We start from the raw sequence: 61,551 nt of genomic DNA, 5'->3' as shown, positions 1-61,551 counted from the left end.
CTTGATATTTTGTTTAATAATTTCATAGTAATTAATGATAAAATTATAAGAGCTGGTTCAGCATATGTCTTTTCCTTAAATTCCTTCTATAACTTTAGTTATATTTAGTAAAAGTAAGTTTTATCTATAAATTAGTACAATAATACAATTTTCTACCAATTGCACCATTTACAACAATGGATGTATACAATTTTCGACCAATGGCTCCATTTACAACAATGGATGTATACAATCTTCGACCAATGACTCCATTTACAACAATGGATGTATACTACTACTAATTGCACCACATCTATAAGATTGGTTGTTGACAGTTCCACTCGATTAAACCACCTTACACACCTGCGTGTGTGTAAAGGTTAAAAGTTTTTTCTACTATTACGAAATAATGCTTTCCAAGGATGATTATTTTGTCTTATTGTATAAATTCTCTTCGAAAGACTTACCCAATAACCAGGTCAGGTAGAGTAGATAGAATTTCTTCGAAGTGTGTTTTATCTCCAACGGAGAAGTAGACTCAGTGAAAAGTGAGGGTTGGTTTACCTCCCTAAAAAAAAAAGTGTTGCCTGAGTGGCTTATCGCCCTATTAAAGGGCCAGTGAAGCTTTAACGCTTAAGTTGTTTAGATGTGTTGAGAAGAACAATAATATTTTTTTATATACCTACAGGTTTACCTACAATTTTGTTTAAGAATATTTTCCGTCACAGATGTAACGCTAACGGCAGTCTTCGACAATCGTCAATTTATCATCACCCGGTATTCCGATACTGTGGGTGCTTGCAGACTCCGTTCACGTAATATCTTCTAAAATTTGTAATTAAGTTACATTAATCTTAAGTTATCTTTAAGTTCTAGAATGGATGAATCGCAGGCTCAACCATCCGGCTGCACGCTCGATGGGTGCGATTGAAGCTGCGGCACACCCATTCATCATAAGTTTTGCTATCCAAATCGTAGATTTTGTCTTATTCCTTACTTATCTTACAAATTATGATGCTCATGTATAATTGTTGATTGTTTTTTTTAGAAACCCAGAGGATCTTTTCAAGCTTAGTTATTGCAGTTGTAGTTTTTTTTAGAGTTGTATTAATGTTTGGGGACAAACATTTGTGTGGCGCGGGGGGTAATGTTATGAAGCGGTGTTAAGTCTTATTTAAAAGTAATTATTTAAAACACCTCTTCAGAACAAGTACCATTCATAGCATTAATTTTGATTAAAATTATAGAGAGCACGGTCTGGCAACAAATAGACCGCCGGGCAGTCTATTGTTTGTTTCCGTTTTCCTTTCGCTGGGTACTCTGGAATTGTTACACGAGCGGGACGGCCGTGTAATGATCGCACAGTCAATGAGATTATAATTCATTTTTACCCTGGATGGGCGATCGTATTAAAAAGTGTACATCAGTATTCCTGATGCGGGTTATTCGGTTCTTTTTTTACAAAAACCAAGTCGGTGCAGGCTCTATTAAATAAACGTCCGTATAATGGATGACCGTGTGTGTGTTCGTGAAGATCACAAATAATGTTCTACTGAAGTTTATATACGCGATCCCTTGCAAATCGTTATTCCGCGGACTCCGGGAAATGAAGCATTCACCTCAAGTGGCGCGATACAAGCCGTATTTTTCTTAATAAGATACGGATAATAAAATCACAAGCCCGGACGGCACCCGCTCAAGTAATCTGCCGATCAGCTCAATGGATGGATTCGCTCCATTAATGTTACATAAACGATAGACCCGATACGCTCCAGAACCGCTTATCAGCCACCTTGTCGGAGACGCTGGACCCGTCTCCTGGACCAAAGCCCTGATGGTGCCAGCTCGATCTGTCTGGGACAGACCACCGCCGGCCGTATGGAAGCTCCCCGCTCACTTTCCGTAATTAAGTGGTTAATCAGTTTTAGATAGAATTAAGAACCAATTTTTGATCCCTGGGGGTAAGTGCCGAGTCATAATATGTAACATGTTTACTTAAATATATTCTCCATGTTTTATAATGTGCAAAAACAAAACTACTGCTTTCATTTCACTACAATCAGTAGAACCTGTAATCCTTTGTGTGCCCATGCCTTGGCGACAGTTTCATGCTCTGCCCATCCCGAACATTACTCGAGGACCGAGTATTGGCGCGCAGAAAATCTGCAAAGTTCGGGATGGCATTTAATATAAAATATGGCCGGTAACATGTCTCTCGGTGGGATCCTGTATGAGATGGGCATTTCCCACGTTGGCCATTTGGACTTACTCCGAGGTTCTTGAATTCAATTACTGTTGAAGTTCAGAAATATCATGTCAGTATATGAAATGAGATTCTATTCAGTGAATAACAAACGTAATACGTTTATTTATGTAAAGTTGCAACGTGTGACTGTTGCAGGTACATATATTTTGGTCATCGTTATCGGCATTACATTAAAATTTTGTGGGAACCTTACATTATGATCAAGCAAATATTTCTTTTATTTATTTCATTCTTGCTTTCTTCTTTCTCGTAAGGTACCTGAACACTAATCAGGAAACGATTACAATACTTACTTGTTAATATAGTGACAAAATGTAATCATTCGTCGAACTTGGCTTTTCTACACTAATGGAACAGCTTTTTCTCCTCTGCTTCATTTCGGCTCACCTTTAGAAATAAAAATCTTCTCGATATTCGAATAAAATGAGTTTTCTTTTCTGGTAGACTGTTGAATTTAGATGAAAATAATGGCATGTCACTTTAAAGAATTTTATTGCATAAAATGAAAAACGAAAAATTACTCATCTGTCTTTATTTTACAAAATCAACTTCCATTTTGACATATATTTTATAATATCACCCTTTCAATTTAGCGTATAATTTATTTTTTTAAGAAAAAAAATGTAAATTAAAATGTTGTTTTAGATTATCTAATCAGTCGGTCTCTTTAGTAAATTATTATAAACAATGATCGTCTGTCTATGTTTGTACCGCGAAGAACACGAGGGTGACCATTTACAGAAAAAGATAAAATGTAATAAAAACTTATCATATGTTTTTAGTAATTTTAAAAGTACCACAATAAATCTTAAATTGTAGTAAATAAAGCGGCTTTTCATGGGCCGGTAAGGAATTGTCATAAACCAAAATATTTACTTAACAAAAATCCACTCTCTGTCATTTATCTAGTCAAATTATATAATTTAATTTTAATTATATTCTTTTATTAATTGATGTGATTCTTTTTGACAAACACAAGCCTAAAAGGAAAACAATTATTTTTTTACTTTAATATTTTACATGTCAATCAGTTCCACATCAAATAAATAATTAATTAATTTCCTGTAAAATCCTTTTGTTATTAGTATAGCCATTCCGATCATTATGGTTTTATTTCTTAATTCAGTTGAACCATTCATGAAAATTACATTTTTGACCAAATACATAGCTTTCCATCAAATCAATTATGTAATTGTGTTACTATTATGTATTTTGTAATGTTACTATTATGTATTTTGTAATGTTACTGTTATGTAATTGTAATTGTGTAAATGTAGGATAATTTGAAACCTGTTAATTTGACTGTCCTAAAACGGGATATTGCCATACGAATGCCATATAATGTAATATATCTTTTAAACATAAATAAATTAAAACCATTAAATCCATTAGTGCTTTAAATAATTACACGTAATGGAAATAAAAACTAAAATAAAAATTACCTTTGCCATGGGTCATACCCACTTTTGTAATTTTCAAGTTGTCAATCAGTTATACGCCGTCTAGTTATGGTACAGGGCAATAAAAGTCGAAGGTACTTGACTTAAATGAATCATTGATACTTGATATTATTTGGACTAAAAAATTAAGTAATAGTAAATGAAATTTTGGTCTCCAGTGACTTTTTTTTCAAATTTTTTTTTTTCAACAACTTTTTCATGAATATCTTCTTGATGCCGTCTCTGTCACTCAAATAAGTAACCCCCCAATCCATAATACCAACCCTAGATGTTTTCTACTGACTTTATATGTTTTATGTTAAAAATAAACATCAAATATGTCACCGGAGACCAAAATTTTGTCCAAATAATCGATGGTCAATTTAAGTCAAGTACATTCCTTAACACATGTGTAATATATTTCAACGAATACGTTTAATGCAGTCAAAATATCGTTTATGTTATCAGTTATGATTTAAGATTTTCACTGCCAAAAGTATTATTTGATTTATGTTTGGGGTATTATGCCGATTTGCACTACCTCCTAGATTACTCAACATTTCGGATAGCATTACAGTCATTTCTTTGTTGAAAATCGTATTATGGTTTGCATAAAAGTTTTTTACGTGATTTTCAACTATCAAACTAGGCACATACCTATAATATGGTAGCCATAACATATTGTAATATTGCTGTAGATAATTTATTCCAAAATTTAACACGAGCTGAAACTTATATTTGGTAGGTACAATAGACATATGAAACTAATAGACCTTCCCATCAATGAAAGCGAAACGTACCATGTGTGCGGAGGGGGGAGGCGGCGCGACATTTTCTCGCAATAAAAGTGAAACGAAGAAAAAAAATCAAAAATAGTAAAATATTTATACGCGCTTTCTATACATATTTATATGGGGCTAATTAGGTTCATGCTTTGTGGTGATATTTTCGCAAGCACGAATAATATTATTTGATATTGTAATGCTGTTCGAAATGTTGCCTAAAGAAGGAGGTAGTGGAACACGGCATAATAACCCTAAAAATAAACAATATCGTGATAATATCGTTTACACAGTGAAGATAGGTTTTCGTAGATTGAAGTATTGATTATAGAAATAAAAAAAGAAAAGGATGAAACATGAATACATCTTTATTCAATTTTCACTAGAATACGATTACAACAATTATTTAGTACAACATAATAAATATCATAATATATTTCAATATTTTAAAAATAAAGTCGCCATTACATAACTTTATGCAACTGATCCCATGAGCACAATATCGGTTCGTCAAAAAAAGATTCAACATATATAAGTGTGGTTTCTAAATAAATTTCAAAATGTCAAGTAAAATTGGTTTGTTCTCTTTAAATTAAATTAAAAAATTTATAATGCGGAGGGTATTTTGTGCTGTCTTAAAAAAAACGAATGTTGAACACAATTGTGCGTAAAAGCTATGTGAAAATTGAACTAAAACCGATAATGTGCTTATAGTTTCTCTCATAACAAAATATTATAAGCTTTGTAATTTTTTTAAAATGTCTTACTATCCAACATTCTAAAAAGCTGTTAATCGCCAAAATGAAACCTTCACAACAAATTGTTATGCAGGTTTCGTAACAGTAATTGAGAAATCTTCTTAAAATACAAATTTGTAATGCATTATTTTATTCAATATGAAATGTTTAGTACATTCGCCATATGTGTGATTATGAAAGTATACGATATGATTATGTACAAAATGAATACAGAAATACATATTCGAGTGCATAGACATATAACGTGCTGTTTTGGGTTCCTTGATAACTCAACACAGTGACAATTCAACACACCTTTAAAAAATGATATAAAGTCATTAGAAACGATGAAAAAAAATTAATTTAAACCTAACCTAACCTACTTAACCCAGTTAATAAAGTTTTTGTTAATCACTTTCCATGACTTTGTATAGCTTTTTAAAGACGTGATGCATTATCATTGTGATGATTTATCCGGTCACCGTTGTTTTTTACTCGATGCTAAGAAGTTTAATTATTATTTTAGTCAGTATTATCAGTAACGTTGGGTAAGGTAAAAATCAACGATTTGTTTGGTTCTTCTATTATCTAATGATGCTTAATAACTTGCATTAATTACACGAATTGTGAAGGAGTCGCATTCATATATAAACCGTTTAAAAAGATTAGAAGAAAACTGACATAAAATATAACAATGACAACGAATTGACGTGTTGGATAAAATTGATTGGATGAAGATCAATACTTCTAAACAATAATATACAGTCAGCTGCATATTTGAATATTTCCGCCACCCTCTTCTATTCTGATCTCTGTCGGCAAGGAAGGGAGCGAATTTTTCGACCTCGGGCTGGCAATCCTAACGGCCGGATTGGAACCGGGGGACAAACATAACCTAAGTGATGTTGGTTATAACAAGCTGACTGAATACATTTGTTGTTAACATTCGGCGTTTTATTTATCGCTAAGATTTTGTAAATACCTAAGATCTCTTTGATTCATATAATTAGAACACATCTACTATTATAGAATAAAAAAGAAAACTAGAAGTGCCTTCTTAAATTTGAATCGAAACAAATTTCGTTAATGAATAAGTCACTTTTGGTTCTAGACTAGACTATTTAACACTCGCTCTTTCTCTCCTACACTTACCTGCCATTGTGTATATCCATGTCATTCGAATTTCGTAATCATGGTGTAACACAGTTTTGTGTTGGAATGGATCACGAAACACGTCCACATGGCATTTCTTGTTTTCTTGTTCATTCTACGTCTACTATCTTCAAACACGTGATAGATACCATTACTACACCGAGATTTAATATTGTAAAATTTAAGTGAAACAAACATGAAACGTAGAAAAGCACGCGTGGAAATTTAAGGTGAGCGAGAGAGTGCACGCGATGTACAAGTAAAGTCAGGGCCGGCTCTGTGCATGTGCAGTTGGAGCAGTCCGCTACGGGCGCCGACTGGAAAGGCGCGAATATTACCTAACACCTTACGTAGCTTTTCGAGCTATTGTTGAGGTTTTAGCGCCAGGCGCGGTGCCTTTGGACTCAGGGCCGGCCCTGGGTAAAAAAGGATTTGAGGACATGAGAAGATTTGAAAGTGAAGTTGAGAGGAAAGAAAGGCGATGCGCCATCGCAATTTGCTATAATAATTCATGAATGAGCAATGAGCCGGCGAGTAGCGCGGGAATAGTAGAGGAAAACATTATTTTACATCAAAGGGATTCTGCCAGGGGGGGTGGAGTGGGCGAAGTTGAACTGACCTGTACTGTGTACTAAACACTGCACTGTACTATGTGCAGTCACAATGTGCAGCGCCACTCGGCATATTAAGCGGGGAATATAAGTAGGACGAATTTCATAATAAACATTCGAGGGAGCGGCAATTTTAATTATAATTGAAAAGGTTTTGTGTTTAACTTCTAAATATTATGCACTTTATTACTGAAGTAATCATTTGTAAGGCCAATGAACAATGAACCATCGAGTTTATACAGTTTTTTTTTCTAGCGCGTTTAGAAAATTCTCGTTTTTCTAAAAATGCGAAAATATGGTTTTCCGACATTAATATTTTATATTAATTTATGAAATTCGCTATGATGTGGTTTATTTACTATAAAGACTTGAAGTATGAATTGACAGCCACATCTGTACCAACCCAAAACACCAAACCAAGAAACAGAGTATTGTAAATATATATTTCTATTTATTTGAGTAATCTTTAGTATTTAGTATAACAGTTTAACATTCTCGACTTTGTACTGTGACTAAAAAGATTTATTCGTGAAACTTTATTTATTGCCATCAATTCACCGTTATTAATTTGTATCGGTCTATTCATATATGTTAATAAAAAAATATATATATATATTTCTCGTAAAAAATAATAGACTTCATCTATTATTTTATTCACAACTATTTAATTAGTCTGCGGTATCTCAACAAAAAAATCATTCAGCACACATAACGCAATGTACTCACTACTTGCTAAAACGTGGTGAAACGTTAACAAATATCTGACTGCAAAACATTAACAGAGGTAAAATATATTCTGACTCAATTTACTGAGAATTGTAATAACTATTTCAATAAAAATAAAGAACTCGTATCGGCTAGATTCAGTTTTAAAAGTTTTAAAGTATTCAATAAAATCGCGTAGTGTTTTAAAAATAAAAATTATATCGACAGTAAAGGAACTAGGTATTTAGTTTTCAAAGAGGTTAGACGAAGTTTGATGAAAGTTTTTTTTTTCTTACAAAATTTGTCATAATAATATTTTATGAAAATAAAAATTTTACAATAAAAAACACAAATTTGTTTTTGACCACTTTAATTTTATTTAAACTCTACCGGTTTTGGAAGAAACCTTCTTATTTAAAAGGGTTCTTCCAATATTAAAGTGGTCAAAAACCAGGTAAGTTTTTAGATTTTCACGGCCAAAAGCATTTTTTTTGTTTTTTTTTGGGGTGTTATGCCGTGTTGCGCTAACTCCTTCTTTAGCCGACGTTTCGGACAGCGTTGCAGTGTCCATCATCAGGGCAGATCTAGTAGATCCGAAGATGTGTTCAAAAACCATTTTATGTGTTTTTTATTGTAAATTATGACGAGCCACAAAGCTAATGCTTTTTACAAATACGTAAAAAATTACTATTATGTGGATTTGAAAGTGATCAAGACTATTCAAATGTATAATTAGATTATAGAATTTGAATGATTTTGAGTAACCGTAGGGAAAACTTCCAAGAGGGAAGATGATTAATTAATTAAAGTTACTCATTTAAGCGTTGCTTTGTGACATTTATAAGCCCGTCATGTTGTAAAAGCGAACTGTCACATGAGTTCTAAGATGTAGGTAAGGTACATAATTTTAAGGTGATTTTAAAAATGTGTTATACGTAATTTCCGACATAATTTTTACGTTGTTAAAACAAGTAATGGATCTTAATCGCTTAGTAATTTGTGGACTGGATTTTTTGCATTATTTGCAAATTTGTTATGTCAAGAAACATGCACACTAATTCACCACTAAGTCAGTCACACATTAGACATATACCTTAAAATATATGTGTGATTGCCCGTTAGAATATCGCTCGCCGTGCATTCCAATAGGAAATGGTTAGTATGTGAGTTCCCAACATAGACCAAGCTCAGATATATTACGAGTTAGGTTATTATCTCTCTGTGTGACTAGATTTAATGTGTAAGGAATGTTAGAAATAAAATTAAGAATACCTATAAGTTTTTTCTTTTTAAATTGGGCGGTGTACCCGTGGTGATGGCTTGAGGGTGACTATGAAGTTTTTAATTGTAATGTTTTTTCTCGTTTCACTCTACATTAATACACTTTACATACATAACAAATTAATTAGTGCTTTTTTTTTAACTTCTAGCATTGTATTACTTATTTATTATCTTGCAAACCCTTATCATAGGATCTTCCCTCCATACTAACACTACACTACCACTACAACCTAACCTAACCTAACTAAGGAAGCATTATTACCCATGGTTAATTTAATTCAATTTTATTCAGAAAAAAATATGAATTACATAATTATATCTGCTGATCTACCAATATTCTGAAAACGATTTTTTATATACGCGGTGTTAAACTAATTTATTTAAAAAAAATTGCAGTTGATAAAGAAATTGTTTTGTAATTACAGAGCTTTATCGAGAATAAAACAAATTACAGAAGTTATGACAAGATTACCATAGTTTATCTGTATTAAAATTTCCTCTTTATTATGATAATTTTCTCAATCATGAAGAATTCACCAAAGATGTAAATTTAAAATATTACTCAAAAGACATATTATTTATAGCGAACTTTTGGAGTTCTTTGCAAGCTTTGTTGAACTTGGTTTCGATTTACCAATTTGAATCTTTTAAATTGATGAATAATTGTGTACAGATTGCTTTAAAGTTTATTTTTCTAAATCAGACATAAACAGTGATGTTCCTCTTGTTTTGAAGGGTAAGTGTGCAAAATTTCATCCTCCTTGGAATAAAACTATAGAATTATATAAAACTCAAATCTATGCAAAAATCCGACTGGTGTCCGCCACGCAGCCGCAGACATTATTCTTTAACTTAATAGGTAAGGTGATTGGAAAAGTGAATTTAACTTTTCACCACTTTAATAACTGACTATTTCATCTGAATGAAAGTAGAATAAAAATCGGGTCTTGAAACATCAATCACAAACCCTTTGTTGAATAACATTCAGTATAAAAATAATGCTGGCTCAATTTGCTCACCCAACATTATTAGTTTATTTCCAATTTATTTGGAATTAGTTTTTATGCATTATATAAATTGAGGGAATATTGATAGTATATTATGTAATTTCAAAATAAAAACATGTATTTTTATCATATTCTATCGTTCAATTATATAAACAAGTTGTTCTTTAAATGCTTAGAATATAAAATCTATTTTTTATACTCAAATAAATGTGACATGAGATCTTAAATAAAAGTACTATAAGTTTGTCAAAAATTATTTCTGTTAAGGTTATTTGTAAATAATTTATCTGTTAACACCAAAACTGAGCACAAGTGAAAATAAAGTATTTTGCACTCGAAACTGAACTGGTTTATACTACTCCAGAACAAATAACCAGATCATATTTAGTTAGTTGTATCATATTTAATTATAAAAACATCAGTTATACATTAAAATGCTATTTTGTTACTTAACATTTTGTAATCGGTAGGTACTTCTCGTCTTTATTTATTGTTATTAAGTTTAATTTGTAGAACTCCATTTTATTTTTTTATTTTTTATATATTTAATAATATTGTTATTGGGTTTATAAAAACAGTTTATTTTTAAACAAGTTCTGCTGTGTAATTATTATTACGCGTGACAGTAACTTACACGTAACTTCTCGTCTTAATTCGCACAGTAATAGTATTTGTTAACAATAAATATGTATTACAATAACAACATACATTATGAAGTCTCACTCACTAATTAAGCAGAAGTGCACTATGACTTGACATGACACAATTATCCAGATTTTTTTTTGGTATAACTACTACCGACAGCCAGAGCACGGTGGCGCTGTTGATAGCCAGACCTATATCGATAATGCAATAAATTATAAATCGACATATTCTGGCAATACTAGAGGTATTTTACATGAATTGACATTCCTCAACGTCAGACAACTACGTAAAAGTTAAAAAAAATGAATAAATTGACAAGTTCAAATTGAAATAAAATTTTTAATAAAAATTGGCAGTCCGCATGTATTTTTTTACACTAAAAAGGGAGTTGATGGGTTGATGAGGTTTTTAATAAAAACTAACAACTTTTATTACTCAAACGATCAGAATCAATTGATCACGTCTTAGATGAGTTATTTAAGTGTATAGATCGTGTATACGATTTATTTTAACAAGAAGAGCTACATAAGTTCACCTCTATTTGTTAATAAGCCAGTTATTTTGCGTAAAGGACAACATTATCCAAAAAGTTGTGCATATTAACAGCTTATCCGAGACGTTGGAGGCTGCGCTAAAATCAGCTGTTTTTGTCTACCGACTGACGGAATCATATTCTGATCGTGCTCGCAAATATCGCTAACTGACAGTAGACGGCTTATTATTTGGCTTTATCAATGGTCCGTGCTAGACCTCCACGTAGATTTAATAAATTTATGTTTTCCATTTAAAAAAAATCTGTATAATGTGTCCTGCCATTATTATTATTATAATTATCCGCGCCCTAAATTATTTGCAAATCTAGACAATTAACAGAGGTACATTTTAAGGCATACGATGCATATTGTTTGACTACTTGTTGATGCATGACACAGAACAAAGCAAATCCGAAGCAGAAGGAGCAAATCGAGATCGCTAAATCGCCAACACATAAAGTATGAATATATTTTTACGTAAATACAATATTATTTTAGGTGCAGTTCAGCTGGCAGGTTGCTTTGATAAATAAACTGAGCATTTAACAAGTTTTCTAAAAGCGCACTATTTCGGAAAAGAAATTGATAAATATTATGAGGCAAAACATATTTACATAACGCATATAATTGAAAGAATGTGATGAAAACTTTCTTTCGACCGTCAGGAGAAGAGTTCAGATTCAATTTAAAGAAGCGTCCTATCCCAATATTAACAGTTTCTGTCGCTCTTGTGTTGCACTGAAAAAAATTAAAAGCACTAAAACTATTCCATGTTTTATTCTTTAACATTCTTCAAACATTTATCGCGTATACAGTGTGTCCGGGGTAAAGTGCACTCACTTCGGGATGTGATTCCACATAAATGGTGGAGGTAAAAAAAGTTAATATCTTTTTTGAGAAATTGAGAGAAGAATATTTGGTTCTATAAAGACAATTTAAACATTTGAACCTGAAAGTTATCTTAAAATCTTGGAATTTAGAAAAAAGTTATATTTCGCTTTACTTGTATCACCTACCGAAGTCAGAGCATTTTAAACCATGGAAACCTTGTATACAGAGTGTTCCAATGCATACTTGGCTTACTTTAACTAGTGATTCCTGACAATATTTGGAGTGAAAAATGTAAACGAAATTTTGGTCTCCTGTGACTTGCTTGATATTTTTTTTTCTACCAAAACCCAGACTATCAGTAGGAATTTAACAGCTTGGTCTGTTAAGCGACCGATATACAGAAGTGCCAGTGTCGATATACAGAATATATGTTTTGAATTGTTTTTGAAATATATTTTTATGAATAATTAAAAAAAAATCACCGGAGACCAATTTTGGTTGCATTTTTTACTCCAAATAATGTCAGGAATCACTTGTTAAAGTAAGTCAAGTACGTCCCTTAACACCATGTATAGTATTCATACAGAGAGGTCGCACTTATATCATCGATGATCGTCATCTTCTTTCCCACACGTCTCATATGAAAACGATAAGTACAGAACCTAATAGAATGATGATGTTACGTACGACTTTTCTCGGGGACAACTATATGTAATATATACGTACATATTTTGATAATCATTACTGTTTTAGTAATACTAAATACTATGATCATTTCAAAACACATAAATGAATGACGCTCACATACACAAAAAAAACAAGAACTAAAGTATATTTGAACATATTTATATTCAAGACAAAAATCGCATATTATTGCTGAACCCAAATTAATAAATTATTTGCCACGATGAGTAGGTAATTATTTTTTTCATTATTTTTTATAAGACGGTTTAGTCGTTAGCTCTGTGTTTGATTACTGCACAGCGAAAGAAAATTTTCAACACTTTGCAAATCAATTTTGAATAACATTTTAAGGGGTAAACAGGGTTCGAAAATAATATGATGTTTTTATAATTCATTATATAGCCGTTATATTAGGATAAAAGGCGATATTTATTTACAATTTAAAAATGATGAAAATCATCTCTTTAGAGTTGCTATCACTGCGTGAGCAGTTAACAATTGCTTACAAAGTGAAACGATTTTTTTCCCTTATGACCAATAGTGGTTGTCACAAATGGTCACTATGGCAAGGTCAGTGACCGGATAAATCATCACAATGATAATTCATCACATCTTTGAAAAGTTATATAAAGTCATGGAAAGTGATGAAACAAAAACTTTATTAACTGGGTTAAATAGGTTGGGTTAGGTTAGGTTAGGTAAGGTTTAATTTTTTTTATCGTTTCTAATGACTTTACATTAGTTTTTAAAAGTATGCTGAATTGTCACTGTGTTGAGTTTTCATGGACCCGGTAAGGTCAACCCACCAAATGGAGGTCAATTTATATTTAAAATGAGTTTCAAACATGTAGAAACGCGACTAGACGATGCCCAATGAAACATAGTAAACTTAAACATGGAAAAACGTGAGAATGCACCGAAAAATAAAGAAACATTCAAAATAATAAATATCGTTAGTATATTATATCGGTAATAAATATCACCGTATATACCATGCTATACATCAGAGGAACAACGTATTTCCTTCGAACCCGGCAAATAAGGATTTTGTTATTTTGGAGTGTTCTATTCGAATGTTTTTTTTTCTTCTAAGAAACCATGAAAGTTGTAATAATAATATGAATACAGTAAAGATAAACATTTAGAACCGCGGGAACATCCCAGAAAAATAAATAAACATACTAAATTATAAACATCATCGGCAATAAATATCACCATGTAGATCTTGATTTATATACAAATAAGCAGTGTTCGAAAATAACATGCTATTTTTATATTTCAAAAATATATATATCCGCTGTATAATATATATATTTATCCTTCGAACCCTGCAAATAAGGCTTTTGTTATATTGGAGTGTTCGAATCAAGTCGTAATAATACTATATCATTGCGAAAATGGCGGAAAAGTTGACAAGATATTAATACATTTGATAAGATAGACACATAAAATCGTATTAAATTTTTTTTTATGTATTGAGTTTAGATTGGATCATAGTTGAATATTGATTTTGTAAATAAATAAAGTGCGATATATGTAAATAAATAGAGTATGTTTGTAGAAATGGAAATTGAGGTTAAGTTGTGAAATTAATTGTCTCTAATAATGTTGTGAAATGTATATAATGTAAAGTATATTTTGAATAATAAGCAGTCATTCAGAGTTCAGGGTACACGAGCGTTGCATTCCCGATCTTGCTGAAAATTCAAAATATTTATCTCAGGACAGAAATAGATGATTTATAATCAAAATGCTGTTTACTATTAATGTTATGTCTTGCACGTGTAGATAACTGTGGATAAATAATTTCTGGATGTTCTCTGTGTAAGGATGAATTAGACTATGATTAAACATCTAATAATAAACAACTAAAATAAATATTATCTATATTTTTAGTGTCAATGTTTTCTGTATCTGTTTGTACATTATCAGACAATGTCTAGGAGGTCATATTTGTACTGCGGTGTTGTACAAATTTATCGATTATAATTATTAGTGGAATTAATGCGAAAGAGCTACGTAGAAAATAAATTTGATGGGAGAAATTCTCATGTTGTTGACATATACATACATATATAATATGTACTGTATTTCAAGAATCAACATACAAGAAAATTTTTATCTTTGCATTACATATTAAATAAATTATGTCTTCCAACATTGTTAGATTTCTAGTATGTACAAACATCAGCTTTCAATAAAATCACTACTCTTAATCTTAATTTTTTTCACTGTCCAAAGGCCATTAATTAATTCAAAGTAATACATTGTATTGCTTTGATCAAAGATCACTCCAATATACCATTTATTTAAATGTGACGTTATTTGATGTTATATAACGTTACTTGCTACACGAATATACTTCGATTTGAGCTATTGTGCATTGTGTGTTCTCTGTGAAATGTACGCATAGCCAGCGCCATTCAAGTTCTGTCAGTCAGGAGTAGGGCGATCACTTAGTCGTCGTTGTCCAGGCCAGCCAGCTCCGCCTGCAGGCGCGCCTTGTTGCGGCAGCACGCCGTCAGGCACAGCAGACGTAGCGCCAAGCGGAACTGCGGGCTGAGCGCGATCAGGATGAACAGCTTCCACAGCGAGTTGAGCACGCCTATCCACACGACGGCAAAGTGCAGCAGGGGAAGCTGCAGCTCGGCGCCGATCATGTACTCGTAGAAGCGCACTCCAGCGTAGGGCGCCCAGCTGAGCCAGAACACGGCCACCAGCGCGAATGACGTCATGTGGCTCGGGTTGGCCAGGTTGCCGGCCAGCGCCGTTGCGTACTCCTTGTCGTGGATCGGCACCCCGCTGCGGATGCGACGCATCATACTGAAGATGTACAGGTAGTTGTACACGATGGAGATGACGCTGGGCCCCAGCACCAGGATGGCCAGCGTGATAGTGTAGGCCGCCATGTTGCCCCAGTCCAGCATGCAGATGAACGAGTCGCGGTCGAACAGCGGCTCAGTGAAGCCCAGCAGCGGCGGGCAGCACAGCATGGCGGCGGACACCCACGTGAACACCATCCAGCACTGGCAGCGTGTGCGCGTTTGCACCTGCAAGAGGACATCTTTTTTACTGCGCGATCCAAATTATTTAAGCCATGAGACTCGAGCAAACAAAGGTCTCAGGCTCGATTCGTGAGAGACGATGCACGTTCATTACAAAAAACTACGACATCATTCACTTAAGTTATTGCGCTGAGAAATAATATCAAGTCATTCTCATAATGCTGTCAATTTTTGGTGTCGAACAAACAATTGCCGATGATTACTATTAGTGAAGCACATTCAGCGTATTATATATTTATTCTAACACATATAGATTAAATACGACATTGTTAACATTAACATCGATAACACTTACTAATAAGCTGGCACAATCGTTCCGCTCGTCACTGCCACTCCATCATTATCACTCATTCCACATTAGCATCTTCCAAACACGGATGCATTAAATAATAATAATTAGAACTTGAATAATGTTTCGGTTACTTACATTTAAAACGTGCTGTCGGTGTCCAAAGAAGGAAAGAAAGAAAGACATAAATAAATAAAATACCTGATTAGGGGGTATCAGAGAATATCATTAGAAGGAAGACGCTACTCACGGTCTCATATCGGAGGGGTTTCCTGACAGCGAGGTATCTGTCCACAGAGATCCACATGAAGGTATACACGGACACGGCCCAGAGGGTGACCTCGAGGTAGCCAATGAGGCGACAAAGCACGTCCCCGTAGGGCCAGCGCCCCGTGAGCGCCGGGTAGGCCGACAGCGGCACCACGAGCGCTCCGCACAGTAGGTCGGCCGCCGCCAGTGACAGGAGGTAGTAATTGATTACCTCGCTGCCGAGACCTGCAATGGGGTAGACAGACAAGACATACAAAGCAGCCCTTATCTTGCCAGCCGGCGATCTAGGGCGATCGTTGCGCGCTGGCTATTGCGGCGTGCACAGGTGAAGCTAGGAATGCGTCGGTGATGGTTTGCAGTGCTCTTGATGCCTTGCCTTATATATGCCAAAATATATAGTGCGTAACCTGCGCTAATTGCAAGCAAGCAAGTCACAATGAGCTCAACTCGAACAAGCAACAACTTCAAGAGATCATTTATAAATATCCCCAAGTAATTTTTATACGTGAATGTACCAGGAGGTCTAGCACGGACGATCGATAAAGCCCTGTTTCAATTGTCTCAATGCGATACTGACGAAATTCGTAATATATTGTCAATTAGCATATTTGCGAGCACAGTCAGAATATAATTCCGACAATCGGTAGATAAAAGCCACTGCGTTTAGCGCGACATAATGTCGTCCGTTACGCAAAATAACTAGCTTATTAATCAGTGAAGGTGAACAACTGACTATGATTTTAGAATAGAAAGAAATCGTATATACAATACATAGACGTAATTAACTCATCTAAGACGCGATAATTTGAATCCATTCCAGCCTAGAGAAATAACAGTTGTTAGTTATTTATGACTAAAGACTTAATGAACTAATTAAATCCATTTAGTGTCAAAAAATACATGCGGACGGCCAATGTATATTAAAGTCTTTTTTTATTTCTATTCGACATTGTCAACCTATTAATATTTTTAATTTTTACATAGCCGTCTGACGTTTAGGAATGTTAATTCATAGAAAATAACTCCAGTGTTGCCAGAATATGTCGATTAACAATTTACTATACTACCAATATCGGTCTGGCAATCAACAGCGCTACCGTGCTCGGAATATAGGTAGTTACGTCTATCGATCGGATATATTAAAGTTGTCGATATAACAGTGCTAGACCCCCTGCACTGAACTTTGACCCATATGGGCTCCATCTGACTAATTGACTTTGAATAGGAAATTAATGTTTTCTTTAATAACGACCGCTCCAACTTTTAGCGGAGATAATTTGATTAATGAAAGACTTTTCAATAAATTTTTCCGTAAATATTTTACAGTTTTCAAAATGAATGTTAAAATGTACCAATTTCTAAACAAAAATACATGGTTAACCAGTCTAATACTAGCATGGGTGAATGATATCAAACCAGCTTCAACTAAGTAAATATGCCATACAATGTAAAAACTTACTAACCATCGTTTCAATATTTGGTACTGTAATTTTACTGTATTATCTAAACTAAATAGTAACAAATACATGGAATATATATTAGCATATTCTGGCCGATGTTATTTCCGACTATAAAAGCTTTTCTCCAATTGCTTAAGAAAAAAAGCTTTGTTATATATTTCACCTCTTATATAGTACACAGTGACACTTCTCTTTTTTAAAGTTACATCAAATTTTCGACAGGGGAATGAACAATTTAAAATTCTCTGTGCGATCGAAGATATTTTTACAAAATACAAAAAAGCGTTTTAAAAATAATGTCTACGCCTTTCCACAATTTTGACTAATAATCTTAGTGTGCAACTCGGTGTCATAGTAATTTTGATTGACCTACAGAAGTCTTTAAATTTGAAGAATGAAAAATCAATATACTTACAATTTTTAAATCTAACTAACGTTTGATTTAAGTACGGCTATACATTTTATCACACGAACTTTAATTAATGTTTACCCTGTGTTGTAACTTTGATAATTAAGTTAACACATTTATATGTGTAACAGACACGATTATATATAGGGTAAGAATATTTATAATTCCTCGTTAGTAACAATTAATACTTTTGGGTGGCATGGGAACACCAAAAGTTCAAAAGAAATTCTAACCGATTTTTTTCTGGAATTCTAATGGATTTTGAATGGTTCAAATGGCTCCAAAATCCAATCCAACTCCGTTTGGATTTTCCTACAAATGGAAGATTCTAGTTAAGTACTTATTTGTACTTATACGTGACCGTAATGGATTGTTTTGTGTGTTTTATCCCCAGTGATAAATTGTTAATAAATTATTTAATAAACTTAAAAGAGATCACGCAGAATATTCTGCATTTTGATATATGTAGCGGCATTCCATAATACTTTTTATCTGCGTATTTTAAAAATTTTTCAGTGTTTAAAATAAAATATCATTAACATCGTGTAATGCCGCCATGCTTGTATATTTATAACACCCGACACAGTCAGTTATGCGTCTGTGAGTAATAAATTCAATGCGTGATAATTGCGATTAAGTACCACTTATAACTTTAACACAATGCAAGAAAATGTGCATGTCGACAGTGAGCTTTTTTAAACGGAACAGATTGTTTTATGTTATAACGTGTTAAATTATGCACCAAAACAAAAGGTTAAATGTTGGAGGTTATGGCTTTGAAAAAAGGCTCACTGGCCACCATAGAGTAAAAACTGCCTTGAAACTATGTAGATAATGATACATTTGTACATTGTCACGAAAGCATTAATATTTACATTACACATAAACAAAATAGAACCAATACACAAATTTTAATTATTGTACACATATAAATCTATGCATCGTACCTAAAATTAATCACATTATGGTTCATTTCCAACCATCTATAATAATATTAGTTTAACACAAGCTACAACAGATGGCGCTAGGCAATGTAAAACAAAGTTGATAGAAATTATAAGACAACATTTTATGAAAAAGCAAGCATAAAACACAATATTATTTTATTAAGTAAATACATATTAATCAAGGTGTAAATACTTCACATTTAACAATAAAAATTTAGGCTGGGTTGTTTCAATCTCTCGTTAGATTTTTGGCGATTTAACGAACATCAAATCAACCATCAGCAATACGTTTCAATATTATCGTCATTACACTTAGGTGCGTTTTTATGCTTGTCAACTGATGACGATTCGTTAAAAAAACTAGAACGGATGTAAAATCGGCTTTTAACGGGGACCGTTCATATGTCAAAATAAAAATGGCGCTTTTATCTAAAAATCGTCAATTTTATAGCCGTAAAATGTGACGAGAGTTTGAAACACCCTATCCTTATTCAAGAAAAATTTATTCAATTTCGTTGGGTTAGAAAATCACTTGGAAAATTTGCATGGAGAGAGCAAAAAGAGTAGTTAAAGTTGCAGTTAAGATTATTAACCATCACGCCGTTTATCCGTAGGGGTAGGCAGAAATAATAGACCGTCACACAACTTTGTCTCAGCACCCACTCCTTGCTTCATTCAAAATTTATACATTGTCTAATAATATTCACACAATTCACACGATCACGACATATCTGGGCCCTCTGATTGGTCGAATTCAAATAGTATGTTTCGGATAAATTCCACTAACTTGAAAATTAAGACTCTTAAGATTTCATACTAAAATAGGATCGCCTCATAATAATACGAGATTTCTTCAAAAGCATCGTTTCTGCTCATATATTTTTTGGATAATATCGAAGAAAATATGTTTTAGAAAGTTCATAATCCATTGGATTAATTACATTACAATGAAAATTATCCACAGTTACGTGATTATGTTTGACGTTTATAAAAAATCACGCGTTTCTTCAATATGGCAGATACGCACGGCTATAGATGGCTGACAGAGCGCACCTATGGCGGTGTAAGAATGAACCAAATGACTGGCGCGAATATTTAAATATGCAAAATTACTTGACCATCAAGCGTTTAATAAGAAGATTTCTTCTGGAAGTTTATTTAAACTTTGCAATGGCATTTTTCATTATTATTTTTTTTTTGCTTATTAATTATATCTGATTTTATATTGACATGTTTTCTAATATTCTAAAATTTCAAAATTATTTATTTGCGATGCTTTATATCCTGAGTGAAGTATTTTAAGACCTGAATTTTTATCGAAAGTGTGATCATTATTAAAAAGATGATTTGCAAACTCAGATTCACTATTTCCATTTAGAGCCCTGAGATATTCTTTAGTTCTGATTTCAAAGTTTCTATTGGTTCTACCTTTGTAAAAGAAATTACAATCATCCCAATTGAGTTTTTAAAATCCTCATTTTTTTGTTTGATTTTTGCTTTTAATATTATAATTATGCTTTATTATTAAGAATATATTTCTTCATTGTTATTAGTGTAAAACGCCAGTTGAATAGTACCAGGAATGTTTTTATATATAATTTTAGAAGTATCGTTATCCACAAACCGAATTCTACGCCATTATTTATTTCTATCTTTAGAAATACCGTTTGAAGAGAACATGTTTAATTTTTTTATTTAGTATTTCAACTATAAATTTATTAGAATAACCGTTATTAAATGCTATTTGTCTTATGAATATATTGTTTTATGGTTATATGCTATTTGTTTTTTTCAGAACATAAAATACTTCACACACGATATAAAGCATCGCAAATAAATAATTTTGAAATTTTAGAAATTGGGAAACATGTTAATGTAAGAGCATATATAATTAACAAGATTTTTTTTCTAAACTCTCTTTTAAATATTTACCCACTTAACTGGTCTTTCCCATCTAACGATATTGTAATTCCTAATTCCTATAAACCCAGCCTACTCTTACCCCCCCCCCCTTCCTTCCACTTCTTCTTTCCAATTGCAATCTATATTTAATTTTTGATTCGGTGTATACTTACTCCTGATGAGGTGAACTTCGCTCATGAAACATGTATTGGTTGGTTATAAAAATTGATGTTAACAAAGTTATTTGTTTTTTAATAAAATAAAGTTTAATCGGAAAACATTCTTTATATATAGATTTTTACTCTCCTGATGAAGGTGTATATATAATCTAATTTTAAACTTTATTAGATACAGTAACAGTTGTAGGTAAAGAATTACTACCAGTTGGAGTAAAATTAACACCTTTTAATTAAATTGACTGCTAATCTCATCACACAATTACCCTCCTTTTATTCATAAACACGGGTACAATTAATCAATATGTAATAATCTATTATTTCAGTCAACTTTGTTATAACTATCTTTAATTGTGACAAACTATACGATATTGATTCAACTTATAGACATTGACGGTTGTAACACGTATTTAAGCACTGCAAGTCTGCTATGAGCTAATTATATTAGGTACGATAACAGTTAATATCAGTTGTAGACATGTAGTCATTTAGTGTTTCATTTGAAATAATCCATCGCAAATACGTAAAATTTCATTTATTCAAACAACTGTCATTCTTATTATGCGTGAATTGAGCATGTTATTATTCAGAAATTCCTTCCTGTTCCGTGTTTTAACAATATATACTCACCCTCTCTCTAACCCTCAATTAATATCTATCTATTAAATTTAACTGTTGTTAAAATTAAAATTAAATGGGCGAAGCCGAAATAAGTGCCACCCGCAGGGCCTAGCAGTTAAAAACCCGCTCCGCGGGTTTTTAACTTCTAGTCATTTATTAGTTCCTTATTTTCGGAAATATTATTTAGTTCAATAACCAAGCTGAATCGTGTGAGAATGGCTTGCTTCGGAGCTTCTAGTAATTCCCCATCAGTGGAAGGCCGCTCTAAGCGGTTACCGGTGAAGGTAATGCACTGCGACCCTGACCCCTATGGGTCTGTGGGAGGAAAAAACCTTTATACAAGGATATTAAATTTTTTTTTCTAATGTGGTTTTTGATTCTCAGTTTTGCTATGAGCTGCATCAACATTTAAGGTAATGGGTTTGATGGTAGATAAACAAATATCTGACTATCCACTTAAGATGATTGCAGTATATATTTTTTTGACAATACCAGAACAAACGTCAAATGTTTCTGTTTTTTTTATAGAAAACTTTTTAGTGCCACTCGGCTTTATCCCAATTCAACAACAGAACGGAGTTCTGCAGATATTTTTAACCACCGTAGCTCATGATTTTTGATGACGTAACGACCTGAAAGTAGTCGAACTGACATAAAAATTCCAGGCAGAAAATAGGCAAATTTCATGACACTAGATCTCCCAGTGCAAAAATTAAATTAAAATTTCTGCTTTATATATTTTATAATCTTTACAACCACATTTAATAAGTGCACTGTCTTACTCGCCGTACGGCAAATAATACGGCCAATCTACAAATATCTAATCATTACTAACCTACCTTCTATACAACATACAGTATTATATTAATGGACATATCATTGTACTAGGATACTGGTTATTTCATTAGGTAGAATAGGAAATTATTAATAGATACTAAAAAAACTATTTTTCATTGATAGTAATAAATTATTTATTCAGGTTAGACTGAGGATTGAATCTTCCTCCCCAGGGACTTGCTTTTAACAGATGTGAACTTTTAATTTTTTTTTAACTTATACAAAAAATATAGGACTGAACATTCCTTCCCAGGGACTTGGGTCAACCGCGCTAACAACTTGGCCAAATTCCGATTTGACAGGATCGACATTTATTTTTTATGCTGACTGCTATAATATATCCAATTTCAGGATGATGCGTATGCGTGATTGCCACCATAAGTTAAAAATAAAATAATAATACTTAGATAGTTTGTAATGCGCCATTTTTGTGCAAAATAACCTCAAGGGCGCTGTACAAATATATGATACATTTCTACAAATATCTATCTTATGACTAACTATAGAGTAGTCAAACTATCATCAATCAAAAGTTATAAAGAATTGTCATCGAAAAAATCTACCTATCGAGTTTCAGCTATTTTACTTAAAAAACCATTCGTAAATAACATTGCGACAAATATTTTGAATGGTGATACGTATTTAACGTTTTTCTTAATCTAAAAATAAATCGTTGGTTGGGCGCCCCTGTAGGTATTGATTGCGTGCTGCGCAGAAGGGATGCTAAATGGAATATATCCTGCGTACAACTACGCCACACGCTCTACTTGTTTATTTCTCGTCAAAGTTCAATGTTAATAATATTGCTGAATGTCGCATATTCGTATTAATCTATTCGATTGAAATTAATTGCCGGCTGTGTTCACATGCAACCTTCACTGGCTGGGTAGTTTAATGAAATAGTCTATACAATTACCAGATATTGCTGTTTACTATTACCAGATATTGTTGTTTACTATTATCAGATATTGCTGTTTACTATTAAACAGCAATATCTGGTAAACATTAATCATATTTGTAAAAATTCGTAATATAGAAATTTAAAATAAAATAATTTTGGATACATAGGCGGTAAGTGGTCAAGCTGGTGTCTAACAAAATGCATACCTTGACGTCTTTGTTAAGAGTTTCCTTTAAGGCGATGCCATACGTAGTAATGCAAAATCGTGTGTTTTTGGTTTGAAACTTTGGTCGCCTAGAAATGTTTCAGATGCTTTAATTAAATACTGCGAGTAGAATACATCTTGACCTTTGTAATAATCGAGTATTTTTTAGATAAGTGTTTTTATAAGCCCAGAAAAATTAATGTATAAAGCCTATGAAAACTGCTTTAAAGTTCAAAATCTCCTACTTACGAACCCATTTTCGGTTATGATTTTATTGTATAATGTGGAAAATTAAGTTATTTATAAAATGATCGAAATAAAATTAAATATTTATTACTGAACATCCACAGAATAAAATAAAAGGCACTTTTTGGCCATGTTTTTTTCTTGCATAAATCAAAACAGGCGGATGGTGTTAAGCGGGCATTTAAACCTTATCGCCATCTACCTAAGGGTCATTATTGATATCGGCTCAATTTAGAATATTACACGATGTAGTACATCGCCTCAAGGCTCCGTAGTAAGCGTTCATAGATGGTTTTAAAGGGAGACATGTAAATACGAATATTAGAGGGAGCGCGCTTATGTTAATAAAAACGATAGTAATTAAGCGAAAATTGTAAAATAATACAATAAAAATCTTAAGATAGATGCTTATGTTGTATTTAACGATTAACTGATTATTTTCATATCTATAACATATTATATATAAGTGCAAGGCTGATGTAAGCGCAATGAGTAAGATTAAGAAAGGGATGCTTAGATGGTTTGGGCATGTATAGCGAATGAGTAAAGAAAGGAGTGTAAAGAGAAAATGTGAGGCAAATACGAATGGTAGCAGAAGTCGGGACGCCCGAGGAAGACATGGCACGATCAAGTGAATCAGATACTCGAGTCGGGCCATGTCAAGAGTCATAATAATAAAAGAGTATGTATGAGACGATGTATGAATGTGAACGAGGCAAGAAGTGTGTGCCAAGACCGAGTTGTTTGGCGGTCCGTCCTCTCTGCCTACCCCTGCGGGGAAACGACGTGATGGTTAGTTAGTTAGTTAGTTATAACATATTAAATAATAGAACAAATAGTGTTTTCAATAATTTTCTAAGCTTCATTTGCGATTTTTTTTTCATCCAGGGCATGTCATATAATTATCGTTTCGGCATTACAAATGTATACATATTATTTTTAAAATAACGTATATTTTTTAGAAACTTAAAAACTTTTAAAGATAAATATGATATGATAAAAAGTGTTAAAGAGAAATATGTTATAAACCAGGAGAAATTCGGCCGGTTTAATTAAGCACCATTTCTGGAAGGAAAACTTAACATGTTAAAGAGAAATATGTTATAAACCAGTAGAAATTTGGCCGGTTTAATTTAGCACCATTTTTGGAAGGAAAACTGTGTCAAGGTATTGGTCGCTCTCTGAAATTAGGAAATGGAAAGTATGAAGTTTTATATTCATAAAAATTTAATTCATAAGTAGGTAGGTATACTTTTAGTGTTATTTATAACAATAATGGGATTCATCCATAGACATATGAATATTAGTAGACCTGCCCTAAGTGATTAAAAGCGTATTATCCCCACTCCCCATACCGGTTCCATTGGAGCCGGCTGTGCTCGCGTATGGCCTCAAGTGAAATTTGAAAACGTGACGTCATCATTCTTGTGCGAACTATGGTCGAGGCATCATCGGTTCATTTTACGAAATAACACGGCAAAATGTTGACTTGTGATATGAAAACTTGTAAAAATAGATGTGAAAAAGAGAATAAACCCAATTGTCGTATTACATTCCATAAGTAAGCATTATTTTACTTTATTTTAAGCTTATTCACACCGTATTATATGGATCAGTTTTAGAAACATATACTATCACATCACAATGTAGCGATTCTCAAGTGTGCTCATAGTTGTTTACTGGAGTAAGTAAATTATGAAACATTTGTAAAAGTGTCTTAACTAAATACTCTGAAACTAACTACGACTCTGCAAACAGAAGAAATTTACTTTGCCGAATTTGGACTTCGCAAATTTGTTCATAACGTGGCGAGTAATTTGCGCTCCCATGTAAAAATGTCTATTCATTCAAAAGCAGATTTTACTTTTAAGAACTAAATGGTGATATTATAATGCGAGATGCCTATTTACTGTCAGATTGATTTATTGACGAATCACAGTCAGCCTTACCCCCTTCGTTCTTCAACAGTTGATTTTACCCCTCGCCATTATCTTCTCGTCTATTAATTCCTATGTCTGTGGATTCATCAATGAAACATAGTTGCAAAGACTTGAAATAAGACACTCACGAATTGTTTTGTCTTTTTAAAAATACATATCAAAGGTACATGTAAGATCGGACTGATTTTCTCTTCAGTTCTTCTTGTTAGCCTTTCAATCTACCTAAACTTTCATTACCAATAAACTAACATGCAATCCCGATCTCATCTGACATTCATCTTATTGTAAAGACTTCACCTTTGCCAGTGGTTCCTCGCTATAGTTAACATTTACACGATTTAACTCAAGTATGAACTGTGCTCAGAGAATGTCAAAGTTGAGGAAATACTTTCAATTTTAATGAAAGAAAGAACTTTAGATGCGTTCCTTTCATTTCGGTTTATTGTATCTTAAATATTGACTTTCCATAATTTAGTGTCTATTAAGTGCCTATCATGTTACTAGAATCGTGATAACTATGGCACTAAATTCACAGTGCGAACTAAAACATCTGTAATAATTATTGTTCGAAGATGGCTGCTCGAAGAAAAAACATTGGTATTTATTTATTTCACATATACGGCACAACATGTGCCATTCACATACTACATACTGGTATGCTATGTTGTTATAATATTTACGTATGCAATACGTTTGTAATCGTGTGGACCATTTAGTGCTATAACGAAAGAAAGTACGTTAAAAATACTACAACGAATGATGTATTTTTGCAAGATGGCAAGCATAATATAATGGAATGCGGTTCGAGACTTAGACAAAAATCAATTTGGCTAGCTTTAGAGCGGACGAAATTCTCTTAGAAATATAAGAACGAGAAATGAATTACATTCTAAATAAATTTAAAGGTTGAGAAGACGAATGATTTCTGCAATCAAGAACACGGTTCGAGGCTTATAAATTTTATCAATAAAGTGGCAAGATCTTTGTAGGTTCTTATTAATTTCTTGAATAATTTAAGGCTCCTTAGTAAGCGTTCAAAGATGGTTTGAAAGGAAGATATACGAATGTTAGAGGAAGCGCGCTAATATGAAAAAAACCGAAAATAATTAAGCGAAATGTTGAAAATATTTAATAAAACACGACGTGTTCGAAATAGAGTAAAAATCCCTCCACAAACGCTTTATATATAAAATAAAATATTGGAATAAAAAAACTTAAAGAGTTAACGAGACACTTGTGATAAATCTGTACAAATTGGGTATGCGGAGGCTTAAGTAACTAGTAAAACCTCAAATGGTAATATTTAATCATTGAAGACAACATTAACGACTCATAAAAGAAAAAAGGTTCAGTCGGGTGTAGGAATTGATCCCAGGATCTCTTTCTTGCTGGGAAGTGCTTTGACCACTGAGCTAATTCGACCATATCAACTTACGTAATTTTAAACTGTTTCATACTTCGACCGAGAGCTACCAACCATCTTAATTTTCTTAACGCATATTTTTATCGGCTGCCATTTTATATATGATTTCAAGATTCTACCCGAACTAAATTAAATTTTGAGAGTCAGTAATATTGTCTTCAATGATAACATTAATTGATACTTCTTGATGGTGTGGCATCATTATGTTAAAATAAAATAACAACATTTGCTTATGGTGTAGGTACTTGGAATTCTGATGAACAGGTTTTGAAACAAGTCGCTTTTTTAAATTCAATAGCGGTGTAAACAAGCTTTTTATTTTATTAAATTAATAAAAAATACAAAATATTTTAATTCATTCTTGTAATTAACTAAGCACAATATTATGAGCACGGCTTGAGAAAAAAATGATAGATACAATTTGGCCAAATTTAGGACGGTATAAATTCACTTTGATAAAAACACACACTTAAACACAAGAACGAATAGTAAAATGAAAAATCATTGTAAAGATAGAGAAGAAAACAATTTTTTTAAATTATGAAACACGATAAAATTTACGAGCTCTGTTTGAGACTTGGATAAATTTTTTAAAAATTAAATAAATTTGGCAAGCTTTTGGGCTGCAAAAATTCACTTTAATTACTTAAATTCGATTATTTATAAATACAAGAATGAATAATATTTATATAATATCAGTTGAAAGAGTACAATTTTTTCAATAACAAAATCAGTTTGAAACGTGAAAGAAATCAAAACAATCTGACAAATGTGCCATAGAATTATTACATTACACTCCAAAAATACATAAAAACACAATAAAGGGCAATTACTAAGTAGTACATAAAAAACATTCATCAAATCAACTTCTAAAAAGTTTTTCTAAGTAAATAGTATAATTGTGTTGGTTCCATTCTAATGATATCTAGATCAAGTAAATGAATTATTAGTTGGGTTAGGTTAGGCTACTTACGATCTAGTTAGTAGTTAGTGCTATGTTCATTGGTTCAGGTTAATTCAGGTTAGGCTACTGGTAGTGATGCTCTAATATTTAGTGGAGTGGGTACCTCTGAAGTTGAGGAATGCGGCGATGATGAGCAGGTTGGCCAGCACGATGGCGGCACCCGTCACGCAGATGGCGGCGGATTGGGCCAAGGCTTGTGGCTCCACGCCCAGGCCCATGCCCGTGGACACGCTCGCCATGATACCCTGGAATCATTTTCACACATTTTAATACAGTTATACACTACACAACTTGTGATGTGCAACCGGGAATATTCTCCGACATATTTTAAATTCCCAAAAGTCGGCAACGGTTTTTTTTCGTCTTATTACGGTTTTTATTCTTTTGATGAAAATGTATTTTCAAGAGTTAATAACAACAGTAAAATTAGTTTTTTGATACCTTAAAAAATACGAAGATATTAAGTTTAAAAGGAAACTTGGGTAAAGCATCTTGTCTCGTGACTTCACACGAGATATGATGCATTACAAATCGAATGGCAGTGCTGCAATACCGCCACACATTTCCGTCTTACATTTTAACGGCTTATATCTTTGGTATTATTCGATTTTTCCAATTTTTTTCAAAAGTTCTGTGCTCAGCGTGCGTCCAGTTAATATGATACATTTGTAAATAACACAAAAACTAGTTATAAGAGACAATCTCTCGTGGATTTCACCATTTAGACGAAAATTCCCGCAAAATTCCATATGTCGGAAATTTTCCCGGGAATAATTTATTTATTTATTTAACGCCCAGAGGGCTTTTATATGTAGGTGGTACAATTCTGGTGACAGACAATTTTGAAACATGAGAAAGATACAATAAAAATAACATTACAGTATAAAATAATAGATGCAGGAGACAAAAATCAAAAAAACAATAACAAAAATTAAAAAATACAGCGATTTAACTGGTTTACAAAAATACAACTTCCTTTTAGGAATAGAGTTGAAATAAATCTTTAAATAAAGACAAGATGACCCCAAGTCACTAATAAAGATAATTTTTTAACTTTTGAAGTAAGCGCTAAAAAATAAAGAACCACACATTTTTTTGGACTAATCTTTAGTATACTACCAAAAACGCAATTTATAAGCCATTATTTGCATATAATGGCTTATACAGGGTGTCGAGGGGTAAAGTTCAATAAATTCGGTGGATGATTCTAAATGATTTTAAAAGTAGAAAAAATAAATGACTTTTTTCGTAATTCTTATGTTTTAAGGTTTTTTTAAGGTTAAAAAGTTGAATATTTGTTTGGGAAAATAATCGCGATAGTCGCGGGAATTTTCGTTAGTAAAATCTAATTTTGAAAAGCATGCAGAAGAATATGTATGTTCAGGCGTGATATCGTTGTAATAGTATCATTATAATATAATATATTATTAGCTGTTTATGTAACTGATATATCTCTGTATTATATTTGAAAAATATAGCTGACGTGTATCTATATTATGATTGTAAAATTACAAGTATTTATTGAACTGATGTGATATTTCAGTATGATGTTTTGTAAAAATTCAACATGTATTTGGTTGAATAAAAACAAAAACTGTCAAAAGTCACCGGAGATCCAAATACGTCTATTGGTTCAATTTTTGAAATAATAATCATTAAGGCAAAGTACTACGAAGTAATGTAAAGTCATGTGTTTTAGTTTTAAAAATTGATCACATTAAAATGTTTAAGGTGCTTTAATTAAATACTGCGAGTAGAACATATCTCATTAATAAACGAATTTTTTTCTGTGTATATATTAACCCAGATAATCAATCAAAGTATCAGGTCAATACAAAACTGATTTAAAGTTTTAGTAAACTCTTTAAAGTTACGGTTTTATTGTATAATGTGGAAAATTAATTTCTTTTTACAACTATCGTAAAACATTTAAATAGTTAAAAATTAAATATATTTGGGTACAACTGCTGACCCTGTACAAATCGCAAGTGCGCCCTACTGTCGAATTTGGCAGCCATCTCTGGTCCGGAGCCCCTAAATACCTGAAAAAAACCCTTGACTCTGTGCAAAAACGGGCGGTCCGTTTGATAGATTCCCCAATCTTAACAAACGGACTGCAATCTTTAGAGCACAGGCGTCAGGTAGGTATGCTGTCCTTGTTCTATCGGTATTACAATGGAAGATGCTCTGAGGAACTAGCGTCATTGATCCCTTCGGCACCGGTGCGTAGTCGGGATACACGCCAAACGCTTGCCCAACATTTGTACACGGTTGACATTTGTCACACGAGAACGGGTCGCTTCTACGATTCGTTCTTAAGTTCAACAGCTCGGCTGTGGAACGAACTGCCGGCCTCTGTGTTTCCTCCCTCCTACAACATGGGACTCTTCAAGACCCATGTTCACTCCTTCCTCTCCACAAATAGACCCTCCACACAGCATCCCCAAAGATGACATAGGCCCTGAGGGAAGTTATTTTCCTCAGGGCCTCCTGTGTGGAGTTAATATAATAAAAAAAAAGTTTTTTTTCTTGTATAAATAAAAACAGGCGGCTGGCATTAATTAGTAAGTAATGTAATTGTCAGCGGAACTATTCTAAATACGAGTATTACATGACTTGGAGTAATTTAAAGTATTTTTTCAAATGAAATAGGATATTAAAAAAAAACTAAGCGGAAAACTTAAAAACGCATGTGAAAGTCACTGTCACTTTGTTTCAGGCGTATTTGGAAGTAAACTTAGGGTTCAAGAACTTAGGTTCATTGTTTTCTGATTGTATGGCTTCTGTCGCTGCGCTCATAAATTTCCATATAATCGCGCTGCTTTTTTGCGGTCTTGAATTTAAAAATGACAATAAATTACAATCAAGCCAAAGTTACTGGAGTGAGATGTCTTCAATAAATTACACGACAATTTTCTTCTCGTTTCCTGGCCAAGTAGTTGTTAAATATTTAAAAAACGGTGTTTACATTTTGCTTCTTTAGTCAAATATTAATTTATGGTTTTAATAAAAAAAGTTATTCAATTCAATTTGCGGTTGGAGTTCTGCTCATCCGTAAAATATTGCATTATAAAAACAGAAACATATTCCATTTCTTCTCTAAAGATTTTATTTATTTAGTTTTCACATCAATTCCACGAAAGCCATTACCAAAATAGGTTTTGATTGTACGAGTACAACACGAACTTGTAATAGCTCAATCGATGCTCCGCCAATAAGTACGTCACAATGAGTTGACATTTTATGACTTGTCTACGAACAGGTTGCTTCGGAGAATTTGAACAATTCTTCAAATTTAAAGTTAATTTTCCTGTTCGTTAAAGATTTTTTTATTTTCTGTTATTATTTCAGTTCTGTAAAGCTGTAATGATATAATAACAGAACATAAATAGGACTTTCACAGAACTCAAAAACGAACAGTTCAAATTCTGCGAAACAACCCATCCTTAGTGTATCATAAGTTTTTATAATATCCTCCAATTGAAACCAACGTCACCACACATTTTTACCTTTTGCTTCTACCCCATTTAGCCCGCGCGCTGTCTCCATTACTCTTGCCTGACGTCGTATGTACATCGCTGTCTTATTTGATCAGAATAAAAATTAAATAATAAGAAGTTCCAGTTCTTTATTTGAATTTTTTGGAAAGATTGCTCAGACTTTTGAATCACGAACACAATTTGACTGTATTAATTTATTATTTTAAGGTATTGAATTTGATTGGATAGATTTCGGCAGTGAAAAGTATTTATTATACTGAAATGTATTATATATGCGTGTACTGATATGTATGTATACTGATATATATGTATTGATTTAATATTTTTTTATGATGTTTTGTATATTTTCGACACGCATTATGTTTGTAAAAGCCTTATAAGCATTAAATAAATACATAAGTAGCTATATGAAACCGACCTATCAGCTTTCCGGTTCAGATACTGGCTCCACTATCATAAATTTAGTCCCAACAGGTAATAAGTCATCATTTAAATGGGAGCCTAAGAAATTTACAAAACTCTGTGCCCGAAGATTTATAGTTTATTTTTCTCAGTTTGATCATATCACTAAAAATGTGTAATTTGAATGTTTTCATTCACAGTGATGTACTTGCAAAACGTCAATGAGAAAAAAGCACATTTATTGCTTGCGTCTACTTATTTTCAGTTGTTTTTAGTTAAAAACGGACAAAATCTAAAAAATTTACGGTTATCCGAAAAGTTTAAGTTACTTACAGTAAGTTAGGTACAGTGTTTGAGTAACTAGATTACCACAAGAAAATAATAATGCTGTATTTTCACAAACTATGATTACCGTTAAATATGTGCGGATGATTTTTAGTTTATTTTTCTGAATTTGATCGTTGCATTTAAAATGTGTGATTTTAATTTTTTCATTCACAATAATTATTGATTAAAATAAATAAAAAAAACGCACGGTTTGCGAAACTGTTTCTACGAGCTATAACGTCATTATTACTTAGCAAACGCTACTGGCTGTTAACATGGCTGTAACCAACGTTGGCCAGCGTGACGTCAACAACGCCATATTTGAACATGTCGTTTTGGGAGCAAACCAAAAAAGTTCACATTTAAAATCGTTATATTTATTGGTTAACATAAAAACAAAATAAATATACCTTCATTACTGTAACTTTACTCTTCATTTTCGGGAATAAAAACAATAAAAATACCCTATTAATCATATAATTTCGCATACTTGAATCCTTTGAAGAGTTTCAAAATATTTCGTGAAATCCTTCCACCTCTTAAATGAAATGCATCCCGCTTTTATACTTACAAAGTTTACTGGCATGGAAAGCACTTATACCAAGAATCCCTGCGATACGTTCACTAAATATTCCTTAAGAAGTGGAGTACACTTAACATTCAATATTAACGTCAAACAAATATGCACGTTAGAGGATCGTGAATTTGGTTATATTAAGATGCTGATATGTTGTAAGCAGTGAAATTATGCCACGTTTAAAGGCGACTAACGTTGAACTAAATCTTTGTGAAAACATGAAACATTGGGACAGGGCCACAATGTTTTTATATTCCGTGGTCGGTGGAAAACAAAAAGTGTTGTGGTACCGACCTATTTTTTTTGTTTTCCTCGATGTTTTGAAAAAGATTGATCGCTTGAGACCCGGCTTAAATCTTTGTTTTAAATCAGTTTTATCATTCATCGCTTTGGTGTAGAGTACGTAATATTTTAGATGTGCCAATTTGTATATTGCATATAAAACTTATTATGCTGGTTTTTTACATCCTATTGTTTAATTATTTAAAAACAAAATTAAAAATGGATATAAGACACGAATTAGACAGAACAACCAAAACAATAAATTAAAGACTGAAAAAAAACACTAAAGATTCATTTATATCATTTATTAGTTTTTTTATAATTAGCCAAAATTATATTAGTACTAAAATCTAATCGAGCAGAAGATTTTAAGTTCGATTTTCGATCGAACGGCTTTTTCAGGTCTGGGTCCTAGGAGTCGTAAGGTCCTACATAAATCTCTAAGGTACTAATTCGGATGGTGCAGAGAGCGCGTCTCTTTAATAATGCAGGCATTCATCAAAACTTACGTTCTACTAAAATAGAACCAAAGGACATAATGTCTTACAAATCCCTTTCGCTAAAACAACTTTTGGCCAGAGAAATTTTAGATATTTTGCAATAAGGCTACATAATGCTCTCCCACTAGCCATTAGACTGAACGAATTTTTTTGAAATATAAAACAGACATCAAGTCTTGGATCATCAGCCAAGACAGATCCAAGTTCAAAAATTTTATAAAAATCCCCTCATAAGTATGTACTCCAACTAGATGCTGATTAACCAATTTATTATTTATTATTATTATTAATTATTTTTTATCATTTCCAAAATGTCATTTAATATAATGAAATATTATATGTATCAAATTATGTATTAAATACGTCTGTCTCGACACAGGTTTATCCTAGTGAGACAGACATCGAAAAAAAACCTGTAAAAAAAAGTAAAAGTTCTGCCTACCATCCCCAGAGACAAGTACACATGACGAACTGGAAAATCACAGAGCTGGAAAAAAAATTAAGTAAATACCATTTAGAAATCGAACAGTCCAATTCCAGTAGATAGAATTTTACGGTGAAAATTCAAATTCTTACTTCTGCATACGTATGTCAACTGATCTTTACCTCGTTTCCTCACAGGAGTAGGCAGAGAGAATTAACCGCCACACATTACATGATCGCCTTCTATCTTCTTCTGTTATTTTGAACGTCTGACCTGACTGTTTTTTGGTAGAACGTTTTTGGACCGTGTTTGGTTCTCTTAATCGGTTTTAACTTTCGCGTCATATTATATTCTCCTGACACTTATTGTTCTGTTCTTACGCTCTATAAGTTGAAACCATCTAAGCTACACTTTTTTTGCCTTGTTCATTACTCTTATCTCAGTCCTTCTATACGATAATATGTGGTTTTGCCACACACTCGCCTCATGGATTTCTTTTGCGTATTATTAATCTACTATCATCCTTTCTCTGAGGTCTCATGCCTCACTACCATACATCAGGGTTGGCATCAGCTCTCCATTGTAGACTGCTAGCTTTGCTTCTTCCGACTACTTCTGTAGCGAATAAGTTAGTATGATAAAAAATGATTTTTTATCGTTCTCTGGTCTGCAACTGCGAACAGGACCGCTCGCCGGGGATGCCATAGCGCAGAAATTGAGAATGTTAGGAACCGACCCATATCCCACGTCAGCTTCTAAACCACTTTCTTAAATATATACATTCAAATACTGAAAGCGAATCCTTAACTTCTAAACACCAAGATTGACAATCTTGGTATCAAAGAAGGCATCGGTCTATTGTTAGAACACCATTCAGAATTGAAATATTTTTAGAAATGACCTTAGCCGTATTTGCTGACTAGATCTGAATAACGAGGTTCTTTCCCGCCTATCTTCCCCATATCTTTCCCATAGCCAAAAAACATAACTCAATTGAGGATGCCATTGTTTCAACGTAAAAATTATTAAAATAACCCAAACTAACATTATAAAAACCTACTTTGTGAATGTTTACTTAAACCCCCGACTTAAATAGTTGTCTCCATTAGATATTTAACTTGAAATCAAGTGTTTTTTAAAAACTTTTTACTTATTGCTACCATTGATCAAAGTGTCAAAAATTCGCACCGTTTGGGGCAGTGATTGCAATGCTAAACGCTTCAAATCAAACACATCACTGCATTCAGTTTATGAGCCGCCGATAGATTAAATATACCCCTCCCCGAATTCCACAGTATTTTAAAAAATGGAAAGCGAGTTTATAAGTGTTAGTATCACAACTAGCGTATTTGAATAACAACGTAATTTTTCAGCATATCATAACCAACCAGTACGTAATAAAATTATGATTATAATCGGCGTAACGCAAATCGCCAATATACTTTTTAATGTTTGTAAAAAACTAAGATGTACAGATTGAACTTAATTTTATATGAAAGTGTGACTCAATTCATAACATTCAAGAGAATACCAAATACGGCATTTCATAACCTTCTGTCAAACCATATTAATCGATAATTCACGAATATTATACAATATTTTCGTAATATTCCAAATTGAGTTACCAAAAACATCCATTCATCCAATATATCCGTTTATTCCCTTAAATAGAGAAAAGTAACCTCGGGTTTTTACTCTAAAAATTAATAAAATTTATTATGTCACCATTCACAACTATATACCAAAATGTTTCTGTTTAAAAAATACATTAAATCGTCATTAATTCGACTCCGTAACTCATTCCGGTGCAGAGATATTAGTAAATATTCCTCGGACGTCCCCCAAACCATTCAAACTTCTCTCTATACATTTCTTGCACTAATACGAACAACATATGAAATTTTCAGCGATGTCAATCGACTACTTTTCGAGTTTTGCGATCGCAAACATACGCAGACAAAATTTATAACTATTAAGAAAATTATTGACTAAAAAATTGTCGTTGGTAAGAAGTATTAATCTGAATGAGAAGAAAGCACGTTTTTTAAATTACTCAACTAGTCAAATACACAAAGATTGGGTACTTTAAAACATTTAACAATTATGTTAAGAATATATAATGTTTAATTCTATATTCAACTCCATTTTTCTTTCTATCCTTGCATAATATACTGAATAAAACTAAATCTTTGCGTCACTTTAGAATTTTTACTCAAGTAAATATGCCTTCTTAATAAATCTAAATCTATGTAACATTAATATTTTAGCACCGAAACAAGTAACAAAAAAGCATTTCACATATATTTTTTTAAACAGTTAAGAGTTAACGTTTTGGTTTTCTATGGCTTCTTTGTAAATTTCAATTAATTTGAATCATTTAAGTATGTTCACATGGTATTTTTTTTTTACATTTATTTAAAAAATATATATTTATTACTCGGTATTAAAAGGTGCTGCAATAAATAAATAATAGATCGGTTATTTACCTAACGGTAAATAATAAATGTGCGTACATTTATTGAATGGCATCAAGGTCGATTATCCGCTCGAATGTACCACAGAGCTTGTGGAATGCTTTCGTGTGAACAATGTCAGGTCATGACATTCAATATATCCGTAATCAGGTCATGACATTGTTATACTTGTTTTTAACCCAACCGCTAAAGTTTAAACCAAGTTTTATACTTTTAAAGTAAGTTTAACTGTTGTGTTACGCATGTGGCTTAATATTGTTATTTACTTACCAGTTTGTTGATTTTAGGATTCTGTTTGGGAGAATAAATGAGGTGTTCTCAGCTGAAACATTCTCACGTCAATGAAACGCTTTTGGGCGGATCGATTTCCGATTTTAAAAACTTCATGGACAAATTCATAATTTTTTTTTTAAATTATCAAAACTGTGAAAATAAATGTGTGAAAAAAACTGGTGATTTTAAGAATTTAATGTAATTTCATTTTCAAGGTTGTCGCCCGAAATGTGGCGTCAAGTTCCGTCAGTAGGTAGTCGCAAGTCACGTGCGGGGTGCGCGGCGAGAGACGGTTCACTTGGCTCGTGTGTTCCGCAGACTACCCCTGCCACCCTATACCCTAGTCCCCTAACGGTCGATGCCAGGGAGTACAGCGCATGCGCACCCCTTCCCCGGCCTCGGTCTTCAAAGCGCCAGCAGTTGCAACGCTTTCGCCAAATATTCCAACCAACTCCCTCTGTAACACACTCCCCCGATCATCCTACAAGTCCCTTCTCAGTTGGGGTCGCGAAGCTTAATTTTCCTCCAAAATTTCGCCAAACAATTTTGGCGGGAAGATGTATCCACTTTAGAGAAAGAATAAAAGCGCCTAATATAAACTTTAAGCCAGTGGAACTAAGTCAAATTAACTTTTCGACCACTTCTATTATATTTCTTATCAGTTGAAAGCAATATAGATCGAGTTTAGGAACTTTGTGAAATAAAGAGTAAGTTCTGCGTGACTCGTAGCGTAACAAGACAATGGTTTTATGTTATCACATGTCATGATGAGATTTTTACGCAGCATTGTTCCCTTTAGCTAACACTTTCGGTTAATTTCAACACAAGTTAAAGATTTAATGATTAAGTACTGACCACAAACAATGCTGGGAAATTTTCTTTTTCGGTAATTGCCGAAAGTGAAATTATGTTTTTTCGAAGAAAAACTCAACAATGTCTTATACGCGTAGATACCCAGTAAAATAGAAAACCACGCAGCGTTGTCTTTTCTGTCAAAGCCTTCCTACCTATTTAGTTCTAAATAAGGATCAGGCTTTGCGCCGACCTATATTATTTGAAATACGGTAGACATTCCAGAAAACTACCAAATTTTCAGGCAATAATACATAACTTATTGACATTGTTAAACTTTGGTGACATTTAAAATAAATCGAAAATATTTCAGTTTATTTAATCAATGCATGTTGTAATGAATTACGTTTTTTTTTAGTTTTGAAAATTTTAAATTCAGTATTTGTCAAGATACATTTTATATGAACGCACCATTTTACAGAATTTTTTAGAATATTCTTGAAATAAGTAGATTTGTGAATATTTTGATGTAAGTTTAAATAAGAAATAAATTATTAATGAGATAATAAATTTTATTAATTATTTTTAAATTTATTTAATAAAGCATTAAAAACTTGAAGAATATGTGGCCAACAAATTGTACATGTTATTAATTAGATTTTTATTATTTTTCTTTGGTTTTAAATTTAATTACGTACTATATACTGTATATTATTTAAATATAAAATAAATAAATTTGTGCGTAAATAAATAAATTATCCATGGCCTCTTCAAGACCGTATTTAAATCCCTTCATACAGCCCCTACCTTAACCCGCCTCCTGTGAGGTGCTAAACAATTGACTTGATCTTCACAACTTTATGTAATTTCTCATTGGTATTAAATCTAAAATTTGTTTGATAAATTTTATAAAAAAATAACACGAAAATTTAGGGACTAGTGAAGGAGCCGCGCTGGAGCGAAGGGACCCCAATTTTTCCAGGAAAAGGGGTAAAAATGAATAACGAATGTTGTGTATTACGACAAACAAATACCATGAACCGGCCCAATATTATTAGATAAACGTGATAACGCATTGTGTACTATCAATTGTATACTATTAATATTTCCACAACTTAAAAAAAAAAATTAAGCTAAGAAAAAATCGTTCAAAGAATCGAAGATAGCAGTTCACAATAGAGTGCTAGTACCTATACCCTGATGTTTGAAAGTGACACATGTAACTAACTGACAGAGAAAGGATGAAAGTAGAATTAATGCTGTAGAAATGAGGTCCCTGAGGGGTGTGTGTGGTAAAGCCGTGTATGACCGTGTGAAAAAATGTGGAGATCCGCAAAAAGTGCAAGGCGTAATGAGTAAGATCAAGAAAGGGACGCTTATATGGTTTGGGTTTTCTTCACTTTCGCTTTCGCTTTCTTCACTCATTCGCTTCACATAAGCGAATGAGTGAAGAAAGGAGTGAAAGGAGAAAATATGATGCAAATGTGAATGGTAGCAGAAGTCGGAGACGCCCGAGGAAGACATGGCACGACCAAGTGAATCAAATATTTGTGTCGGGCCATGTCAAGAGTCAACATAATTTATTTATTTATTTGTTTGTACACGCCCAATTAGGGCTTTTACATATGATACAATTATAATACATTTGATATAATCAGAGAGTAGAAGAGATAAAACAATTAAAAATGTACCGAGTATAAAAATATTAAGTTAAAAACAACAAACAGAGTAAACTATAGGATGCACATTTCTATAACTTTAGACATTGAAAATTATAAACATTACAAAGCTCAAGATAGACATACAGATTTAATAACAATGAATCTCAAAAAAATCAAGATAGACATACAGATTTAATAACAATGTTTTTATAGGCTGACAGACATTCAGTACCGTTGGTGTTCATGTTATATTTATTCCCTGCACTGTGCAGTCGGTTCATTACTGAATTTAATTCTGCTTTCGTACCTGCAATGTTACAATGGTAAGGTACCTTCTGACGAACCGTTCTACTAGGCAAATGAAAGTCAATCAGCCTTAGGAGTTCAGGGGAGTCAAAAATGTTATTAACAATTTTATAAAGAAAAAAGAGATCAGAACATATTCTTCTTTCTTTTAAAGTGGCAAGGCCCATGACTTTCAATAGTGAGGTGTAGTTAATGTTTTCAATGGGAATACCTAATCTATAATTTATGTTTCGTAAAAATTTATGTTGGATTCGCTCGATAGATTTTTCATGAACATTGTAAAATGGATTCCAAATGGTTGAGTTAAATTCTAAATGGCTTCTGACAATGGATGAATACAATATTTTTAAAGTTTTTAAATTTTTGAAATCTTTTGATGTTCTTAATATGAAACCCAACATTTGCATCGCTTTAGTGGTTATATTGTTAATGTGGGAGATAAATGTTAATTTGGTGTCAAATATTATCCCCAGGTCTTTTATTTCGGGTACAGATACTAAGACTTGATTATTCATACAGTATGTGAAAATCAATGGGTTTTTCTTCCAATAAAATTTCATGACTTGACACTTTTTTACATTAAGGGTTAATTTATTTCGGATACACCATTCAGAAAAGCTAATGAGATTTGATTGTAATAATAAGCAGTCATTAATATTGTCAATAATTCGGTAAATTTTCATATCATCTGCGAACATCAAAGTAAATACACGTTTAAATACATTTGTAACGTCATTTATAAATATGTTGAAAAGAATGGGTCCTAGATGTGATCCCTGGGGCACGCCGCTTGTAGCTGTAAAGGTGTAGGACAGTTGACCTTTAATGCAGACAGTAAGCTCTCGATTAAACAGATAATTCTTAAACCAGGATAGTACGTTACCGGTTATGCCAATTTTCGCCAGCTTGTTAACAAGAATTTTATGGCAAACCTTATCAAACGCTTTGCTGAAATCAGTATATATAGAATCGACTTGTTGTCTATTAGCAAGTGCATTTGTTATATAATTTTCGTACAGGGATAGATTGGTTAAGGTTGATCTGTTTGAAACAAAACCATCTTGGCAAGTTGTAATGATGGATTTCACGCTGGGGTTTATCTCTAGAAGAATTAATTTTTCAAAAATCTTGGGTATTGATGATTGGATACAAATTGGACGATAATTTTCAATTGCAGATTTATCCCCGCATTTAAATATTGGAGTTAAGTAACTTTTTTTCCAAAGTTTTGGGAAATTTCCCGTTGACAGAGACTTATTAAATAATATGAACAACGGAATGGATAAGCTGTCTGCACAGTTTTTAATCAAGATGGGTGGAATTTGATCCGGCCCGGAACTTAATTTTGGTTCAAGTGTTTTAAGGTAATTTGTAATGTCGGTGATGTTAATATTAATATTTGATAATTGCAAGTTTATATCAGAATTAAATTCAGGAATTTGTTCATCTGAAATGTCAGGTTCAAACGCATCTTTAAAGAAATCGGCAAACATGTCAACAATTTCTTTTATGTTGCTAGAACTCCTTTGTTTATGATTCATAGTTCCGGGGATCCCGACTTCATTTTTTTCATAGACTTTACGTGTTTCCAGAAATGTTTTACATCATGATTTATAGTATTTTCCACTTCCATTATATATTTTTTATAACAATTTTTAGACAAATTTTTGCAAACTTTCCTGACACTTTTAAATTTAATATTATTAGGTACAGATCTATGTTCTTTATAGATTTTATGAGATTCTTTTTTACAATTTATCAAGTGAATTAATTCCTTAGTGAACCATATTGGATACGTTGATTCTTTATGTTGGGTAAGAGGAATATTATTTGAAATTACATTATTGAGTTGCGAGTAAAAATAGTCAGTATTGAAATCAATATCACCGTCATTTAGACTTGTCCAGTCAATGTTAGACAGTACCTCATTAACTTTATTGTAATCTGCGTTTTTAAAATTATAACAAATTCTTGAGATTTTAAGATTATCATTTCCAGTGTAGGGTATAGAAACTATAAGTGTAGGATGGTGTTTATCTATAGGGACAATGAACTCAGGAGATTCGTAAACATTTACATTATCTTCATTTGAGAATATCAAGTCGAGAATGCGATTGTTAACATTAGGTACATTATTAAATTGAGAAAGATTTAAATAAGAACACATATCCAGAATATCCCTTTCACAATCAGAAATTGGCGAGTAATTAGGATCATTAAACTTACAATTCGGTAGGTTGTAATCACCACAGACAATTATTTTGTGTGTTGGATATTTTGTTTTTACATACTCGACGTCCTCACAGTGATTTTTGTATATCGACAGGTCCGAGTTGGGAGGAATATATACACTGCCAATAATAGTTTTACATGATTTTCCGCTTAATAGTACAAATATTTGCTCGACATCATAATTTTTATGTTTAATCAATTTAGAGTTAGTGCTTTTATTTACTGCTATTAAGACGCCCCCTCCTCTTGATAATATTAGGGTATGTATGAGATGATCAGCTAATCTTTTGATTTCGTTGAAACCATTCTTCAAATTGACATATGATTGATACAATCTATTATCGGGACACAGCTATTGCAACATGCACCGCCAATTTCGTTCTCCTGGTAAATATGCTCGATATCTGACCCTGACAGAATATGCCCCATAACAGCCTGGCAGTGATTTAAAATTTCCATGATCAAAGCAACCAGTTGGAGTCACCCATATCAGTAGTGCAATATTCGATAAAGTTAAGTACCTATTAATATTGGTATAAAAGGATCGATGGAATATTTATTCAATGTTTGTTCGTTAATACTTTTAATTAATTAAGCGAGGACAATGGGTAATTTGAATGTCATATGATATAACCGCAAATAAAATGCTGTTATTTATGAAGTTGAAGGTTAAAATTTCGAAGGAATTAACACTTTCAGACCATGTGCACATTTTTTTTACTATTATTGGTCTCTTTTAAAATGTCGCCAAATTCTGATCGGGTTGGACAGTCACAGTCCTTCCCAAATCTGAAATAACGGGCTCCATTCTACAAATTACCCAACAATCAACCCGCACTAACATCAAGCCACTTTACAATAAAGACACCCACACCCACAGTACTTATTTATTTAAATACAAACAGCACAACATGTGCCATTAATATAAAGAAAAAAAGTACAAGGTATAAAGTATAGAGCACAAAGTTTAAAATATAATATTCGGTATAAAATGTAAAGGTTAAATATAAAGTTAAATATTATGTGTAAAGTATAATGTACGGTGTAATGTTAAATATAAAAAGTAGAGTTATTTGTAAAGAATTAATTTAAATTACAAAAGGAAAGATTTTTTAAAAATTATGATTTAGAAGAATTATTTGTCAACTACGCCAAACATAAATGATTATCAATTGTCAAAGAAACGATAATGTAAACAATAATGTATGCTTAATTACTTATCTATTGATACTGCATCTTTTATTCAATACTCGGAATAACAATAAAATTCGCATTCCACTAACACAACTAACAACATAACCTCCCTTTTTCTATTTTTGCACTGTTTTGTATGTGAAACTTTTAATTTTGATATACAGATACCAATGTAAAATTGTACCTATTAACTCTCACCTATGCATTGTAAGTTCCTCACATCCTACAATGATTTTTGTAACTCAACGGGATCGCCCAAGCAAAAAACAACAAATTTGAAAAATAATAATTTGAACTACAAAAATGCACATGTCAAACAAAATTATATTATTATTAGTTTTTATTAATATAAAACAGTTTTGGTACTTACTTTATCGCTTGTCTGTTATGATTTACCCTCACTTAACGAAAGTTAATATATTTTTTAATTAATTTAATACATTTCCTTTTTACGAATAACGAAGAAATACAAAGGAATATTTCATTTTAATCACTCATGCACCTACAACCGAAATTAGTAGCACCGGCAATAAATTTTATGAGCTAATATATGCAGGAATTGGAAGGAGAAGAGAAGGGTATATATACAAATAATAATTATTAAGGTTTAAGTTTATGTTCACATTTTGTGTGTTAGAAGATTAAACTAATTTATGAATTAAAGTATTGGAAATATTAACACACCGTCAATTTATTTCACTTGGTATAAATAACATAACAATTTACCAAAATATATTTACGTCATTGAAGAAGAAGATAATACTAATAAATCTAAACAAAACATGAAACAGACTCAGAAAAATAAAAAGAGAACGGTTAAAACTAGGAATCGAACTCAGGATTTCTTGTCTTACTGGGACATGCGTCTTAACCAACTTGACCATTAGGACCCATTTATTAAACTATTTTAATGTAATTAATTAAAACAAATTTTCTGTGTCTTGTTCTGTTTCATGTTTCGGTTAGATTCATTAGTATTGTCTTCTTCTTAATGATATATTACATTGATGGGTGCAACCTTCACAAAAAGTTGCTCCTACATATTTATGTATTTTGGTATTCTATATATGCTACCTTTAAGTAACGACATATTTTAGATTGAAACGAAACTAGTTGATTCAAAAATTATCTATCTTGAAAATTATAATTTATCTTGAACATCTTAAGTTTACGAATCTTTGAGAATAGAAAAAAAACTTAATAAAACCGCAACCACATGGGAACCTTATCCTTGGTTTGGTTATCAACATTCCATTGCGAAGCCACAATTTTAGAGATATCCACCGTAACCACATAGCAACCTTATCTTGGGTTTGGTTATCAACACTCCATTAAAAAGCCACAATTTTAGAGATACCTACCTATATAAATCTTATCTTTGGTTTGGTTATCAACACTCCATCACGAAGCCACGACCTTAGAGATCCCACCGCAACCACAATGAAACCTTATCTTTAGTTTGGTTATCAACACTCCATTACAAAGCTACAATTATAACACCTACCGCAACCACATAGAAACTTCATCTTCGGTTTGGTTATCAACACTCCATTACGAAGCCACAATTTTAAGAATCTGCCAAAAATTATGGAATTCCATGTGAATTTCGACAAATTAATGCAAGTTATACGATTCATTTTAAAATACGATTTACGAATTCTTGCTTTATAAAGCCATCGTATTTGTTAAATGTCGGTCGGTGTAAATTTGGCACAGTTGAAAGTCACCTCCCGAGCCTAAACGTTTTCCAGGAATTTTCTGCGGGGATTTCTTTTTACTACTACTACTAATGAGTATTAAAAAACACAAGAAATTTCGCAAGACGAATGAATTAACTATTCATGCTGTAGCGTAGCGTTAAAAGAATTTATAGATTATCTCTGTTTTTAGGCAGTTTAAAATGCATAAGCCCGTATTTATACTTTATATTTGAGAGCTTAGCTAGTTTCTAACTGATTTACACGTATTCTATGGATTAGGTAAAATGATCATTTATTCAACAGCCGATCTCGCAGTTACCACGTATTTGAATTTTGATTCTGTCTAGAAAATTCCGTTTCACTTAGAAATAACGTAATTAACTGGAGACGACCGGCTTTTTGCGGTTGTACACAGCAGTGTTGTCTAGGGAAATTTCCCTAGATCTAGGGGAGAAAATTTTTTAGGGAAAAGCACAAAAATATAGGACAATTCTGAAACGGTGACTATATAAGGTCAAAATTCTGAGAAAAAATCAAATATTCTATACGCGACATGATGACACAATATGATTGTAACAAAATAATTTTGAATTTAGATTGAAACACAATTCTTTTGTAAACCAACACCATAGAATAAATAATAACACAATAAGTTGTCGTAATCCGTGGTTAGTGTAAGTGAGACGGAGCGCAGGGCTATTGGGCTAAATGGAACATTAGTTTCCATTCAAATTTGTAGGGAAAGCACTTCCAGTGTTATTACACAGATTTACTCATTAAAAACATAGTTCATCTCTGAAACTGAAATTTTTGTTGTTATTCTGTGTTTTTATTTATTTATTATTATTTTTTTCTTTCTTTTAGTATCTTCACAGAAATCTGCGAACACACAAGATTTTGATGGCCAAAAGCGTAGTTATTTATTTTTGGATTATTATGCCGTGTTACGCTACCTTCTTTAGAAAAACGTTTCGGACAGCATTAGCGTACCCATCATCACACATCTGCCCTGATGATGGACACTGCAATGCTGTCCGAAACTTTGGCTAAAGAAGGAGGTAGCTGAATATGGCGTAATACCCCAAAAATAAATCACTGTAATGTGAGAATTGATATTTATTGTACACTGATATTTTCTTCATGATTGGCGTATTTTACAGAATCAATCAAATTTATTTATGACAGACTGATTGAATTAGAATATATTGTTGTTTAATAGTTTAGTAAGGCCCAGATTTTAAGAGCAATAATTTAAAAGTCAACAATAAACACTTTGACAGAATTTTTTAAACACAATCAATATTTATTCTAATAACCTTTTTTGCTTCTGTCTCTTCTAGTTTTTTGCAATTTGTAATTCCACAACAGTTTTCTTCCAAATTATATTTTAAGTATTAACAGAAAACATTGATCCCTGCGCTTAGAAATTTATTAAAATCATAATTTGAAAGTACCGGCAAGATTTAAGATTTGGTTTTAAAGCCCATTGTTTTGAATTTTACTTTTTTCGATCGATTTTAATAATAGACCCGTTCATTGTTCGATCTAATAAAACGTTCTCGTAATAGACGCCAGCCATCTTATACATAAACAAAGCAATTTATATTACACTAAATGCTTTCCATTGAAAGATTACCCTCCAGATTGGTGCAGATAGATCGCTCACAGATAAATCAATCACACTTGAAAGTGATAACATTCACCCAAGTTGAATGTCAAGTTTTCGAATATTTACAGTCCGGTAAAATACGACATAAACGACGAGTCATCATTCAAGATGAACAAAAAATAAAATATTTACTACAATTAAACAAAACTTGGATCAGAAAAATCAGTAACATTTGTGCAAAATATGTATAATAATAGCCATATCAAGTTTTCGTGGAGTGTTCCTTTAGAATGGTAGCAGAAGTCGGGGATGCCCGAGGAAGACATGGCACGATCAAGTGAATCAGATACTTGAGTCGGGCCATGTAAAGAGTCAGAATAATAGCAGATTATGTATGAGACGATGTATGAATGGGATTGAGGCATGGAGTGTGTGGTAAGACCGGAATGATGGTTAGTTAGTTAGTTGGTTCCGGTACAACACGGCCCAAAAAACCATGCATAAATTTTATAAAATAATAAACAAAAAGTAAAAATGTTTCGGTAAAAATTATCAATAATCCGCTGTTTTTGAAATACGACTTCTGTAACAAATAAAAAAAAATGTATTTGAAAAGATCACGGAGATGAAATCTGGAAACGATTTTTTCATGTAAACAAATCGCTAAGATGAAGTTTATGAAATTCGTAGATAATCGCTGCAACATTCTGGTGCTAGACAAACCGATCAAATCTAATCGTTATTTTATCCTATATATATGTATGTAGGCATTCAAGGCAACTTATATTTTGTTTGTTAAATTTTTTGTTTGTTTTAATGTGAGACCGCAAAACAGTCCCAACTGCTCCCACCCGTCTGGAGCCAATGAAAGTACCTGGTTATTCAGATCTGGTCACGAAATACGGCTAAAGCCATTTCAAGCAACGTTTCAATTCTGAATGGTGGTCTTACACAAGGGCGATACTGAGATTATTTGGCACTCTGGAACGTGCTGCAAATATACTATATATTATTTTATATGAGTAAATTTTGAAATAACACAAATTAATGAAATAAATTTTACTTTCCCACGCCGGGATTTGAACCCGCGACCTCCGGCTTGTGAGTCGAGAGCCTTATCCCTTGTCCGCCCTTACCACTCGAGGCCGTGAATTTATTTATTAAATATTTTTATTGATTAAATAATTTTTAAACCAATCCAAATTTTAGTCCATTATTTAATTTTTTGAATAATTATTTTCTGTCTATTGTCCAAAAGCTCTGAAAAAGGCAACGATACAAATTTTTCTCCAAAATAAATTTAACACGTTTCCGCATAAATTGTTGTTCCAATGTAAATCCAGATTGTTCGTCGCAAAGGATGCCATTATTTTCTAAGAATTCTCAATTGCCCTGAAGCCATAGTTCCACTCGTTCTGGTAAACACACAAAATCATATAACAAAAACACTGCACATAACTAATCGACCAGTATAAGATGACCAAAAAATAATTGTTCGTGCAAATCTGTGTAAAAAAACATTGTAATAATCCGATCATTACGATAATTATTCCGTAATTGATTCGATGGGAAAGTAGGTACTCGTGGTTACTTTCTTTTTGGTTTGTTGCAAATACTGGATATTAGAACCTTAAATAATTTGGGATCGATTACGTAGAGCACACGCGAACCGGTTATTACGCGTAGGTAAAATAAATACAGATTGTATCTAGCTACATGTACGATAGTTATGTGTATGGCGTTATAATATAACACTGCCCTAAGTCAAAAAAGATAATGAATATATATAAATAAGAATCGAGATATTGATGTGCACTTTTATATACAAGTTTTTTTTTATTTATTTTTTTATTTGGTACAATATTGTTTACAATTCAAGTTTTCCAGTAATGTTGGCCTCACTGGGTGGCTTGCCCGTGCTGAGGCCTTCATTTTATAATATGAAAATATAATCTACATAATACATTTAAAATATAATCTTGTGTGTTTATATTGGTTTTGTGGGTTACGTGTAGGTTTATTATTATTATTTTATGCTACGACATTTTGGTAATATTGTCTTTTTTGTTCTTTAATCCATTTTGTAATTTCGTGCGTGAATTTATTTTTATTTTCCTCAATTTTAATTTCAAGTTTTACACTGTTGAAAGCTTTTATAGCATGGTTTGGTAGTGTCTTTGTCCAAAGCTTGAATTTACTGTCGGAGTTTTTATGTTTTCTTTGTACGCTTGTCTAACTGGTGTTTTAGTGTTATTTTATGTAATTTGAGATTTATTTTTTTGTCGAAAATGTAGTTTAGTAGTAGTTTGGGTTGGAGCTCTACATAAATTTGAATTAGAACAGTCTTGGGTCTTTCAAAATCCACGATCAACGTCATTGATATTGTTTTTCGCTTATTCTCGACCGATTTCTTTTTTTTTAAATTTTTATAACAAGATGACTATTATGCTGATCACACTATGTTTAAAAGTTGAAGCGGGCCGAGACATGGCGCTCAACAAGAACCATTCAACAATGCTGATTTTAGGTCATCGTCAGTTTAAATAACCCCAACCTAACGTTTGTTTACTGTAGTACTGGTCTTTCTTTCAGGTACTTACGCTATTAAACGTATTTTTGATAGCTTAACTAAGAACACAAGGTTTTTGACTTATAGCAGTGAAGTTTCAGTAGTGCGATCCTTTTCTTATATATTATGTATCGCGCTGTATGTAGTACAAGTATGGCGTGCAGAGGGACCCTTGCACAGGTAATAATTACATACGTAATAGTACGCCGATAAACTTTCGCTTTCACGACTTTCTCGAGTGCGAACATCCTTGAGTGTGTCGGTGTGCGGCCGGACACGGACAGCGTGCTCTCGCGCTGCCCGCAGGGACCGGATGAAATTGCTTTTATCGATGATACAATTCATCGCCTTAATCGACTTATGTCGGGTGCCTGCGGTCAGGTCGACTTGCACACTCGAAACACTACATCGGCTATTTTACTATACTGGTTATAGTACTAGCACTAGCTACACTGTTATATACTGGTTGTACTACACTGACCACATTGCTATCACTGGATACACTATTCTGCTATATAACACTGACTATTCTATTAACAGAGATTACGCTAGATTGGATACGCTGGCTACACTACTTACACTGGATACGCTATACTGGCAATACTCTTTACTACACTGATCGCACTACTTACACTGAATAAAGTATAATACACTGCTAACACTAATAGTACTGGATACACTGCATTGGCTGTGGATATATTATATATACTTCGCTGGCTGCACTACTAACAGTGACTACACTACGTTTGTTAAACTACACTAGCTATACTACTACATTGGCTGTACTACACTGGCCGTACTACACTGGCTATACTTCACTGGGTCCACTACATTGGCGGTACTACGCTTGCCATACTACGCTGACTGCGGCTCTCCGTTGTTTGCTATTACCCGTGATCTGTGGGCACGCCATCATGCAAGTAGTTTTTACGGTCTTGCCATTAATCATACGAGATGTGAGACTGAGTTTTTCTTGATATTTTGGGTTGACGATGGGTTATTAACATGTTGTAAACAATGTGACATGTACATGATTGATTTTTTATACTTTATACTGCACAAGAGTTGCGATAGTCATTGAGATTAAATCTTCCCTAAGTAATAATAATAATAATAATAATTGGATAATTTGTATAGCGCCGTTTTTGTGAAAAATCACCTCAAGGGCGCTGTACAATTTATTTCCTAGGATCTACATTTGTTATTTAGACCAACTGTGCCAGCACGAGGTTCGTAATACGGTCAGGCATGTGTCTGCCGCCAATATAGCGCTGACATGTGTCTGCTGCCAATAAAGAGCGCTGACACAACATCCTTACATAGACAACAAACCTTGGCAGCACCGCTGTGACGCTCGACGAAGACAGAAGATGGAGACTCTGCTGCAAGAGTCCTAGGTAGCGAAGGAACTGTACCAGCTGCTGCAGGGAGAGAGACTACCCCGTCCACCAACTGTGCCAGCACGAGGCTCGTCATCCGTTCAGGCATGTGTCCGCCGCTAATATAGCGCTGACATGTGTCTGCTGCCAATAAAGAGCGCCGACACAATATCCTCACATAGATAACAGACCTTGGCAGCACCGCTGTGCAAAATCACCTCATCCTAGTTTACCTTAGTCTCTCCAGTCACCTTCCAGCCTTTCATGCCACCTAGTGCATCCTCTCGACCCTTTCAGACTCCTTCCTGGCTCCAATACATTCTTTCTATTGTCGTGATCCGACGATTTCACACCTCTGTCTCAGACCCTTAGGGCTCGCTTATCGCAGCCTATCATAAGCAAAATCTTGAACCAAAGTCAAAGTTAAGTTTATGAGTGTCATCTGTAACAAAATACATAAACAAAAACAGAAAATAAAAACAAAGACAGGGAATGTTAAAAGTTTGTGAGACTAAGGGAAGGGGAAAAGAAACTTTGCAGCAGTTTTATTAAATTATGATTTTTTTTAAAGAAAAGGAAAACTAGATTTTCACCTGCCCGAAGCCAATGGATATATGGCATCGCCAATTGGGGATAATTGAGTAGCAGAAATAAGAGGAGAAGAAGTTTCTGAAAGAGTCTCCAACACCAGGTCCATGCAGATAGTATTTCTACTCACACTTATTCGTCTGCAGCATGCAGCTTGAATAACGCGAATAATAAAGAGATTTTGGATAACATAATGCAACGTCACGGAGCACAATTCGATGCACAATAAAAATGAAAAGCGGTTTTGGTAAGATTGCTCGCAATGAAAAGACATACCGGAATAACGCCACTACAATCTCCTCCTACATAAACAATAAATTCATAAACAAAATTTTAGCAAAAAATACGTTTAAAATATCCGAGGTCACTTTCTTTTTTATGCAATAATGGCAACATAATAATATTATTATTAGTAATAGAATATTCGCGCCAGTCATAAGTGGCATGGCTTAAACGTTTCTGCCCACGCGCAGGTAGTAACGCCGTTGATATATTTTATATGGCAATAAAACTAATTTGGAGATTATAATAGATTTCTTTGCATGTATAATTTTTGTATTCAATTATAACGTAGTTTGCTTAGAGTACTGGCATGATATTGCACCATTAACCCGATTTATTCCGACCGAGCTGATTCTATTGTTTTAATAAAAGTAATTTAATTTTTTTTAATAAAAAATATTATACTTAATCCAACATAAGTACTATTTATATTCACGCCAGGCTAAACGTATATCCCGAATACATGATAAGAGTTTCCAATGTTCGTAGCAAGTAGAACTATGACATCCCCAATTAGGTAATTTTGTGTGGTGAGTCAAATGACGACAGGGAAGAAGACGATTGGAAAGTAACTGACTAATTAAATCTAAGAACTATACGGCTTAAACCATTTCAACGAGAATGGTGGATTCCTACCATCGCGTTCGTTTCTGAGATGAACATAATCCTTAAGCCTATTCCTTCTTAATGATGATATTAAAAAGATACATTAGTTTTAAAAGCCTTACTCACCGTTATTGTGGCATCCACAAAAATAGTTCACAAGGTTCATTAAATATTATTTGATATCTTAAACTCTTCACAATTTAACCATTATTAGTTTATAAAATTAAACGTCCAATGTTTGTGATTAGATCACAAAAAACACGACACGAAGCGGCCATCAGAGAGAGTATCGAATCGGAAGATTTCGAGAGTAATTTTGAGCATGACCACGAAATGTGATTAGATGGCGCATGACTGCTTTGTTAATACATCCATCAACCAGAGATCGGTCTTTTCTCTGCTTTCTCGCCTGTCATCAATCAAACTCACCCAGTATCTTCGCGGGTTTCCTACTCGGCAGTAAGTAACTACATTCTTGTTGTTTATATTTTTGTCTATACCAACACCTAACATAACATTCCCCCTTCCTCTTAAACGAAGCGTGTTAACCATAGAGAGGTACCGATGTTTTTTTAATAGTGACAGACGTTTCCAAGTTACAAATAACCTGACAATAATTTGATAATCTCCTACTACCACCTCAGTAAGAGGGAAATGTTGCTTGTAAGACTTAGCAAGCCGAGGAATACATACAATACATCAGATATTTTTTTTAGTCGTGACACTGAACAGTTTCAGGTAATACCATCCCTCTAGATAGCACGATTAAAAAATATAGCATTTACCGGTGTAGACTTATTAAAAGTTTACAAAAAGTAATATTTTTAAAGCATGACGGTAAACAACTGCTCTTGGTATACTTTCCAAGATTAACTATTCGGCCAAACGTTAGTTACGTGGATATCGCATATGAAACATGATAGCGCATATAAGTACAAAACACATCTCCATATTTCTGTCAAACGAAGTATAAAATAAAACAAAGTTATCATAAAGGATCTCTGAGATCCCGCTGTAAGCTCTCCTTCTTCCTCACTAACGAAACATCTATCGGAAGGATAAGTTACATACTTACGGTACAGTTTATAAGAAAGAAGTAGCGGTTACAAGTTGCAACGGAGTTATCAGCGATCATTGTAAGAAAGAGTGAGAAGTTACACCGGATCTCCTAGAGTGATATAACCTACTAATTGTTTAACAGTTATGATTCGAATACACGTGCTGGTCTTTTTGCGCTCCCCGAATCTTGACCCCAAAAATTTCGCCAGTGAAAAATGGCCTGTCGGCGCAAATAACAAGTCGTGGGCACAACGAGAGATGCTGTCCACAAACCCACACTTATCGAGACATGGCGGGATAGTGAATATCATCCGCATAAAGTATTGTGTAATACGGACAAACCCGAGATATTACATTATTAGCAAAATGACGCGATACATATTTAAAAAATTTCAAGGAAGAATAAAGGTATAATTAAAACAAATATTTTAAAGGTTTTCATTCTGCTTTGCAAATATGTTTAAGTGATTAATTAGTCATAACTCACGGAGCAGTATTTAAAAACAAAAGATTTTTTTGTGATAATACTTAAGAATCATCAATATTCGATCACAAAAAACATAAAATTATTGTTAGTAATTGATTAAATACACAGGACCCTACTAATAAACACGTTTTAAATTTTACATAACTAATATATAACCTAATGTAGGGTAATTTAAAATAATGGGGGAAAGTAATTTGGATGTTAAGCTACGTAGAAAACCAATTTCGCAAAAATACAGTACTCAAACTAATAAACACGAGGAACGTAGCAAAAATAAATGTAGATAATGTAAATAAATGTAGTGAAAATTTGCGATGTTTGCTGAACACTTATACAAATAAACTACTAAAACTTAGCCACTCTGCGTCATCCAAAACGTAACACAGTTGAGTGCAATCCAAATAGTTGGTCGACTGTATTTAATAAATGAGATGCATTTTGACGGTTGAAAACAACAGATATTTTTAATGAAAGCAAAATGTTTGTTGGAACGTGTAAATAGCCCCAACAAAGCCAGGCTTTATACCCAAGAAAGTATAACAACTGAAAAAAAATATTTTCACCTAAAAATTATTCAAGAATTGCCTAAACGTATAATAAAAAACGTGCACTGTTCTAGATCCCTTCCTGCAATAATAAGGCTTCGTCTGGTCCATGCAATATGGGCAGCAGATTATTTTATTATGAGGTGGGACATTAATCAATTTGTCATAATAATATGTTGCTGAGGAGAAGAAATTATTCAATCTTGCAGATGAAACATACGAAATTTCCCAAAACAGTAGTAAGAGACAGTAAAACATTGAAAAAGCACGATGACAAGTAGTTCTATTTTTGAAATTACGAAAAACCATTTGTTATGCATTCGGGTAAGTAATTACCAGATTATTGTACATTATAAATACATGGAGGCTTGAAACACAGTCTTTGAGGTACTTATTTAAAATATTAGGAATTATAAACTAAACGAAACAAAAATGGATTATATTATGGTGCTTAGCCAATTTTTAACACGAAAATTGATTCTAATACAATCATAAAATGTTAACTCAAACTCTCGATAACCGCGGGCAACAAAATTATCCCAAAAAAGCATTTCAACTAGTAATTGGAAAAGTTTAAAGTAAACAATAGATTCTCTGTCCATTTCACAAGATTGTAGGTGACTCCACATAGTATAAACGAATTTGTGATTTTGATTTGATATAACGAGTGTTGATTTATACAAATTGCTATTCAATATTACAATGCATCCAATTTGCAACAAATTGATTCGTTTACTGTTGAAAACATTTTCTTCTCAGTGAACACTGTACAGGTTGAAGTATAATATTTATTCAAAGTGTCTTATTTGTAACGTGGATGCATAATGTAAGATTAAATATTGAAATTGACTGGAATACAGTTTTAGAAAAATAAATTAAATTGATGTATTTTTTCGATATTATATTACAACGAAGAATTGTTTGTGATTTAATGTGTTAGTTAAAAATTATTTATTCGATGTTGGATACCGTTAAGTTGATATATTTAATTTCGTTCTATGTTCCTGGCCGGACAATAACAATTCCGTACCTACCTACCATATTATTGATACAATTCATCTTCAATCACGTGATATGACACTCATATGAGACTAAATCAAAATTTGGGAAACAACTATGATGTTGTTGATATATTTAATACTGCAATGTAAGCTAACTATAATACGAATGCACCATTCTGAAGATGGCTTTGACGAGCTGAAACCGGTTACGGTCAAAATAAAATTAAGTGGAATAAAGTTTTTTATTTGTTTTATTATAATATATTAACTATAATACGTTTTTTTCATCTAGTACCTAGAGCTGATTTATTTATTGAAACTGCTTTACTCTGGATATGCAAGCAAAATACCATTGGTTTGATGGTTGAAGGTGTTAAATTATATTGATATTTTTCCTACTTCCTGCTATGTACCCACAGAATTTTTTCTTTTTTTACTATATTTAGAAAATTATATCAGGAACACCTACGTGAGTTTGACTCTTTGCGAGTATATTGTAAAAACTATGTAAAAGCCTTTTTAACGGACGTAAATAAATATAAAGCACGTTGGTTTTGAAAACTATCCATGACTAAATATTTCTAATTGTCTCATTAATAATAAGTTTCTATTAAACATTATTCCGTTATATATAGTAACTACGAAGATTCAACAAAAGCTGTTTTATTGAAATAAATATTAGTCATTCGTTGAATTTCCAATATTATAATTAACTAGCTGATGTGTACCCGGCGTTACTGGGGGTTATCCTTAGGAGATAGACATTTACCAGGGTGGACTTTAGTGAAGGCCTTTTTAAGATATACAATTCCGTAGTACATTATTGTGATGTATCCATAGACATATGAATATTAGCAGACCTGCCCTAAGTGATTAAAAGCGTATTATCCCCACTCCCCATACCGGTTCCATTGGAGCCGGCTGGGCTCGCGTATGGCCTCAAGTGAAATTTGAAAACGTGACGTCATCATTCTTGTGCGAACTATGGTCGAGGCATCATCGGTTCATTTTACGAAATAACACGGCAAAATGTTGACTTGTGATATGAAAACTTGTAAAAATAGATGTGAAAAAGAGAATAAACCCAATTGTCGTATTACATTCCATAAGTAAGCATTATTTTACTTTATTTTAAGCTTATTCACACCGTATTATATGGATCAGTTTTAGAAACATATACTATCACATCACAATGTAGCGATTCTCAAGTGTGCTCATCGTTGTTTAACTGGGGTAAGTAAATTATGAAACATTTGTAAAAGTGTCTTAACTAAATACTCTGAAACTAACTACGACTCTGCAAACAGAAGAAATTTACTTTGCCGAATTTGGACTTTGCAAATTAGTTCATAACGTGGCGAGTAATTTGCGCTCCCATGTAAAAATGTCTATTCATTCAAAAGCAGATTTTACTTTTAAGAAGTAAATGGTGATATTATAATGCGAGATGCCTATTTACTGTCAGATTGATTTATTGACGAATCACAGTCAGCTTCACTCCCTTCGTTCTTCAACAGTTGATTTTACCCCTCGCCATTATCTTCTCGTCTATTAATTCCTATGTCTGTGGATGTATCTCATAAAGTTTAACCAGCGTTAGCAATGTAAGCGCGCGAATTTATTTTTACGCGATGATTAAAAAACATCAACCTTTCTATACTTTTTTGTAAAAATATATATAAGCCTTCCGTAAGAAATTCTCTAAATGATAGTTAACAGCCTATCGAAATCCGTTGCGTAGTTTAGAAGCGATAAGCGCACAGACAGACAGACACGGATAGCGACTTTATTTTATACTATTTAGAGATGAAAAATATTATGAAATGATATTGAAGAAATTAGATATCTGATGATGAAAGTTATGTGAAAAATATTTATGGTACCACTAGTGATTAGAGAAAATGAACGCATATTGTAGAATATACATTATTGATAGGTTTTTGATCGATCGAACAAATCATCTGTTAACTTTTCGTATCCGTTATGTCTCCATTTCAATTTAAATAAAATATAAATTCATGAAACGGGGTCAAGGTTAAGTCAAATCGACAAACATAATATTTTATAATATGTAAACAAAACGCTCAACTTCATTTGACACTCATAAAGCTGACATAATACATACTGAATGCCAGGTTAACGGGCTTCTTCAAACACAAAAACACGTTGAAACACAAGATCATGCGTTCGATGACCAAAGAATGCAAATTTTTCGTACATAATTAATAGAATTTTATAAATGTAAACAACATTTTGAGAAGACGTTATTAGCTCAAAATTAACGAAATTCCACGTAATACTTGTATCATTCGTAAATATGATAATAGTTAAACGGTTTAAAATGTAAATCTTTATCTAACTTTAGCAGGTGATTCTTCATGATGGGAGAAGTTAAAAGTAAAAAATTCCGATGCTTATTTTCAACTAAAATAATTCAACTTACTTTTGTTAAAACAAAAAAACTAAATTTCGAAAAAAGTTTCTACCCTTTTGAAAGTGGTGAGATTAGTAATTATCGCTGTTTATTTTAGAATATCAAAAGACATATTTGATATTGTTTTTTTTTTATATTTCAACATTAATAAACCTCTTTTCAACTTGTACCTGCGATGTTTTGTTTTTCGTTCTGGAAAAATAACGAGACTTTGTGATATTGTTAAGCCTACTTATGAAGATTTATATTGATTTTTTTTGTAGAAATGGTGTAGTGTAAGACAATATTGGCCAAACATATGTATTGTTCATGCAAGTGAGCGAATAGCAACTTAATATATTCTTTTCATGCTGGGCTCACTGCTTAATTCTGCAATGACTTGAGAACACACGGCAAGTTGTTTTCTCCTTGATAAGGTTTTCATAGCTCCCTTTCCCACTAGGCGAAAGTCTAATAAATGACTTGAGTTTATTATAGGTGTTTAAAATAAGTAGACGTTTATGAAGTAAAATAATTTTAGTAGAATCTCTGGCTTGCCGGGCGGGTACATTACCAATTGTGTCAATTGATCAATTTTCCATACTGTCATTTGATTCAAAATGTGTTTTCTGAAACGTACTAAAACTGTTTAATTTATTTCCCGCTACACTCACGCGCCAAGGAATTGGACAAATTTTAAATACTTTTTTAGAACTTTAAATTTGTTTTTTTGATTAAATGATTGAGTGAAAGCGGAATCTTGGAAATGGATATAAAACTACTTCCCGACATCCGAACGAGCTGAAACTTTACAGACAGACTCGTTGTCGATGACAATGCATATGTTATTGCATTATCTTTCTGAAATCGATGACATATTAAAAAATTTATAGCAGTTGATGTACGAAATAAGTGTCGGTAATATCAGGGTTAGATGCTAGCGATGTTCAAGCGGGAGGAAGGCTCAATCCTCAGTAACTTAATAAATTTTTTTAAAATTAAAACAAAAAAAATATTGGTCAGCCCAATAGTGCAACTAGATGTTAGCGGTGTTGACTTCAGTCCCTGGGGAGGGTGGTTCAATCCTTAGTAAAACATTTTTTTAAATTAAGAAAAACTTTCAAATTGAAAATGAAAATACGAGGAAATAGAAGTTACATTTTATTGTATTAATAATTCAGAAAAAAACGAAATAATAATAATTGGATAATTTATATAGCGCCGTTTTTTGTTAAAATTTACCTCAATGGTACTATGATTTATATACATTCAAAAAATCTTCTAGGTAGGTAGGTACCTGCCTTAGAAATGTAAGGAAGTCATAAATTATCAGTTGTAAATAATAATTTATGCTAATACTTTTAAGAACAGAAGTCTTGATATACCAATTTAATGTTATATGACATCATTTTAATTCGATCAAAGATAATTTTAGAATTCTACAAGGATGTGGCCGATGTGGCAAATATGTTGAAAGGGAAAATACTAGAAAGTAACAACAGAATCACGGTAAAATGATTCATAATATGTATTTGTCATTTCTTAAGGATGTTTTTGCAATGAAAACCAATAAAAAGTAAATTTCTCTTTATGGTGCAACGTGCAATACATTAATCGGTGTATAAGTGGTACAATGGTTTGGCAATGGTGAAAAGTCTTCGAAAATTATACACAGGTATTGATAATATTGCAATAAAATAATAGGTACCTTAGTATAAGTACTTACAATACCTAGTATAGTATACTTAGAATAGAACCTTGTCATAATACATTAGTGTAGTACCTTGTTATAATGCCTTAGTATAGTACCTTGTCATAATACCTTAGTATATTACCTTGTTACAATACCTTAGTGTAGTACCTTGTTATAATACCTTAGTATAGTACCTTGGTATTGTAGGTAAATATCTTCTACAGATTAATTTGAAGAGTTATGATTTCATCATAAAAAAATATTTGTTTTTTGTGCAGGTTGGTAACGAATTTTAAGATTTGCACTTCATGAGAAATGCATACATTTTTGAAAATACATACATTAATAGAGACTACTTACTTATAGAATAATTTTAAACAGATTCTTGCTTGTGTAGTAGTGTACTATATCTGAGCACTACTGCGGGGTAAGAGGGGACTGCAAACCTACGTTCCAAACTTATTATAGACCACTAGGTGTGCACAAACACATTCAAACGTACGATTTTTGAAATAATGATTTACCTTGAATTTTTTTAATACAGGGTTTTCCAATAAGAGGTGTAATTTTGAATAGCCCGCTATTTCGGTAAATGTTACTTTTAAAGCTGTCATTTTTTGACATTTGACAAGTAGAAACTACAACATTAATAAAAATGGAACGATACATGCTTCAACAACGCATTAAAATTATTAAAATTCACTTGAGTGAATCAAATGCAAATCATCTCTAGTGATGAGGCCCATTTCCACCTCGGTGGCTTCGTCAACAAGCAAAATTGTCGCATTTGGGTCTCGGAAAACCCGAGAGTTATTGTTGAAAAGCCTTTCTATCTTCAACGCGTGAATGTTTGGTGCGGTTGATGGTCGGGCAGAGTCATTGGACCTTACTTTTTCGAAAATAAGGCTGGAGCAAAAGTTACGATGAATGGATTGCGCTATAGAGAGATGATTAATGATTTTTTATGGCCGGAATTGGATGGTATTGATCTGGACAACGTTTAATTTCAACAAGACGGCACTACGTGCTACACAAGCAACAAAACCATTGATTTTTTACGATTAAATATCAAAATAACACCTCTTATTGGAAAATCCTGAACAACAATGTTTATAGAAATTTGAAAATACGATCAAAGTTGTGTGGGTACTATTAAACCACCTATCCTTTTAGTTGGTAATTTTAAGATACACTAGGTACACTCCCTAGCTCATGAGTGAAATGAGGTCTCGGGATTAATACATTTGAGTTGACCTAGAAATTTCACGTAAACACATATGTGCAAATTTCAGACTCCAGAATGCACCGACTGACGTTTTTTTTCTAGTTCAAACAAGCAAACTGACATAACTAAATATTCTGTCAAATATGAAGTAGGTAAGTAATTGAACTTGATTAGTTCAAAAAGTGTTATTTCTACCTTAATAATTTTAATTTTCAGCTGTTTATATACTAAATAAATTTAAATTTTAAATTTTTTGTAGCAAGAAACTATTAAATTACTGTTCACGAATAATTTATACAGGCTCTTTTCTTTTTAAAAATTCGGTCAAGGATGTTATAATTCAATGAATTGTACTGTAGTGACCTTCAATACATATCCAGCGATGATGTAAACAACGAGGAAATAAGTAATATCAGAAAAAATATTAATCTTGATCTGAAATAATTTTCTTTGTAACCGGTAAATTCATAGCCCGCAATTCATCGACAATAAATTCACGGACCACAATTCAACGCCCACAGCTAAGGTGAGGTTAATTGCGTTCGCAGTGTATACTTTGTGTTACCATTCGAAGTAAAAGCCGTAAAAATATTAATAATTTCATTAAAAAACACACTTTCAAACAATAATGACTAATAATGTTCCCAGCCCTGAATTTTCGTCGTTGAATTGTGGGCGATGAACTTTCTCAGCGGTGAATTGTGGTCAGTTATTTATTTCGGCGAGTGAATTTCTTAGAACAATTTTTTTTTTAACTTGGATGATATTTGAAAGTTCGTTTTTATACACAGCACATATTGACGTAATTTTACTGTAATTTTATTTTGCTGTTTTATAAAAGGTAGTCAGTAGATCTAGGTATAGTCATAGTAATAGTCATCCAGGAAATGTCGTGAAAATGAAGTGAGAGTTTAAGAGAAGAGAGAGAGAAAGAGAGAGAGAGAGAGAGAGAAAAATAATCCGAAGAAGAATGTAGGGAAGTATCTGGAAGTATTTGTGATTTGATCGACTCAATATTTATAAAGCCATCTTAAGTATGGTTTTGAATCTGAATTGTGACGAAGATATTAAATTATTTACGTATTGATTAAAATAAATAAAACTTGCTCATTCCAAGCACACAACTTCTACGTCCTGGCTTTTC

At 32.8% G+C, this 61,551-nt stretch overlaps 1 protein-coding gene across 1 annotated transcript; it reads right to left on the bottom strand.

Moving 5' to 3' along the window:
* Window positions 1-2,912: 2,912 nt before the first annotated feature.
* DopEcR (G-protein coupled receptor DopEcR) lies at window positions 2,913-37,352 on the bottom strand. Its single transcript, XM_089646175.1, has 4 exons — window positions 37,064-37,352; window positions 28,411-28,552; window positions 16,257-16,501; window positions 2,913-15,702 (listed from the first exon to the last, which is right to left on the bottom strand). The coding sequence occupies exons 2-4, from the start codon at window positions 28,544-28,546 to the stop codon at window positions 15,109-15,111; spliced, it is 975 nt and encodes a 324-aa protein (XP_089502301.1). The 5' UTR covers window positions 28,547-28,552; window positions 37,064-37,352; the 3' UTR covers window positions 2,913-15,108.
* Window positions 37,353-61,551: the final 24,199 nt, after the last annotated feature.

Source organism: Hesperophylax consimilis, chromosome 23, assembly GCF_061612785.1.
Source record: "Hesperophylax consimilis isolate HC1 chromosome 23, BYU_Hcon_1.0, whole genome shotgun sequence".
NCBI classification, from domain to species: Eukaryota; Metazoa; Arthropoda; class Insecta; order Trichoptera; family Limnephilidae; genus Hesperophylax; species Hesperophylax consimilis.
The sequence above is the reverse complement of the archived record's forward strand: the minus strand, read 5'-3'. Positions and strand labels throughout refer to the sequence as shown.

What these genes read in the sequence shown, in the direction of transcription:
- DopEcR (XM_089646175.1), bottom strand. Translation starts at nt 28,546, where the DNA reads ATGGCGAGCGTGTCCACGGGCATGGGCCTGGGCGTGGAGCCACAAGCC. An exon ending in CGCATTCCTCAACTTCAGAG is followed by an intron (nt 16,502 to 28,410) that starts GTACCCACTCCA and finishes ACCCCATTGCAG; the next exon opens with GTCTCGGCAGCGAGGTAATC. An exon ending in AACCCCTCCGATATGAGACC is followed by an intron (nt 15,703 to 16,256) that starts GTGAGTAGCGTC and finishes GTCCTCTTGCAG; the next exon opens with GTGCAAACGCGCACACGCTG.